The sequence below is a fragment of the Clarias gariepinus genome, chromosome 18, assembly GCF_024256425.1.
Source record: "Clarias gariepinus isolate MV-2021 ecotype Netherlands chromosome 18, CGAR_prim_01v2, whole genome shotgun sequence".
Classification (NCBI taxonomy): Eukaryota; Metazoa; Chordata; class Actinopteri; order Siluriformes; family Clariidae; genus Clarias; species Clarias gariepinus.
In genome coordinates, this window is record NC_071117.1 from 19,520,086 (window position 1) to 19,588,973 (window position 68,888).

General features: G+C 37.6%; 4 protein-coding genes across 5 annotated transcripts; all 4 read left to right on the plus strand.

The window, feature by feature from the left end:
* The first annotated feature begins 3,295 nt into the window (after positions 1–3,295).
* On the plus strand, positions 3,296–9,158 carry mxh (myxovirus (influenza virus) resistance H). The gene is made up of 14 exons (XM_053477152.1): positions 3,296–3,377; positions 3,609–3,670; positions 3,759–3,973; positions 4,824–4,961; positions 5,078–5,232; positions 5,315–5,453; positions 5,568–5,766; positions 5,847–5,925; positions 6,014–6,136; positions 6,226–6,358; positions 7,376–7,531; positions 7,879–7,955; positions 8,144–8,401; positions 8,598–9,158. The coding sequence occupies exons 2-14, from the start codon at positions 3,621–3,623 to the stop codon at positions 8,820–8,822; spliced, it is 1,947 nt and encodes a 648-aa protein (XP_053333127.1). The 5' UTR covers positions 3,296–3,377; positions 3,609–3,620; the 3' UTR covers positions 8,823–9,158.
* A 4,476-nt stretch (positions 9,159–13,634) lies between these two features.
* LOC128506620 (interferon-induced GTP-binding protein Mx1-like) lies at positions 13,635–32,224 on the plus strand. Of its 2 annotated transcripts, none has more exons than XM_053477154.1 (13): positions 13,635–13,777; positions 13,878–14,074; positions 14,257–14,394; positions 14,682–14,836; positions 14,923–15,061; positions 16,324–16,522; positions 16,596–16,674; positions 16,948–17,070; positions 17,146–17,278; positions 17,674–17,832; positions 18,933–19,009; positions 19,137–19,337; positions 31,921–32,224. In XM_053477154.1, the coding sequence occupies exons 1-13, from the start codon at positions 13,722–13,724 to the stop codon at positions 32,143–32,145; spliced, it is 1,881 nt and encodes a 626-aa protein (XP_053333129.1). In that variant the 5' UTR covers positions 13,635–13,721; the 3' UTR covers positions 32,146–32,224. The 2 variants fall into 2 exon arrangements, with proteins under 2 accessions (XP_053333129.1, XP_053333130.1); XM_053477155.1 differs by having other exon boundaries at positions 31,981–32,224.
* Positions 32,225–40,422: 8,198 nt separating this feature from the next.
* Positions 40,423–49,671, plus strand: LOC128506619 (interferon-induced GTP-binding protein Mx3-like). The gene is made up of 14 exons (XM_053477153.1): positions 40,423–40,532; positions 40,665–40,720; positions 40,802–40,998; positions 41,221–41,358; positions 41,529–41,683; positions 41,769–41,907; positions 45,686–45,884; positions 45,967–46,045; positions 46,463–46,585; positions 46,675–46,807; positions 46,966–47,124; positions 48,410–48,486; positions 48,608–48,826; positions 49,079–49,671. Exons 2-14 carry the CDS (start codon positions 40,665–40,667, stop codon positions 49,301–49,303), a joined length of 1,899 nt encoding a protein of 632 aa, XP_053333128.1. The 5' UTR covers positions 40,423–40,532; the 3' UTR covers positions 49,304–49,671.
* Positions 49,672–56,205: 6,534 nt separating this feature from the next.
* Positions 56,206–65,083, plus strand: LOC128506429 (interferon-induced GTP-binding protein Mx3-like). The gene is made up of 14 exons (XM_053476859.1): positions 56,206–56,305; positions 56,402–56,457; positions 56,550–56,746; positions 56,968–57,105; positions 57,265–57,419; positions 57,521–57,659; positions 57,764–57,962; positions 58,045–58,123; positions 58,291–58,413; positions 58,504–58,636; positions 58,812–58,970; positions 62,303–62,379; positions 62,502–62,720; positions 63,621–65,083. Exons 2-14 carry the CDS (start codon positions 56,402–56,404, stop codon positions 63,843–63,845), a joined length of 1,899 nt encoding a protein of 632 aa, XP_053332834.1. The 5' UTR covers positions 56,206–56,305; the 3' UTR covers positions 63,846–65,083.
* The last annotated feature ends 3,805 nt before the right edge of the window (positions 65,084–68,888 follow it).

Genomic DNA, 68,888 nt, shown 5'->3' on the forward strand with positions numbered 1-68,888 from the left:
TATGAATGTCTAAGTCTACCATACATGTGTATTTACTGTAGGTCTTAAGGCATATTTAGTATTGCCTAAAAAAGCTGCATAGGCAGTAATTATAATGTAGCTTTCTTTTGCTTAGAAACACTAATTTCTAAGCATTAGTTACTCTGCAGAGTAATTCTAAGGCTAAAGCAATATTTACGTTTAACCTCATATAGCCTGGTCCAAAAGTCTAAATTGCACTCAGTCTATGGCAGTCATATAAAATTTAAAAAGAATATTTTTCTTGTATTACAACACTCTAGTATTCATTGATTGTACAGGCGTTGGACAATGAAACTGAAACACTGGCCAATTTAGTGTTGGAGGTTTCATGACTAAATTTGACCAGTCTGGTGGCCAATTTTCATTGACTTCAATTTCCACCAGTAAAAGCAGAGTGTAAAGGTTTAATTAGCAGAGTAATAGCACAGTTTTGCTTAAAATATTGCAATGCGACAACATTATGGGTGACATATGAGAGTTCAGGGTATCCAGGGTATGTACTGAACCACGGTATCCATGGTAATGTCAACATACAAGCAAGAAGGACGAACCACATCAACAGGAGGAACTGTGGACGCAGGAGGAAGCTGTCTGAAAGGGAAGTCCGGGACTAACCTTGATTGTATCCAGATAACATAAAACCAAAGCCACCCAAAACTGGACATGGGCGGGCTGCTATAGCCAAACCTTTGGTCACTCATGTCAATGCCAAACCTCGGTTTTCAATGGTGCCAGCAGCGAAAATCTCCAGCTGTGGAAAATGCAAAAACATACAGTATTATTTTCTGATGCGTCCACCTTCACTGTCTTTCCCACATCTGGGAGAGTTACGGTGTGGAGAAGCCCCAAAGAAGCATACCACCCAGACTGTTGCAAGCCCAGAGTGAGGCATGGGGTGGATCATTAATGGTTTGGGCTGCAATATCATGGCATTCCCTAGTCCCAATGGGCACATCCTGCCAAGGACTACTGAACCATTCTGCAGGACCATGTGCACCCAATCATTCAAACATTGTATCCTGATGGCAGTGCCGTGTATCAGGATGATACTGCACAAATACACACAGTAAGACTGGTGACAGAGTGGTTTGATGAACATGAAAGTGAAGTTGAACATCTCCCATGGCCTGCATAGTTACCAGATCTAAAGATTAGTTTGGGGTGTTTTGGAGGAGCAAGTCAGGAAATGTTTCCCCCACCAGCATCACGTAGTGACCTGTCCACTATTCTGCAAGAAGAATTGCTCAAAATCGCTCTGGTGAATGTGCAGGACTTGTATCTGTCATTCCCAAGACGAATTGATGCTGTATTGGCAGCAAAAGGAGGCCCAACACCATACTAATGAATTATTCTGGTCTAAAACCAGACGTTTCAGTTTCATTTTCTAACCCCTGTACATGTGTCATTAAATCAGAGGCTTTTAATTAGAACATATTCAAATAATTTATAGTTTGGCAATACATTTAGTAAAAAAATAATCTGGCTGTCCTGTATTTTGGAAAATAAAACTTATAGTACTGTTCTAATTTGCTGAAACCTCCAGAGTGTCCTACCAGGAAATCTTATCAGACCGGACATACTGTAGTAGGTTAGTGTCGAAGACATCCAAGGTTTATTAGGAAGCTTGTGACTTTAAAACAAACAGTGGCAAACTGCTGCTGGTGGTGGTTTATTGAGCAACCCGTACCCCTCAAATATCCAGTTGTATAAGTGGGTTATTAGTTGCTTTGCAATCTATAGTTCTGCTTTTCCAAACATTTTTAAAATAATGGATTGTGATACCTTCACTTCTGCCATGTGGAGACTGTTGATGATGTCACAGGAAGATGTTTTGTTTTCACTTTTCAAATGTTTTTCTTTCCTTGGTTGATCTGTTAAGTCTCTGTTTTTTAGTACACAAATGGTTTCTTAATTTTTCAAGACATTACTGTACAATATGTTTGTTCTATATCATTGTATTGGTTATGCCAAGTGATTGTGCAGTTGATCTGCTTTTTGCCCATCTTTTCTGAACTTTAAAATGTTTTTCTTTACTTCTATAGATAGCCTTGGTCTTCATGTTGGTTTACCCTTTTTAACAACAAATCCAGTCCTCCTAGACACAACCCAGGGCTCATCCTAGACATTCAGCACTATTAACTGTTCGAACCATCAACATAATAGGGCACTTACAATCTGGGCAACAAAAAACACGTTAGTCACACGTTTCAATGTGTTTCTGATCATTTAAAATGGGTGCAATATTCTTAATGCATTTAGCTGCGTTGGTGTAAATATAGGGAAATAAAAGTTATATACAATCAGACTGGAACTCTGATCTGTTTTCTCATGTTTGTGTTTTGATTTCGAACATCTTGACGATATACTGTAGCTAAAGCAAAAATAACTGGTCTAGATATATGGTATCAATATTACCTTATAGTAAACATCCATCAATTCATCTAGAAACTTTTGTAGTCCAACTAGGGACCATTGAGGCCAATGGTAACCATTGTATTTATTCCTATTTTACTAAACTAAAGTACCCGGAGAAAATCTACCAAGTGCATTGAGAACTTGCAAACTCCATGCTCACAGACCTGGCACAAATCGAACCTGGACCCTGTAGGCGCAAGATGTCAGTGATAACCACTAAGCCACAGTGCCACTTGCCATTAAGTATACTTTAGGTGCCATAAAACTTGATTTTTAAGGTAGGTCCTAGTGTATATAAGACATCATCTGATGTAACTCACCTCAACTCATGTCTGCTTAAATAAAATCTTGATAATCTTTTTGACTACCAAGTTTAGTAATTCTATTTTCAAAGAACAGTTTCAATCCAACACTGTATTAACAAATTGTGTTTAATGAAAATAATATTATTTTAAATGCAAAGACTGCAATTCTTCAGTTGACTGCACTATGTTTAGTTATTATGCAATTATTTAGATTATTGTGGTTTAAGATGTTTAAAAATCTTTTTAAAAAATAGATCTTTTAAAATCTTTTTTAAATGGATTTTGCCATGAAACAGATGTGCACATACAACATTTTTATTTAAGTTCCCAAAAACTACTTATGCTTATGCATGCATTTTCTCCTAGACTTCCTTCAACTTTATTCAAATCAAGGACATGTGTGCTGTTATGTAAATGTATGTTATATGCATACCGAACCTAATGGTTTTCCAATGCTATTATTGTCACATGTGGAAATCCCCTGGGCTGCATGTACCATATTAAATGCTATAAAAAGACACGTTATATATTTAAAGCTTCACCTCATTCATTGTGTTAATTTGTTCACAAACCTACTGTATATAGCTAACAACTTGGGACTAGTCTGGTGTTCAGATACCAAATCATACACTAGAAGTAGGTACCATAAAGCCTGCCTTTTAGTACATAGTTCAGTTTGATGGTTTTGTTATATATTTTTGTTCTTTAAACAAAAAATATTATTGTCTTTATTTTATTCAATTTATTTCTCTATGTATGTATTTATTTATTGTTAATTGTTAAAAATGGGTATGCTTTGTATTTGTTTTATTATGAAAAATATATTATAATATCATATTAAAATATAAGGTAAACTTTGTTTAATAGAACAGCTTATCCATGGATGCTTCACTGGAAATATTGGATTATGAATCCCAGGAAAGTATTCAGTAAGTACATATTTATTACAGATAACTTGTAAATAACCTGAGTTCTAAATATATTGTAATATTGTAATATGATGCTTTAATAAAAAAGAATGGAAAATCAGCCAGTTGAAGAAAGGACTGGAGTATTTCTCAAGCAATGGGAATCTCAAGTGCGCCCATTTATTGAAATGATCGACTACCTACGGCATATCGGCATTGAGAAGGACCTTGCACTGCCCTCCATTGCAGTTGTCGGAGACCAGAGTTCTGGAAAAAGCTCTGTTTTAGAAGCACTGTCTGGCGTGGCGTTACCCAGAGGCAGCGGTAAGAGAAGAATTGTTTTTACACATGCTGAATGTTCTGTTTGCTAAGGATGGATTAAACTTATTGACATGGTACCCAAGACAAGAAAATCACATGAGGCATTCACATTAACTTACTAGTAATTAACTTATTCAAAATTTAAAATGCCCAAGAGTAATAATAAAATCAAGTTTCAAATGCTTAGAATGCTTATTTCGGCTGTATGGAGATCTCAATCTGACACAGTTAACCATTTAATGTGGCAGGGAATTGGTGCTGTAGTAGATATAAAAAATCTGTTAGAATTCTGTTATTTAAAAATTTAATCAGGATACAAATCTAGAAGATATTTTCTATGAGTAAAACTATTAGAAACGGTTGATTTGTGTACAACCCCATGATATTTTATTCCCCATAAAATCTTTCTATTTGTTTCACAATTAAATTTTGTTAAAAAAAAGTATCTGACACCATTTATTTGATATTTTATCTATTGTCTGACTGTACTTAAGTTCTAGCTGCAAAGTTTATATAAATCTGCTCATTCTATTATTTTAATATTTCTGCAGTAAGAACATAAACAGAGATATGTACTGTATAGTAAACACTTGACATAGATACATTTTAATAATCAGGTGTGTCACTGTTATGTTTTAGACACATTTAGATAGCTTTTTTTATTATCATGATTTCTTTACATTTTAACACACATGAAAGCATAAAGGAGAGAGGAATTTGTGCATTTTTGTTTCATATTAATTTAAAAGTAGAGGAGGCAACAGTTTTTTTTCATAGTCAATAAAAATGGCATAATTAATAATATTTTAGGGCTAATTAAATGAATTGCTAAATTATATTGGTTCCATATCAGGTATCGTTACTCGATGTCCACTGGAGCTGAAACTCCGGAAGCTGCATACGGGCTCAAATTGGACGGCTGTCATCTCTTACCGAGATGTGCAAGAGACATTCATGGATCCTTCACAAGTTGAGGGTCATGTCAGAAGAGGTATGAATAACTGGGAAATTATATGGGTTTTTTTTGTTTGTTTTTTTTTACATTTTTTTTAATTATATATCTGTTTTTTGAAATGTTTTATTTGTCTGTCTGTCGTCTGTTTGTAGCCCAAAATGTTCTTGCTGGAGATGGTGTTGGGATCTGTGATGAACTCATCAGTTTAGAGATCACATCCCCTGATGTATGTGACCTCACCCTGATAGATTTACCTGGTATAACTAGAGTACCCGTGAAAGGACAACCTGAGGATATTGGAGATCAGGTGTGTAGACAATTTACAAGAACAATGAAACATCTATGCAGAATTTTTGAAAATTTTTAATTGTTCACCTTTTGGTTTTCAGATTAGACGACTTATATTGAAATTTATAGAGAAGAGAGAAACCATTAATTTGGTTGTTGTACCCTGCAATGTGGACATAGCAACAACTGAGGCACTGCGGATGGCACAGGGTGTGGATGCTCATGGAGCGAGAACTTTAGGTACAACTTCAGATGCCTATTTCCAAGGGCATTTGCTGTGAATTGTTCATTTTTAGAACATTGCAAATGTTTAGGCTTGAATACTTTTAGTTAGAAAAATTTTTTTTATTGCAGCAATTCTTACAAAGCCTGATTTGGTGGATAAAGGAGCAGAAGCTGACATTTTGCAGGTCATGCAGGGCAAAGTTGTTCCTCTGAAAAAAGGTTACATAATGGTGCGATGTAGGGGACAGAGTGACATTAATGAAAATCTCTCCTTGAGTGAGGCCACAAAACTGGAGACAGAATTCTTCAAGAACCACAGTCAATTTAGGTAGAATAATTAACTTCATAGAAAGCAAAAACAATACATAAAATATTGTACCATTGATAATATTGTCCTTACTTCTCCAGCTTTCTTCTTGAAGAACAAAAAGCCACAACACGCTGCCTTGCTACCAAACTTACCAAAGAGCTGGTTAACCATATCAGGGCAAGTTTTAAAACACTGTTGAAGGATTTATACGTGGTCACATTACAATGTAGCCAAATTCTTATCAGATGTTCTTCCTTATTCACAGGCATCATTACCGTCCCTGACGGAGCAGATTCAAATCCGCTTGTCTGCTGTTAGGTTGGAACTCAAAAATTACGGTCAAGGGCCTCCGTTAGAGCCAGAGAAGATGAGCGCTTATTTGAGTAGGGTAAGTCCTTTCGATGTTTTGCAGAGGGTGAGGTAAAGAAAAATGTATTTATGAGAAAATAAGACCCATCTCTTATTTTATTTGTACAGAAAATCCTGGAGTTCAGCGATCAAATTAGTGAGCTGTGTCGGGCCAGTACAACAGGAGAGGGAAACATTTATTCTCTTCTGCGACCTGTGTTTAATCAATGGGAATCCCATCTGAGAATCTCCAAAGCAGAATGTACATTAATTTCTTTTTTAAAAACACATAAATATGTAACATAAAAAAGGTTATATGTGATACAGAACAAGGAAAATACACTACTCAGCCATAATATTAAAACCTAAAACATAAAAATAATAATAGTAATAATAATAATAAAAACACCTAGGATTTAGGTTCCCTTTGGGTCCCTGTGTCAGCTCCAGGCCCCTTGAGGTTTGATTGCACAGGGCCTCTGGGGGTGTGCTGTGGTGATCCTTGGCAGCTGATCATTTGGATGGGGCCTGTTAGTTAGGCTTGAGTCTTTGGTGCTTGATCAGATTGAGATCTGTGGAGTTTGGAGGCCGGGTTGGCAGACTTGGGCTCTTTGCTTGATGGGCCCTACGAGGGCATGAGTAAGGCTTGAGAGCTCATGATCATGTCACCAGTTTGCTGGTGTATAATTGGTGATTAATGTTAATCACTTCCCATGTCAGTGCTTATGATGTTATGGTTGATTGGTGTAATAGTAATATAAAATTTGTGGTAAGGAAACAACAAGAAAGGACACAATTTTACAAAGAGCATACTAATACATTATAGTGTCTTAAAGTAACATGATAACATAATGAAAGCTTATCATAATGGAGAACCAGATGTTTTGGCAGGATATACTAGAGTGTATCTAGAGTGCCACAATTAAGTGCTCTGTGAAATGGTTGTGAAGTATTTACACAAATTAACAGAATTTATGAATTTATTATTTAAAATATGTTATCAAGATAAACTAACAGCCTTATATTTATAGTATCATATTTACAATATATTTGGATTTCGCTTGGGTGTTCCCTGGGTGAGGAAGCATTTATTTGAACACTTTCTCTACCATTTCAGATAATTTTAATTAATATTGAATGTTATACATACTTTTTTAAAATAAAAAATTAAAGTATTTTTATAAGTAATTATGTCAAGGTTTAATATTGGGGAAAAATATATATATATATATAAAGTTTCACACTATCTGAGTCATACTTTGTCTTTTGTCCAAATAAGTTAAGGATGAAGTGCGGGAGATGACAGAAAACTACGAGGCACATCGTGGGAGAGAGCTGATAACATTCAGTGACTACTGTGTATACGAAACACTGATTCAGAAGCATGTAAATAACCTCAGAATGCCAGCTGTAGAGACTCTGAAGACTGTTAGGGGTAATTTCTGGTCTTGTATACATATACACAGTGTCTAGGATAATTCAATTAAAAGAATTACAACCTAGGGTTAGGGTTAGTGCCAATTAAGTACGATTTTTAAAATATTTTATAATGTTGTAATATTCAATTAATTATATTAAAAATATTTCATATATTCATTATATATATATATATATATATATATGAATTATATATTGATATACAATATATGATAATATTATAATAGTATTATTAAGATTCTATTAATACAGTATACTTCATATATATAATATGCCTCAGGTGTGTATAAAATGATTATTATTATTATTATTATTATTACAGGATTTTATTAAATCTTTTCACAGGGATAGTGCAAAAGGAGTTCCGAGCTCAGTGTGAGCTCTGCTTTCCAAATTACCCTCATCTAAGATATATGATAATAGTAAGTAAAGTTGTCTGGAACAGCCTAAAATTTTCTGTCATCTCTTAATAAAGATATAAAATAAATCTAAATATCATGTTTCATATAAAATACATTTGAATGTAGCACACATAACAGTAAAAACCCTCTGACTACATTCTCTTGAATTATGTTATGATAACGAAAAGTTCAACAATGTGCATCTTTAGAATCAGATTGATGACATTCAGTCAGAGCAGGAGGCAAAAGTAGAGAAAAGGATCATGGAGTACATCAACATGGAAAAACTCGTATACACCCAGGACCCTATTTTCACGCAGAAGATGGTCGATTTTCGGTTTGTTGAGCAAAGGCAGGAGTACGAGTCCATATGTTTAGATACTGGAGAGAATGCAACTTCTCCCAACAACTGTGCTGTATTTGACACCAGAAAGCTAACTCCAGACAAATGGAAAATCTACTATGAGGTAGGTGAAAAAAACACAAATAGTATTTTTTTAGACACACTATTCAATTATTCGTCACAGGATCCAGTATATTGGATATTTATTTAACCTAAAGATAATAATATATATATTTTTTTTATCTGTGTGTCACAGTCTAACTCAAGACAAAAGCTTTCAAGCCTTCCTTTTTATTGTCATGTTTCCATTCCATTAACAGATTGTCTACCAGCGTTTGGCTGATTACATTCCCATGTTGATCCTGCTGTTTATGCTGAAAGAAGCTGTTATCATGTTACGGGCAAACTCCATGGATCTGCGTAATGGGGCTGATGTGCCCAAACTGCTCAGTGAAGACTCAGAGTCAGGACGGAAGAGAACAGAGTTACATCAGCGCATGGAGCGACTACGCATGGCCCAGGAAAGAATCACCATTACCATCTGAAATGCTACCTAAAACATTTTTTTTCAAATAGCCTAGTTTTATACTCACATTTATGATATTGTGTGGAATGCTCTTTGTTTATCCCATTAGTCTTGACAATTGACTTTACAATTAAAATAAAATTGAATGGGGCAAAGAATGTTTGTCATTTGTTGTCATACTGTTAACTAATTGTTCATTGCTCAAATATTATTAATCAGTTAATTGGTATAAATAAGTCACCCATTTAAATAGGAAATGCTTTTTTTTATAATGGAGAGAGAAAATGTATCTTTAACCTCTCTAATAACACTTTATTTTGCTTTATACGCGCACACACGTGTTATAATAAACAGTACACACATGCTGTACACACACAATTACAAACACACACTTACAAACACGAAATAAAATGTTTTACACGCTCACACGTGGTCACAGTCTTAAATTAAACAGTACACGCGTGCACGGATGTTGTTTATACTAGTAAAAGACGCGCACTGAGACCGACCAGTGGAGACGATTACCCACAATTTCACAACACAAGAGAAAGAAAAACTATCCAGTTGTGATCACGTGACGCTCAGCGTCTAAACAAAAGGCGCATGCATACTACATGATGCTCGGTACTCGTAAACCAAGACTGGCTTGTTTTTCAAATCAAAATATATATATAATAAAAATTTAAAAATAATATACAAAATAATAAAATATACAAAAAATTATATATATTATAATGAGAACATAATGTAGCCATAATGTAGTTAAATAGCGCTTTTAAAATATCATTGTGACATTGTCACAAATCAGCTTTACGCTGGATCTACAAAAAGTATGTCTTCATCTAATCTATATTTTATTAATCAGGGCAAACGTGTGTTTGAAGATGGTCTTTCATTTCTTTCTAGATTGATGAGTAGCAAAAAATGTTCTGTAAGGTCATAATCAGGAAGCTAAATGCATGCAAATGGTGTTTTGCCTCATGATTGTCTACTCTGACCAATCACATTTCTTCATGTCTTTTTAGTTAAATTTTAACATGTAAAGTATATGACAATTTTTAAGCCAAGAAAATGGAAATTTTTAAGGCAAGGAAATTTTTTATGATCAAAAGTTATTATAAAACTGTGTTGTTAACAGTGTTGTGTGTTACGTGTTACGAAGTAACACAATAGAGTACTTGGATTGCATTTTTGTTGACGAGTAATCTAATGCGTTAGGTCTGGCATTTAAGTACACAAAAATGTAATCTGTTATTCAGACAATTTATGCAATCCATGAGCCAAACAGCAGTCATTTCCAATCAGTTATTAATTGGGAATGTGTGTGCATGTGTGTGTGTGTGTGTGTGTGTGAAAGTCATCCTACAAGCCCTACCCCCAATAACCCGTAGCCTTTGTTGTTATAACCTTTGTTATTCCTGCTGTTATACCCCTATTTCACTGATGTGGTTTGACTATGCGAGGACCGACGCGCGGAAAGATGGAACCCTAATCACAGCGCAAAATCTCGCGAGGTGTAAGGGTCCTCCACTAGAGGTCACTGTTTTTATTTTGTAGTTTTTGTTGGCCGACTCAGTTTCCCAGCAGGCACCTCGGTCAGGTGAGGCAGTGCACCAGTGTAGCCATCAATCAATCTATAAATAGCTGTTTAGACTGGGAAACTGGGTCGAGCATTTTTGGTACCACCACTGTCATTTATGTGGGCATTTTGGTTTGTTCTGTTTTGTTATCTGTTTAGTTTGTACTTTGATTTTAGTTGTGTTGACTTGGGCTCTCTTATTGGCAATGTTTCTGTGTATCTTGTGTGTCTGTGTTAGTGGAGCTGATTCAGTCCTGTCCTATGTGTTCTTGTGTTTAGCTAGAGCAGGTAAGTAGGTAGGTGTGTGTTTGGCTAGGAGCGTGTTTAGCTAAGATCTATGTTGTGTTACAGTAACTAGCATGCTTCTAGCCATAGCCCCTCTGTGTCTCTAGCTGTCCTGTGTTTCCTCTCCCCCTAGTGTCCCAGTGCGCCTAGCTTTAGAGTACTGTCCCTCCTGGCTTTGGAGTAACGACTAGCTTGTGAGTGCCGCCTCGCTTAGTCTTGGAGGGCTGCCTCGCCTAGCCACTGGGTATCCTTTGTCTATGTTTCTGTGCCCCCATCCCCTAGTGTGTGTTAAGCTATTAGGTAAGTGTAGCTTAGTGCATGTTGGGGCTAAAGACATGCTTAGCTAGGTGTATGTGTAGCTAACTGCCATGGTTAAGCAATGCTTAGCCATGTATAGCTAAAAGCCATGCCTAGCTGATTGCCATGTCTTTAGCCCTCGTCCCGTCCCTCTCTTGGTCTCTCGTCTCTAGTCTTTACGTGTCTCCGTTCTCTCTAGTGTCTCCCGTTCTCTCTAGTGTCTCCCGTTCTCTCTAGTGTCTCCCGTTCTCTCTAGTGTCCCCCGTTCTCTCTAGTGTCTCCCGTTCTCTCTAGTGTCCAGTTTCAGCTCCACGCCTCGTTTGTGTCCTGTTATGTGTTTGTCCCCCTGCCTGTGTCCCGCCACAGGGCGTGTTACGTGTCTCCCTTTGCCTGTGTCTCGCCACAGGGCGTGTTATGTGTCTCCCTTTGCCTGTGTCTCGCCACAGGGCGTGTTACGTGTCTCCCCCGCCTGTGCCTCGCCACAGGGCGTGTTTTGTGTCTTCCCCTGCCTGTGTCTCGCCACAGGGCGGGTGTTTTGTTCCCCTGTCTGTGTCTTGCCAGAGAGCCCCTGTTAGCACAAAGTTAAGTATGGTTTGAGTTTGTTTGTTCCTTTGTTTGTACCTTTATTTATACTTTGTGTTTACCCTTTATTAAAAGACTCTTTTTGGTTACACCACCCCTCTGCCTCTATGCCTGCTCCTTCCGCCCACGGCGTTCAACACCTGCCACAACACCCCGTTCATGACACGAGGAAACACGATGAACTGTAATTACGGCCACTGTGCAAAACCACATAGGGGTATTAGTAGTTAACAGATTATGGCCCAAACTTTGCTAAATGATTATGGTAGAATAATTATAAAGGTTTTAAATAAAACAACATGCATGAGGAATCACAAAGAAGTTTTTCATTTTCTGCAATGGAAAAGTACTCTAACTAGTTACTTTTATCAGAAAGTAACATAGAAATGTGAGGGATTACTTTTTAATGACAATAATTTTGTAATGTAATTACATTGAGGTCAATAAGTATTTAATCACTTTGTGATTTTGCAAGTTTTCTTACTTAGAAATCATGGAGGGGTCTACAATTTTCAGCATAGATGCATTTCCACTGCGAGAGACAGAATCTCAAAGTATTTGATCACTTGAGTCACAAAATTTTAATATTTGATACAGAAGCCTTTGTTAACAATTACAGAGGTCAAACGGTTCCTGTAGTTCTTCACCAGGTTTGCACACACTGCAGGAGGGATTTTGGCCCACTCCTCCATACAGATCTTCTCTAGATCTGTCAGGTTTTGGGGCTGTCACTGAGCAACATGGAGTTTCAGCTCTGTCCAAAGATTTTCTATTGGATTTAGGTCTGGAGGCTGGCTAGGTCACTCCAGAACCTTGACATGCTTCTTACGGAGTCACTCCTTGGTTTTCCTGGCTCTGTGCTTTGGGTCATTGTCATGTTGGAAGACCCAGCCACGACCCATCTTTAATGCTCTGACTGAGGGAAGGAGGCCCCATTCACCCTCTTCTTAATACAGTGCAGTCGTCCTGTCCCCAGTGCGAAAAAAAAAAAACAGACCTCCTCTGGATCATCCAGATGGTTCCTGGCAAACTTCAGACAGGCCTGGACATGGGCTGACTTAAGCAGGGGAACCTTTCCTGCGATGCAAGATTTTAAACCATGACGTCTTAGTGTATTACTGATAGTTGCCTTGGAAACGGAGGTTCCAGCTCTATTCACAGCATTGAGCAGCTCCTCCTGTGTAGTTCTGGGCTGATTCTTTACCATTCTTAGCATCATTGATACCCCATGAAGAGAAATCTTCGGTTGGGCCGGAATCTGAGGGACATTGACAGTCATCATTAGCCTCTTCCATTTTCTGACAATTGCTCCAACAGTTGTTCTTTTTTCACCAAGCTGCTTGGCAATTGCCCCGTAGCCCTTTCCAGCTTTGTGAAGGTCTACAATTTTGTCTCTTTGTCTGTGGGGTGCACAGGTGTGTTTATGACAGCTAATGACCTCAAACAGGTGCTACAAATTTAGAATCATGAGCAAAGTGTAGCTGGACTATTTAAAGGCAAAATAACAGGTCTTTGAGGGTCAGAAATCTGGCTGATAAGCAAGTGATTAAATACTTATTTGACACAGTAATTTACAAATAAATTGTTTAAAAAATCATACAATGTGACTTTCAGATTTTTTTTATAAAATGTCTCTGACAGTGGAAATGCACCTCTGAAAATTGTAGACCCCTCCATGATTTCTAAGTAAGAGAACTTGCAAAATCACAGAGTGATCAAATACTTATTGACCTCACTGTAGTTACTTTAAAAAGTAACATCCCCCAACTCTGGTTGTCAATATCCTTTTATATTATTATATGAAAAGCTAGCAAGGTAGTGGTCTAATTTATAGTTTCTATAACAAGTGTTTTTCTCATTAAAATGCATGATTCGAATAGTTGCTCATGACAAAAAAATGTGATACCTAGTGGGAACTTTTTGCCAACCATTTTATTACATTTCCATCCACATGTGACATTATAGGTGTGGCATAGTGGTGTGTGTGTGTGTGTGTGTGTGTGCGCGTGTGTGTGTGTGTGTACATATATAAAACCAAAAGGTTCGCTATCAGGTGATTTACATTCTTTAAAATTCATTAAATGCTGTACACATCCAGGTAAGTTCATTCATTTCAGGTGTATAATATAGCAGCACTGAGAGAGAGTAGCTACATATGTGGAATGTGTTTCTCAAATGATGGCACAAGAACAAAATAGGAAAAGAGACATCGCTGATGCTGGGGAAACCAGGTTAGTGAGAACATGATGTAGCCAAGTTGATACATGATCAGTGTTCAATCAGTTTGTGTTACTGTAATAGGGAAACGTTATGCCTTTTATTTATTCACAGTAAGTCAATGGAAGGGGTGTTCCATAACTATTTAGAGGAGAAAGTTCGGCCTTATATCGATCTAATCGACTCTTTGAGACAGTTTGGTATTGAAGAAGATTTAGCTTTGCCAACTATAGCTGTAATTGGAGATCAGAGTTGTGGAAAAAGCTCTGTGTTGGAAGCAGTATCTGGTGTGGCATTACCCCGAGGGAGTGGTGGGTGGTTTTCCTGTTTCTTTTATAAAGTAATAAATACTGTATAGTACATATTACATACACACATTACATATATTACTATTTGTAACATGCCAGGAGTTAAAATTTCCTAAGATTTTAAAGCTTTAAAAATGTGTTTTGGGTGGAATTTTTTTTATATAATGTACTTTTTTTTTATTTAGGTATTGTTACGAGGTGTCCACTGGAGCTAAAGCTGAGAAATATTAAATGTGGTGTTCAATGGAAAGCTGTAATATCTTACAAAGAAAAGTTCATTGAGTTTGATGACCCATCACTGGTTGAGAATTATGTTGAAGCAGGTTGGTACATATAATGAAAAAAAAGAAATATTAGATAGACATTTTTTTCTGTGTCCCTTAGGGGGAAACTTTGTTTTGGGGTTTTGCTTTGAAATTTCTCTCCTGTATGAATATGGTTTTGTTTACGTAAAAATTCATTAGCCAAAAGTTTTTCCATAAGACATTAAGTGAACTCATTTTTAAATTGCTAGAACTGTTACTACTACAATGCTTGACTAAGATTACATATAATGTTTTTAAAATAATAAACATATTATTTATAATATATTTAATACATCTTAATACAGCCCAGAATGAGCTGGCTGGAGAAGGTGTTGGAATTTGTGATGAACTCATCACTTTGGAGATCATGGCTCCTGATGTGTGTGACCTCACACTGATCGATCTCCCTGGGATTGCCCGAGTTCCTGTAAAAGGTCAACCTGAGGATGTTGGATATCAGGTTAGTATAAACTGTAAGTGACTGTTTTGTTGAACACATTAAGTTGTTGATTTAATTGTAGTATTTCTGCTTATATTGTTGTCTAGATCAAAAATCTTATACTGAAATATATAGAGAAGGATCAAACGATAAATTTAGTTGTGGTCCCATGCAATGTTGACATAGCAACTACAGAAGCTCTTAAAATGGCACAGGAAGTGGATCCTGAAGGGAAAAGGACTCTGGGTAAAGTATTAATTAGGCTTATTAGCACATGTGTGTCTTAAATTCATCAAACTGATGAATGATGAATATTTGTTTTTCAGGAACAGTAACACTGATTTATTTGTTTAAATGGATACTATCTGTAATCCATCTGTAATCAGATACTTTCTGCTAGTTTCTAAGTGGGTTTTTTTATGACGACCTGATGATCCTTTTAAAGAAATTAGCCATTTGCTCAGCAAACTTAAATTCTTAGTAATTTCTTTAAGTGATTGTGGTCAACATTGTGGTCTTCCACAGAGGTTTGGTTAAGATGTAGTAAAAATTATTATTATGAAATTTGGTGTGCTAATCTGTAAGTACTTAAGTAGGTAAAAAAGTAAGGGGCATATATAAAATATGGGGCCAACTTATTGGCCTGCATCAAGCAAAGAAACTATTAACTTGGTTGGAATTGGGTTACGAACTGTACAATGCATTACTGAAACCTGGGAAAATATTGTTGAACTCTTCAGTTCATGAATAAATTGCGGTTATAAAAGAGAATGAATGTGCATAAAGATTGGACTTTGGAGCAATGAAAAAGGACATGTGAGCTGAAAAAGGGAAATGCATGAAGCAATACATCCATCATGCCCACTGTCAAAGCCTCAGGAGGCAGTGTTATGATCTGGGTTGCTGCACAGTTGATCAGGTCTAGGCTCAGTAACATGGTGTTGCAGTAAAACGAAGTCAGTTGATGACCTGACAGAACTGACCAGATTATCGCAGCAATTAATGTTTACGTCCCTGATGACACAGATATTCCAGGACTCTTTTTTTGGTGAAAGAGTATTTCTGGGAGCATGCAGAATCATTTTTACAAAGAAATTGTGACTTTTTTGGGCAGCCAATTGCATGTACTTGCGGTGCTCTGTGGTTTTCGACTAGCACGGCATGCGGATTAGGGCAATTGGTATTTCAAACTCTGTAGTCTGTGAGTCTGCGTGCTTGTGTCCTATGATGGACTGGCATATCAAAAAGTCACCAAACAGACCATGAGCCCTTGTCACAGCATTAATTCATTATATTTCTTTGCTTTGATGCACTGATTTCCTTTCTTTTTTTTTTGGTCTTTCTAGTTCTGTTTGAGGGCAGAAAGCGATTGGCTCCTTCTTTGTTCTTCTTCTTATTATTATTATTATTATTATTATAATTATTATTATTATTATTATTATTGTTGTTGTGTTGTTGGTGGTGTTGTTGGCATTGTTGAAGTTTAATAACTTCTTTTGATCAAACAGCTATTCTTACAAAGCCAGACCTTATAGACACAGGAACAGAGAAAAACATACTGGATATCGTACGAAATCAGGTGATTCCTCTAAGTAAAGGATACATAATCGTGAAGTGCCGAGGCCAAAAGCAAATTAATGACAGGATCTCTCTGGCTGAGGCCACTCGAGAAGAAAGGGAATTCTTCAGAGATCATAAATTCTTCAGGTATGAATAACTCATTCATTATTTATAACACTTGATTGTAATAACTGGAAAGTACTTTTTTTTGTACTGCCAGTTGCCTGTTGTATGAAGAGAAAGCAACTATTCAGTGCCTTGCCACCAAACTGACCCAAGACCTGGTAGATCACATCAAAGTATGCTTCTACTGTTTTTATGCTTCTTAAGCTCTTATTTATTATTATGTTTAAATGACAGTAAGAACAGTTCTCTGTTATATTGATAAAATCAGAAATGCTAGTCATGAAATTCTCAGAAAACTGTGATTGTGTTATGGATGCTTCAGCAAAGCTAGCTGAAAAATGCACACATAAACATGTAACACTGCATTAAAAACTGAAATATAAAAACATTTCTTGCTACCCTGTGTACTTTTCTTACATCCATTTGTTGCATTTTATTTTAATTAGAAATCAATACCTCTAATCTCAGATGAGGTCAAGAAGCAACTGTGGAGTTTGAGAAAAGAGCTGAGTCATTGTGAAGCCGGCCCACCACTGGACCCGCTGAAGAGAAAAGCCTTTTTTATTAACGTGTGTAGCTTTCTTAATTTTTTTAAATAGTCCTCTATATCTACCTTAAATCATGTTAATTGTTTGTTCTTTTAGGTCATAACAAACTTTTATGATAAGATTAATCGTTTGGCATCTGGGGAAGCAGTTAACAATGAGAACTTGTTTATACTACTTCGGTCTGAGATCAAAGTGTGGAAAGACCATCTTGACAAGACAAAGAAATCATGTGAGTACACAGTCTGAATAATTTTCAAGGAACATTTTAATTCACTTTTTCTAAAAGGCTTCAGTAGTTTTGCCCCACCAGGGTTGAGGGTTAAATCTCACGTATAATCTGTGTGCATAAAGTATGCATATTTCCACCCCATGTTTGGCTCCAAGTACTTTAGATTTCTCCCAAGGTTCAAAGACATGTGGTATATGCTGATCAGCGTACAGTACACCATTGCCCGCAGTCAATGATTGGGTGTCTGATTCTGTTTGTGCCTTGCAATGGGTTGGCACCCTATCTAAGGCCTATCTAAGGGCTACCCTGTCCTATTACCTGAATTCCCTGTTAAATGACAAAATAGTCTTTAAAGTCATTATGCATTTGAGCGTTTTAAAGCCAATTTTTCACAGTTCAGAAAATGGCCCAGGAGGTGGTGGATGAATATGATTTGAAGCACAGAGGACGGGAGCTACCTGGTTTCAGTGACTACAAGGTGTTCGAGATGATGGTGCAGAAACTTGTGATTCAACTATCAGGACCAGCCACTGACACACTCAGAGCCATCAGTGGTATGACTGAGCTCTTAATTTCATTGATTATTAAAATCTGACTGATGTGTGACGTCAATATCTACACCAAAAGAAATCCAGTAGCAAATTATCTATACAATTTATATTTTAAAGTTTTCAGTTGTCAACATTAACCAGATAATTTACTGCACAATACTGTAAAGCACCCAAGGTGGCAAAATAAAAAAATATGGATTAATGAAATTGTATATATATGTCCATATACAGGCATTTACTAAACATTACTGAAATTTTCAAGTCAGGGTAGTAAAAAACACTTTGTAATAAACAAGTTAGAAATACAATGTCAGAAAATACCAACAGTCAGTAATAAATTTAAAACCCTGTGGCTAGGCGAAGGAAAGGCATGGTTGCCCACAAGGTTTATTAAAAAAAACACAGTTCTGAACATACAGGCTTGGTATGCGAACCTTAATGCTTTACACAGATGTTCCCATCATGTGTATTGTCTTAAAAGCAAATTGTTGAAACAACAAAAGAGTTTGTCTTTTTCTGTTGAAGTGAATTTAAAAAAAGACACCATATAATATTTCATATTATCAGGAGACCTCAAAGCCCTCTATCCTGGAGCCATGCCATAAAAACTACTAGATTCCTTCTAGATAGATAGATAGATAGATAGATAGATAGATAGATAGATAGATAGATAGATAGATAGATAGAAATACTAGCATAAGTACCTACTGTATTGTTAATGGGTTAAGTGTTTGTAGAAAGAGTTAAAAGGTTAAAGCTAAAAATTATTTGACAAGCTTTCACATACTAGTTCATAACTTGAATGAACTACTGACAAATGAACAGACAAAACCTTTCTTATATATGTATATAATGTATATTTCATTTATTATTATTATTATTATTATTATTATTATTAACCTTTTCTTAATAAATACAGTTTTGTATAAGGTATTTAGTTATTACATTCATCACTTGTTGTCTGGTGTTAGAAAATTTGAATTCTTAAATAGAAAATTAATTCAAAAGCTTCAAACCAATCAGCATTCAGACTTCGGCAGTGGTATGTTAAAATGCAATGACTATTCTAGTAATTCTGTGATTATTGTATCAAATTGTTTCAGATACCATTCACAAACAGTTTTCTCTTGTGTCTAAAACCTGCTTCCTGAAGTACCCTTTTATCCAGAGTGTTGCAATGGTAATTGTTATTTATAAATTTAAATTTTGCAGCATGTTATAATACGAAAGTGTAAACTATTTCTAAAATAGCCAAATTCAACCATTTAAAATAATTCTGTTTTCACATATTGAAATCAACATCCCAGAACAAAATAGACAACACTTTGTCAAACCAGAGAGAAAAGGTGGAGCGGAGGATCATGGAACAGTTTAAGATGGAGCAACTGGTTTACACTCAAGATGACATCTACTTCAAGACCCTAAATGAGACTCGCTCTAAAGGAAAGCAAAAAACTTCAGAAGACCAGCAAGCTAAATATCCTGAAATGCTGCATGCATATTATGAGGTATATTTAAGAATCTGAGTGGTTAACTAATTCTTATTAATTAATTAATTAATTAATTAATTAATTACAGTTTTAGTCATAATTATTATTAAAGTATGAAACAAAAAGAGTCCCTACTGAATTAATTTTTTTAATCCAGCGTTTATCTTTATGACCAAAGAAGAGGAAGCAGACTATTCTCCTTAATAAGTAGTAGTAGTTATTCTGTACACCTTTCACTTTTTGTGTCATCTCACTTTTCAGTAGAGCAAAAAATGCACACACACACATACAGGTGCGCACACATACATAAACTCGCAAACCGAGGTTCCACTATATATATATATATATATATATATATATATATATATATATATATATATATATATATATATATATAGGATCCTAAGAATCCTTGCTACACAACCCCTTCATAAACAGGCTGTCTTCGATGCTTTCTTTCATGAACTCACCATCCCTATAAAGGAGGAGCATGCAAGTTACCATCCGGGCTCCAAGACCTCATCAACCTGACAGCCCGCTTCAAGGCTCGTAAGCGCCACAGGCAGCGTGTGGTTTAACAGGACATTAGGCCGCAGCCACCCACAGCTGGACCCATGCAGGTGGATTGAACACGCATCCCATCAGAAGAACATCAATGAAGACAAGGCTAGGGGGCATGCTTTAGAGGGGCTTAGATCTAAACATGTTCCCTGACCACCATTCCTGTTACCCTGATATATAAAAACCAACCACATGCAACACAAACACTTGTGGATTCTGGAACTGACCAAAACCTGATCTGCTCCTTTTTGGCGAATCTTCTCAAAATTATCTCCATGCTATTGAATCATCCATTCAGGGTCCAGGCAGCACCCTCAACCCTATTTCCCATCACACCGGCCCACTCCGTTCTCCGGGAACCACAAAGAAGCTATCTTCTTCGTCATCATTAAGAGCTCTCACACATCAATCCCCTTCAGTCTCCCTTGGTTAAAACTACACAAATCTTATTGACTGGATCAAGAAAAGAGTCTTGGATTGGAGCACTTCCTGCGTGTCCTCATCTCTCTGATCCGTGCCCACAAAGAAAACCCCTTTGGCTCTGCACAAGGAGTTCCCCAACCTGTTTAACATACCATAAGTACCACAATCTACTGTAGCAAGTCATGTGCCATCTCTCTACCACCTCATCGCCCCATGATTGTGTCATTGACATTGTCCCAGGAACTACCCCACCTAAGGGGCAGCTTTATTCTCTCTCTTTTTCAGAATGAAAGAGAGGCCATGGATATCTCACAAAGTCACTTGCAGCTGAAATCATCTGCCCGTCCTCTTCTCCGGCGAGCTTAGGGTTTTTTTGTGGAAAATAAGGACAAACTTATTCTGCCCTGTGGTGATTATGGGGGACTAAACAATATCACTGTCAGTAACCGCTATCCACTTTCCATCGTGACTTTCGCCTTAAAACCCCTTAAAAAAAAATTGGTAAATAAATTTAATTCAATTTTATTTTATTTGTATAGCGCTTTTAAAAATTGACATTGTCACAAAGCAGCTTTTCACAATCAAAATAATTATTTAAGGTTGTAGGAAACGTGAATGTGTATGAATCAAAATTATAAGACTGTCCCTGATGAGCAAGCCGAGGATGACGGCGACAGTGGTAAGGAAAAACTCCCTGAGATGGTAATAGGAAGAAACCTTCAGAGGAACCAGACTCAACAGGGAACACATCCTCATCTGGGTGAAATCACCCAGATGAGGATGTGATAGTAGGGATTGATCTGCATAAAACTATGTGAGACTGGAAGTTCAGTATAACAGGAGTCCAGTTTGTTCCTGGAGGCTCAGGAAGACTGTAGTAAATTCCAGTCTCGAACTAATGCGTCACCACACGCATTCCAGGCAGACCACATGGGGCATCCATGCGACGAGATCTCCAACCAGAAGCAGGACTCCAGGACAAGTTAGACAGGGCCAGAGGGCAGAGGAGGTCTGGATCACTGGCAGCTCAAGAGCAACATGTATAGCTCGTCAGAGAGATAGATAGAGGTAAAAGGAGAGAGAGAAAGCAAAAGAGAGAGCAAAAGAGATGGAGAGATAACAGTTATGTATGGTCACAGTCAAACAATGTATAAGGTGAATGTATATTTAGTGCAAGCAGGGACTCCAGCAGGACTAACTATGACAATAAATAAAAGGGAAAGCCAGAAGGAAACACGAACATGAGGGCTCCCTAAGATGTAAAGCAACCAATCACCTCAACGTCAACAAGCCTGAGTGATCAATGAGAGTGGGGAAGACAGCATCTAAACATACCAGTTCACCGTAATATTCTACGTCCATGAGTCCCCCAGATCTGCTCCTTTACCTAAGTGAAATCAATTTACAAAAATGCTTGGCTAAATAAATAGGTTTTTAGCCTAGACTTAAACACTGAGACTGTGTCTGAGTCCCGAACACTATTTGGAAAGCTATTCCATAACTTTGGGGCTTTGTAACAAAAAAAAATCTGCCCCCTGCTGTAGTTTTAATAATACATGGTACTGACAAGCAGCCTGCATCCTCTGATCGAAGTAGGCGTGGCAGATTGTAAGACACTAGGGGTTCACTTAGATACTGCGGCGCAAAACCATTTAATGCTTTATACGTCATTTATACTGCTATTTAAAATAGCGGTATTTTAAAATCGATGCGAAATTTCACAGGAAGCCAATGCAATGTGGATAAGATAGGGGTGATGTGGTTGTACAGTATCTTCGGGTTTGAGTGAGGACTCTCGCTGCTGCGTTCTGGACTAACTGAAGCTTGTTTATGCACCTTCTGTAGTTGAACAACCAGACAGTAAGGCATTACAATAGTCTAACCTAGAGGTGATAAAAGCATGTACTAGTTTTTCTGCATCATTTGTTTCTTATCTTGGCAATACAGTATCTATGAGGTGAAAGAATGCTATCCTGGTAATATTATCTACATGTGCTTCAAATGAAGGCTGGAATCTATAATCACACCGAGGTCTTTTACTGTTGCACTTGATGGAACAGAAAGGCCGTTTAAAATCACAGTGTGATCAGAAAGCTTACTTCTAGCTGCTTGTGGTCCTATGACTAGAACTTCTGTCTTATCAGGATTAAGGAGAAGGAAATTAATTATAATCCAATCTTTTACAGTATGTCCTGTACACACTGCTCAACTTTAGTAAACTGTTTTTTCTCATCTGGTTTTGCTAAAACGTATAATTGTGTGTCATCAGCATAACAATGAAAACGAATACCATGTTTACGAATTATATTGCCCAGAGGAAGCATGTAAAGGGAAAAAAGCAGTGGGCCTAAAACTGAACCCTGTGGAACACCAAACTCCACTTGAGAACATGAGAAATGGTCACCATCCAAATCTACAAACTGATAACGATCAGTCAAATAGGATCTGAGCCACAAGAGGGCGGTTCCCTTAATTCCTAATACATTTTCTAATCTGTGAAGGAGAATACTATGATCAATAGTGTCAAAAGCTGCACTGAGGTCGAGTAACACAAGTATAGTGACGCAACCCTGATCAGAGGCCAATAGGAAGTCATTTACTACTTTAACAAATGCTACCTCTGTGCTGTGATGAGGATGAGGCCTAAATCCTGATTAATACAGTTTGTTTATGCTATTTCTATGTACTGTAGATATGAACATAGCTGCTGTGATACTACCTTTTCCAGAGTTTTAGAAATAAAGGGGAGGTTTGATATCGGCCTGTAATTGGAAAGCTGACAGAGGTCGAGGTCAGGTTCCTTAATAAGTGGTTTAATAACTGCTAATTTAAGGGATTTAGGAACATACCCACTGCTGAGTAAACAGTTAATTACTTTCAACAGGGGTTCTGTTATTGCTGGAACTATCTTCTTGAGAAAATGTGTCGGTATAGGATCTAATTCACAGGTTGACGATTTTAAAGAGGAGATGAGTGAAATTAGTTCTCTCACTTCAAGGGGAGTAAAGTATTCTAGGTTCTGATGTGATGTGATTAGTTTATCATTGCAATTAACCTGCATTTTACCTTTAAAAAGAATCGCGACAGAGTAGTGTTTCCATTAGTGTGTGTGTGTGTGTGTGTGTGTGTGTGTGTGCGTGCATGTGTGCGTGTGTGTATGTGTTTAAAGGTGAGAGGAGGAGCAAAGGGGCACACTCTTTAATGACGCACGCACACACTAACAGAATCAGTACAGTCTGACAGAGAGAGAGAGAGAGAGAAAGAGAGAGAAAGAAAATGAAATGGATCTTTAACCTCCCTAATGAGATTTGCTTTTGCTTTATGCACGCACACACATGTTATAATAAACATTACACACACTGTACACACACGCAAACAAACACAAAAAAATTGCTTGTCTTGCAGCACGCTTGGAAACTGGGGTACTCACAAAGTGAGCTGGGCATGGGAGACTGCCCTCTTACCCTTTACATTAAGCTTTACCATCCTGTTGGCCTCTGGCAGGAGCTTAGCTGGGGAGGCTACCTTATTGGCCTCTGGGATGTAGCACCTCATGATCCCCCAACTCATGTTAGCAAAGAGGTTAGCAAATATGAAGTGGGACAATGAGAGAACTGAAGGTGGTAGACATGAGTACAGGGAGATGCAGCATAAGGTGAAAATGGCGAAGGCCAAACTTGTGTGCTAGATTAAATAGTAAGGAGGGAGAGATGGATCTGTACATGTTGATGAGGCAGAGAGATAGAGATGGGAAGGATGTGCAGCAGGTTAGAGTGATTAAAGATAGAGATGGAAATCTACTGACAAATGCCAGGAGGGTGGTGGGAAGATGGAAGGAGTACTTAAAAGAGTTGATGAATGGGGAAAATAAAAGAGAACAAAGAGTAGAAGAAGTCACTGTTGTGGAGCAGGAAGTACCAAATATTAGTAAAAGTGAGGTAAGAAGGGTGTTGAAAAGGCTGAAGAGTGGAAAGGCTGTTGGTCCTGATGACATACCTGTGGAGGTATGGAAGTGTAAGGAGAGGTGGTAGTAGAGTTTCTGACTAGTTTGTTTAACAAGATCATGCATCAGATGCAGTATTTGCTTTGAGGATGCTAGTGGATAAGTACAGAGAAGGTAATATAAAGTTCCATTGTGTATTTGTAGATTAAGAGAAAGCGTAGGATAGGGTGCCGAGAGAGGAGCTGTGGTGTTGTATAAGGAAGTCTAGAGTGGCAGGGAATTATGTTAAAGTGGTGCAGGACATATGAGAGCTGTATGACAGTGGTGAGATGTGCTGTAGGTGTGACAGAAGAGTTCATGGTGGAGGTTGGTCTGCATCAAGGATCGGCTCTAAGCTCATTTTTGTTTGCTTTGGTGATGGACAGAATAACAGATGAGGTTAGACAGGAGTCTTAATGGACTATGATGTTTGCAGATGACATTGTGCTTCGTGGCGAGAGCAGGAAACAAGTGGAGGAAAATTTGGAGAGGTAGAGGTATGCTCTGGAAAAACAGCGGAATGTAAGATGAAATACATGTGTGTGAATGAGAGGGACCCAAGTGGAATTGTGAGGCTGCAGGGAGCAGAGGTAAAGAAGGTGCAGGACTTTAAAGGTCCTACACATCATATTTTTCATTAAATGTTAATATGATCTTTAGGGTCCTAATGAAAAGTTTGTATTATACGTTAATTAAAAATTCAAAAGGATTGTGTCAAAAAAACACTACTTTTACCTGGTAAAAACTAGCTCTGTTCTCAGCAACCTGTTTCAGTACATGCTAATTTAAATGCTCATGACCTCTGCCATAACCATGTTCTGTGAGAGTATAAGTTAACTTACACTCCGCATTCATCGTGATTATTAGAAAAGGCGATCTGCAAAGAGTCATAGTAAAATAAATCACACTCACCGAGCCTGTTGAAGATGAAGCAGAAACACGAAGAGTTAGTACAGATCCATTTTTAGGAGCTGCTTCCTAGCAAAACCTGCTTTATATTGACCCGCGTTTATAAAGCAGTCTGGTGAAAAATGATTATCGCAAACATGAACGCATTTAGGTAAATCAGCGGGGACGTTAGCTTTAAAAACTAAATTCAGCCACTGCCTCCTCAGTGGCTCAGATACCTAACCCTAGGTAGGTACCCTAGGTCACTAACCCTAGGTAGTGAATGACGACTGCTGTGTTCGCTATTACACCCAACAACTGTACACAACACTCGCTTAGGCAACATTTTGCTCCAGCGGCGAAAAACAATGGCCGACAGCTTCTTCTCACTCGGGGCGGGTCTCTGCTAAAACACCAGTGTCAGTGAAGAGGTGGGTACAGGCAGGTTGGAATGGGTGGAGAAAAGTGTCAGGTGTTTTGTGCAATAAAAGAGTATCAGCAAGAATGAAAGGAAAGGTGTAAAGGACAGCAGTGAGACCAGCGATTCTCTACGGCTTAGAGACATTGCACTGAAGAAAAGGCAGAAGGCAGAGCTAGAGTTAGCAGAGCTGTAGATGTTGAGGTTCTCTTTGGGAGTGACAAGGATAGATAGGATCAAGAATAAGTTAATCAGAGGGACAACCAATGTTAGATGTTTTGGAGATAAAGGAGAGGCCAGATTGAGGTGGTTTGGGCATGTTTAGAGGAGAGATTGTGAATTTATCGGTAGAAGGATGCTAAGGTTGGAACTGCCAGGCAGGAGGTCCAGAGGAAGACCAAAAAGGACCGAATCCGGACGGTACTGGGGTGGAGGATAGCCGACAGTAGTCCCTGATAAGCTCGGGGTCGAGGATGAACCGGGCCAGAATCCAAGATTGCTTTTGGGACCGTAGCCTTCACAGTCCACCAGGTACTGGGTGCCTTGGCCCCTAGGTCGTGAATTGACGTACGGTGTAAGCAGGGCCACCATCAATGATTCGGGGAGGAGGAGCACCGCAGGCAGCTGGAGCCGGTAGGTAACAGGGTTGATGCGGAGTGTGATGCGGTAAGGAACAATGAACCTGGGTGATAACTTTCTTGACTCCGTGTGCAGATGCAGATTTTTTGTGGACAGCCATACTTTGTCACCTGCGTTATACATTCGTCCCGGTGGGTGTCGATGGCGATGTTGGGTAGTGTAGAAGTTGTTAGCCCGTCAGATGGCTTGATTGGCTTGTATCCACAGCTGCCGTCACTTGCGAACCAACTGTTGGGCCGACTGTACATCAACCTCCGGTTCTTGCCTCCGAGTGGCGCAGTGGTAGAGTGCTCGCCCTATCATCCGGGGATCGCTGGTTCGAACCCCGGGTGATGCTGTTTTCCTCTCACAGCCAGAGGCACAGAAAGATCTGATTGGCCGAGCTCTCTCAGGGGGGAGGGATGAGAGGTACTTGCGCTCCCACATTAATCACGGCTCTACAGCCAATCAGGGGCATCTGTGAGCTCGCGCACGCAGAAGGATCGGCTAGCGCTTTCCTCCGAGTGTGTTACTCCGCCCCTAACGGTGTGTGAGTAAGCAGTTCGAAAAGATGCGGTCGGCTGACGTCACGCAATTTGGAGGAAACATGGGATAGTCTTCGCCCTCCCGACTGAGTGGTAGTAGTAGCCTTAATGTGGGAGCCCCCTAGTGACGGGGAGGAATTGTCTATGACTAAATTAGGGAGAAAATTGGAAAAACCCCAAAAAATATTAATAAAAAAAAAAAAAACTCCGGTTCTTGATGCTCGAACATCGAAGGCTGGAAACAGAGAATCAGCTCGGCTGTGTCTTTAGCTGACGGGAGTCCGGAGAGAGCCACCAGATGCACAGCTTTGGAGAACAGATCCACGTCGTCTTTCCCTCTAAAGCTGGCTGGCGAGAGTTGTCTGGAGAGGGCATCGGCCTTGGTGTTTTTGGACCCCAGGCGGTAAAACAGATGGAAATTATAAAGTTAAAAAAACAGACCCCACTGCGCCTGCCTCGGGTTGAGCTATTTAATGATGGTGATCAGATTCTGGTGGTCGGTCCAGACAATGAAAGGCTCGCTGGCACCCTGGAGCCAGTGTCACCATTCCTCCAATGCCCACTTTATGGACAACAGCTCGCGGTCCCCTACCCAGTATCGCTGGGTGGGATCAAATTTTTTGGAGAAGAAGCCACAGGGGTGTAGCTTCTGATCTGGACCCCCCTGGGAGGCTCCACCGCCCATATCCGAAGTGTCCACCTCCACAAAGAATTGTTTGTTGACGTCTGGATGGAGGACGATTGGAGCGGTGGTGAAACGATGACATAGTTCGTGGAAGGCGGAGATGGCAGTGGAGTTGAGGTTGAAGTGAAGAGATGATGGGCGTGTCAGGGCAGTAAGGGGTGCTGCAACTGTACTGTAGTCCCGGATGAAGCGACGGTAGAAATTTGCAAACCCGAGGAACCGTTGAAGCTGCTTAAGGGTCTTGGGTAGGGGCCAATGACGCACAGCTTCTAGTTTCTGCGGGTCCATGGCCACACCCTGGGGCGAGATGACAAAGCCAAGAAACGTGGTGGAGCGCTCGTAAAAAGCGCACTTCTCTAACTTACAATACAGTTGATGGGCGAGCAATCTCTTAAGGACCGCCCTGACATGTTGGGTATGTTCTTCAACTGTTCATGAGTAGATTAGTATGTCGTCCAGGTAGGCAAATGCCCACCGCCCCAACATGTCCCGAAAGACATTATTTATGAAACTTTGAAATGCGGCGGGGGCATTGCAGAGTCCGAATGAAATGACAAGACTTTCATAATGTCGGCAATCCGAAGGTCCAACTTTGTGAAAATGGTGGCACAAGAGAGGGCGTCCAGGGTAGAGTTGGTAAGAGGCAGTGGGTGTCGGTTCTTTATGGTTATGTTGTTTAGCCCCCGATAGTCGACACATGGGCGAAGTTCACCCCCCTTTTTCTTTACAAAGAAGAACCCCGTGCGGCCGTGTCTCAGTGGGTGCGAGGGAGTAGAGATGGCCGCGGGGGGGAACCAAGCCTGGCTGAAGGTCGATAGCCAGGTGGTAGGGACGATGAGGTGGGAGATGGGTGGCGCGTTTCTTGCAGAACACCTCAGCCAGGTCTCGGTGGGCAGGAGGGATGGCGTTGGTGTCAACGTCCGGGGCCTCGGACTCCCTAGAGCACGTCCCAGCCGATGCCGGTAGTCAAAGTACGTTGCAGGCCGCCCCCACTGCAGTATCCGGTTTTGGGTCCAGGATATTAGACGGTCATGTTGTAAAAGCCAGGGATGTCCAAGGATGATGGGTGGTGACGAAATGGAGGTCAGATGAAATTGAATCTGTTTTCGATGTTGCTGGATGATAAGGGTGATGGGTTGTGTCTGGGTGGTGATGGGGCTAGATGATAGGGGCAGACCATCTACAGAGGTGATAACGGGTTGGAATAACGCCTCAGTTTTTACCCCCAGTTTTTTGGCATAAGAAAAGTCAATAAAATTTCGATGAACGTAGTACTTCTGACCCGTTTGTGGCCAAACTGGAGGTGTACCTGGACCATGAGATGAGGGGTGGTGTTGATGACCATAGTGGAGAGTTGGAGAGGGCCTGGTGAGTTTTTCTCCCTCCTCACCGGGCCTGGGCATTTTCCGGACAGAGAGGGCAGATTGCTTGGTGGTACGCCATTGATCCACAATAGGTGCACAGCCCCTCTCGAAAGCAGCGTTCATGCTCGGCCACGGTTAGGGAGGCGCGTCCTAATTGCATGGGCTTCCTGGCTCTAGTGTTAACCACGGCAGGAGGTGGAGAACCGACATGTCCATGGGTGGTGGAAGTGCCGGGGGTCGATGATTGTGGAGTCGTGAGGGAAAAGGTGGGTGCTGGCGGCAGGGTTCTCGGGTCTGGCTTCAGGCGAGAGAGAAGACGCTGGTTGATCCGGAGGGCGAGCTAAATCAATCCATCCAACGTGGCGGAAAGTCTAACTCATCTTTGATCCTAGAAGCCAGTCCCTCGTAGTAGGCAGTCCAAAGCACGGCATCTCTCCAGGTGGTCTGCACGGCGAGAGTGTGGAAATCAGCCATATAGCGACTCACGGACGATCCTCCCTGCCGCAGGTGGTACAGCTTGGTATCGGTCTCCACCTCGCCCGCAGGATGTTCAAAAGGTAATTTCAGCTGATGTGTAAACTCGTTATATGAATGGGCGGTGTCTGAATCGGAGCTAAGGACTGCCGTGGCCCACTCTGCTGCCTGCCCTGACAGCAACGAAAGAAGGAGTGCAATGCGCAACAGATCGATGGAGTATTTGGTGGAATTAAACTCGAACACCAGATCTAATGCAGTTAGAAAAACATCAGTTAGCCATCCTATTTATCCAGAAGAGAGAGAAAAACATCAGAAGTTGGAGGGGGAGAGAGGGGGGGCTAGAGCTGCAACCGGCGCGACGGGAGGCCGGCTAGCTGCATCAGCGACATCCTCGCGTAGGGCCGCGTTTTCCTGCCGAAGCTCCGCCACCTTACGGCGCAAGGCAGCAACGTCTCGGACGATCCCGTGAAGAGTGATGAACTCTGTGGTTAGCTTGTCGATTAACTCAGCGTGCCGGTTTACCCCATCGCAGAGGTGCGAGTGATCTGCTGGGTTTACCGCTTGAGTCTCAGTCATTCTGTCATGAACCAACCCGGGATGATCAGAAGACTTAGCGATTAGCGGTTAGCCCTTTGTAGCGTGGATGGTAAACCCAAACGCGGAAGCAAGCGAGTAGGCAGGATAATCATGCGAATTAGTCTATGTACTCCCACAGAAGGGGAGCAAGGGAAAAACACAAATTTAACCCGCATCCTATAAACACACACTCGAATCAGAAAGTAAACCTAAGAAAGTGAGTACTCACGAAATGGTGGACTAACAGTCTGAACCGACATTGGCGAACTCAATGACTGAGGGATGTGAAGCGCCATCTGGTCTCCTTTTATGCTTCCTGTTTTGTGACCGTACTACTTCCAGGTCCTAGTGCCAGTCGCGAAGCGGGTGTGTGTGACAGAATATAGTAAAATTTACCTCTTCAGTAAGCTTCAGTAAGATAAATGTTATGTCGTTGATTGATAAAATGGAAAAGGATATTTTTTTTTTACTTTGTTTTATTTATTTATGTTTCACTGTTTATGACATAGTGGCACTAAACAGCTGAACGACTTCACTTTTCCGTTTACCTCTGAGAAAAAAAAAGCTGTATTTTGTTTGTTTATATTTAGAATTAATGAATTTTCTTAAAACATTATAAAATTAAATAGAGCTAAATCCCCTAAATCTCCTTATAAAATATGCGATTATCAACGCCGGAATGAATGGCGAATTGTCAATATTTCACGGAAGCATATATATATATATATATATATATATATATATAAAAGTTGCTGAAATGAAACCTTAGATAGTTATATATAGACACTGAATGGCGCATAGATAGTATGCGTGATTCCTTGCGCCATCTGCTGAGAGAAATGAGAATCGCAGGTTGGAAAAGGCAGGAAACGGCATGACCGCCACACAGCTGTCAGCAATTTCACGTAAATAAGAGCTAAATAGCTTTATACTGGTTTCTACTGGTGCGATTTTGGAAATGTAAGCATGCAGGGTGATTAAGCTCACAGATCTAGGAAAAGTCATGAAAGGCGGGTCCTGGAATTTGTTTTTTTTTTCCCCATTGCGGTCAAATGACCGGTGCTCGACGCTTCTAGTGTTAATGATGTTTCTTGTAAATTTTTCCAATAAAACAGTCTTAATTACGTGTTAATATGTGTGTGTGTTTGTATGTGTGTGTAAAAAACTTAAATAAAAAAGGGCAGAAGGTTTACTGTGTAAGACAAGAAGAGGAAAAGAGAGGTCTAATTCCTCCTCTCCTCTTACTTTAGCTTCACACATTTGTGTACCTCTCTTTTCCTCACACATAAGACACACACAAAACACACACAGCACCTGTGCGCTTAAATTGAAACACTTATCTGTCTGGATAAATCTGGATTTATTTTAACTTTTTTTAAGGTAAAGTGCAGGTTAATTTGTTTTATTTTTACTTTATATTTTGTATTATTTTTTTTACATATTTATTTTTTGGGCTATGGAATGAATAATTTAAGTTTCCTTTACTTCTTACACTCGCTTTGGTTTATGGTTGTTTTTAAATAAGAGCCCGTTTCCGGAACAAATTGGGCTCGTAATCCAAGGTTTCACTGTATTCAAAAGAAGTAAGAGTGATTCTTGATTTTTGCTGTATCTGTGTGCATGTACTACACCCATTGATATAGTTCTGCCAAAGCTTACCAACGCCCTGGGGACCAAAACGAGCCCAAGTCATAGAAAAAAAAGTCAATACTAGGCACAATAGACGTGCCCGAGGCTTAGTAGGCAAAGACCCGAACATTTCTGACCTGGTCTCTAAACTTTCCAGATCCCAATCCACTTGACCCATGGGATGTGCCAGCCAAACAAGTAAAACCCACAAACGAACCACCCTATAACCCACAGCACTTAAAGTATCCACTGCGAACATCTTGGTGCGTCACTCTTTCAGAGTTTTTTTTTTTAATTATCCCCTGAGTGGCCAGAGCTGCCCAAGCAGTACAAGGAAACTTACATAATACTGGGCATAATGTTTTGTGTTTTAATGTTATGGCTTATTGGTGATTGGTGTTTCATATATATATACATATTTTCCTCTGCTGACAGATTGTGGTGCAGCGTTTGGCTGACCAGGTGCCTATGCTAATTCAATACTTCATGCTTAAGGAATCTGCCCAGATGCTATGCAGTGAGATGCTGGTTTTAATGGATGGGGCCAATGTTGATGATGCCTTGCGTGAAGAGTCGGATGTCAGTAGAAACCGCACCAATCTCCAGAATCGCATGGACCGTCTTACCCTTGCTCAAGAGAAACTCAGCAACTTTGTTTAAACTAATACTATTTTTTAGATTGTCCCCTACTCCCCTTGTCCCTTAGTCTAGATTAGATGCAAATGCTGTTCTCTGGCCTGATTTTAAGTAGAATTTCAGAACATGACCCTGGCTGTCTGAAAATATTAATTGTATCTCTTATGTTAATATAAAAAGTGTTAAGATTTTTAAATCTATATTTAGATTTTTGTTTAATCTCAACAGTTTTGATAAAAATAACTGTGACATCTCTGTCTTTGCTCAGTTAGAAGTTTCATAAACACCATTCAGCCATGATACTAACCGCCAGGTGCATGAACAGTGATTATCAATTATATACCAGTAAATTGGTGACAGGATCAAGAACACCCAAGGCTCATTTATGCCAGTGGGAAGCAAAGGCCAGCCTGTTTTGTCCGATTACCCAGAAGGGCCAATGTAGCACAAATTGCTGAAAAAAGTCAATGCTGGCCATGATAAAAAGGTATTAGAGCACCCAGTGCATCACAGCCTGTTGTTAATCAGGCAAATAATTCAAGGCTTGTTTATCTAGCCTCCAAATTCCCCAGATCAGAAAACCTAATACACCTGGTAAACAAGATGATCCATTGAGGCCCCACCCCGCAACCCACATGTCCCAAACAAGCTTTCACTAACATCTCATTCCCAGACACCACAGCACACCCCCAGAGGACTTGAAGTCATTCCCTGAAGGCCCAGAGCTGCTCCGGCAGCACAAGAAGAATGTACACAATATTGGGCTTTATCAGTATATGGCCAGGGCTCTATTTAAGGTGGGATGTTTTAAAAAAGATTACAAAAAAAAAAAAAAATCAACCCCATCCCTCACCCCTACTATTCACTTTAGTTTAATAATGATGAGTATTATGTTATATTTGTAATGAAAATTAAATATTAAAACTCTCTATGTATGATCATCTTTGAACTAATACCAGCGATTAGCCATTCAGAATTCAATATTGTAACACATTGCCCACCAGCTTATGTTTGCATAATTTTTTGAGCTGTTCACATTTTCGCAATGGCTAAGAGAACAATTCAAGCACAGCTTTTGACATATTTTAAAAAGAAAAGAACCGAAGCTATGATACATACAGTATGCACAAATTATCTTGTTGAAAACGAAGTATTTAGTTTAACATGGAAGGTTTTGAAATGACTGACAGCATTAATGATTATAAAAGATAAGTTCTTTACCCAATTTGAGTAATTTCATTCTCAATTTAAAGAAGAGGCTTTGTTTTTTCATTAGACTTTGTGGCTTCAAAAAAAAACATGTTAATTGCCATAATAGTAATTTGATGATTTGTGTGTGTGTGAGAGAGAGACTGGTGTGTAGTCATACAAAACTACAGTACTATTAAATTAAATTATTTCATTACTGATGTTTATATAGCTTTTTATTGTACTCTTATAATCCTCCCCAGATGAAAGTCATGGAAGGGATCAAATGATAGTTTTGACAATTGCATGTTTAAATGCATGTGTTTTGTTTTGATGGCTCCATAGTTAAGCTTATATTTTGTTAATAAAACTGTTCTTTTCATTCATTATTTTGTATGGTTAGTTATAGTCCTCACATATAGCCCTGTTATAGCCCTGTCAGTCTTCCATGTAATCAGATAAGTGGTTGGAATGTATGTAAGGAGATAAGTAGATAAGTAGTAACTTTCCATGCTTACTTGAAAGCCCTGAGAGTGATTTAAAATTATGCATTAAATCACTGATGACTCAAAGTGGTAAATAGTATTTCAATGTTATTCAAAGTATATCACCAAGCATGGGGAGAACATGCAAACTCCATGCACACAGAGACGGGAATCAAGCCTGGCTCGGAAGGTCAAAACACAATTATGTAAAATTTTGGCACACCTAAACGTTTACAGTTTTCAAAACATTTACAAAAGTATTTGCAATCTTAATTTTTTTTTGCATATATTTTTTGCATATTTGTCACACTTAAATGATTTAGATCATTCAATAATTTTAATATAAAACAAAGTTAACCTGAGTAAATACAGAATGCATTATGCATAAGTGCAAAAAGTTGTCCAAAATCTACCTGGCCCAAAATTATCTAATAATCTATGGATCTGATTGCTCGCAAGGCACCATAAAGCATGAGGATTTTTTGCATGTCTTGGAGATTTAAATTCTCTGGTAGAACCTTGGACTAACATGGTTTGTTGACTGCTATGCACATTCATGTCACATGCAGTCGGTGGCCAAGATGGCATTGCATCTCTGCCTAGATCAGTGGTTCTCAAAGTGTGGGGCGCGCCCCACTAGTGGGGAATACAGGCATGACAGGTGGGGCGCAATGAACGGGAGGGAATTAGTGGAAAATAATAGGAAAGTACCTATTATAATTCATGCTTTTCTTTATTGACAATAAACATCGGACATTTGAAACTAAACAATCATGTGCAAAGAAATGGATCATTCATACAAGTAAATTAAAATAACTTTAGAGAAAAAGTGGAACCATAGTTCAACAATAACGGTTTAACGTCGGCATGTTAATTGCAGAGGAACAATATATATAAGGAAACATTCGGTATTATGTATGTAATTTTATTTATTCCTATGTGTATGCTGATGTTTCTGTATTTTTGTTAAACATTAATATTTTATCAGGCAGTACTAGTCTGGCATTTCTTGTTTCCAGTGTGGCAACAAAGTTGCTTTTTGATCCTTCAGGCGCTGAACAGAAGGGAAGATTAATATCGTTCTACGCTTTTTGTTGGTGTGCGGCATTTTGTGATGATCCCTAAATCACTCGTTGCGCCGTAGATAATAATGGTGTTTATGCTTTTAAACTTGTATAATTTAAGGCGGATGTAGCTGAAAGACAATGTAGAGAGGAAATATATGTGGGTATCTTATTCACGGGTTTATTTACGCAGCTATTGAATTCGGAGATGCGAATATCAAACTAACTTTACCGCGGACACAAACAGGTGTTATAAGCTAAAGTGCCCCCCTGCCACGGATTGCCCAAACTCACCCCCCCAACACATACCCACGTAATCTCTATCAAATATTATATTAGGACATACATTCAAAGGTTTATTATTACCAAATATATTATTACTATTATAATTAACCCTAGGCACGTGACAGCCGTCGAGACGATTAATACAAATCCCCAAAAATGATTATTTTATGGCACATTTATTTTGTAGGGGTTTGTCAATGTACAAATAACAAATTGTTTATCACAAATTGCACTAAATAAATATTGTTTGTGGTGAAAAATTATAGGAAACGATTTTTATTATAAAATAAGCAATATAAAAATATACATGTTGTATATTAAAAAATATATATATAATTTATATATTTTTCCCCTATACAACATTTTTTATATTGCTTATTTTATAATTAAATTCATTTGTTATAATTTGTAATTTGTAAACCATAAACCTATGAATTTATGTTCTAATATATTATTTGAAAAAGATTATGTAGGGGAGGCAATTCGTGGCGAGGGGGGCATTTTAAAGCATAACACCGGGTCAGTAGCGTACTGTATTTAGTGAGCATAATAACATCAATGGATACATTTGTTACATGGACCACAAAAAAGCAGGTGATTCAGCACTATCAGCCTAATCAACCAAAAAGCCTATGATGAAGCCTATGTTGCGCTTGGATTCATGGTGGGGATGGTGAGGGCAGAGGAGAGACCTGTGTGTGTTTTGTGTCTTAAACCGCTGGCAGCAGATAGCATGAGACCCAACGAAGTAGGAAGACACTTAGAGACAACACACCCCAGTCACGTTAATAAGCCACTCGACTTCTTTGAAAGAAAGCTCTAGATAAGTGACGAAGTAAGCCTGTTATAACAATTGCACGTGTATTTTATCTGTTTTGAACTTGCCGTTATTTGATCTTATTGGTTTAGAAATTGATATTTCAATAAAAAATACACTTGGTCGTTTTCGTTATCATTTTGTTGACAAGTGGGGCTTGAAAATTCGCCCACCCCCTTAAGTGGGGAATGACAGAAAATGTTTGAGAACCACTGGCCTAGATAGACAAGTGAAAGATAGTGAAAACTTGAATTCAACTCCTGAATGGTAAAAAATCTTTTCAGATAAGGAAGGGTAAATGGAGTAATTATTATTTTTTTTTTTTGCAGTACATATTTGAAACCTAAAAAATACGTCAGTGAAACCGGATGAGCTGATTTCAGTTCGCTAATTTCTTAAATGCATATGATTCTCTGTACCACTTTGCAAAAAAAAAAAAAAAACCCAGTAAACGGTAAACTCACTAATCCACAACCACATATGCACACACGCACATACCAGTATATAATTCACCAGTGGCCAAGACCCTTTCCTAGTATTACAAGGCTTCAGATGCACTATTATCTTTTAATATTATTATTATTATTGTCATACAGTTTGACAAACTGTGTCAATCTTTATCTTTGTTTAAGATAAAGTGAGAGTTAAAGTGCCTGCAGGGGGGAAATACCTTGGCTGATAATATTTTTTAATTACACTTATGACCAAAGACCACCAACTATAAAGATTCTCAAGGCTGTTAGAAGTACAGTTCTTAACCACACATACACACATTACGAAATGACTTTCCCCCATATTGGAGCGTATAAGAATTTCCTAACTTATGTTTAGTTGATGAATGTGACGGTTTAATTTTAAATGTACTGCTTCTTGTGAGCAAAGTGTTGTTTAGGATGACATAACGTCAATTTTGACTAAATAAAACATCCGTTTTTAAAGTACAGGCTGAATGCTTACTTTTCTGTTCATTCTTATGTTTAACATTTGTTTCCCCCTAGGACCAGATCAGATAATGAAGGGTGAATGAACTAAAAAAAAAAACTAACAAAAACACACAATTTATTTTAAATGCATGTGATTCCCTGCAACAAACTGAAACAGAAACTCTTCCAAACAAAAAAAGCCCAACGGTGATTCATTCAACCCCACAGTGGTTAAACATTAGTCTTACTGATTCACAGAGCCCTAGGCACGAAGGAACTGTCTGTATTTATATCAAAGGGTTTAAATAAATACAGACTGTGCCTTCATGGCTTGGTCGCATGACAGCCGTGCTGATATCCAGCACAACAGCATGACCTAGAGTGTGATATTAATTTTAAGTTTATGGTTTGTTTTGATTATTTACCTAGTTATTTTGCTTCACCAACACATATCCTTTCACAACTTGCAAAATTATCTAACCAAAACAGATGGAGCTGGTGACTGAACAGTCGAATTAGCAGTGGTTAAAGCAGAGCTGCCAACTTTCCGGAAAAGTTTGGAGTGAGATCCTGAAAATAAGGGCATGGCCAACTATTTTGTCCTCACATGTCTCTGTTCTGTATATTTTAGCATTATAGTGTTAAAGTGACTCTATTTACCATTTAACCTACATACTCTCCAGTAGGGCACCAGGGCGTAGTACAGAACCATGGGCCCAATACATATGCAGTTTTACTGGAGCCGCTTCCTTGATCTCTCATTTTTCATTCTAAAATTACTCCCAGGGCCCTCCTTTCATTATGTGTCCAACTTCCTTCCTTACCTCTGAGGGCAGTGAAGTTATTTACACCTAGGACTGAGAAAATTACAAATTTTTGCATTGAGTTTAATCGTACACAAAACATTTTATTTTTGTTTTTAAAAAGTATTTTCAAAAGGACACACAAAAGGATAACACACTTAAGAGAGAGTAAAACAAAACACAAGCAATATTATGTGAAATGCAGCACTCATGCACAACGAGAATGTGTAAAGGCAGTGAGAAAACTTGGGCCGTTCAATAACAAATGAAAAAGAGGAAAATCAAGATATTATAAATTGTAGGGTAAGAGAGAGAAAGAGAGAGAGAGAGATTCAAAGGTGCTTTATTTGCCTAACAAATATAAACATTCATATTGCTGAAGCTCAGAATCAAGTCACACAAAAACAGCAGAAATAAATGGGTCACACACATGCATTCATTTTTGAAAAGAAAGTGAAACTAATAAAAACTACTGAAAAAAAGAGAAGCATTATTATTATTATTATTATTATTATTATTATTACTAATAATAATAATGAAAAAAGTACAAAAAAGTCAAAGAATAGTCATTAATAATAAAAAAGAAGAGAAGAAAAAAATGAATGTCTCTCATTGTCTCTTAATTAAGGTTGTTAGCCTTGGAGGGTTCTTATACAGTGGCTTGCAAAAGTAGTTTTACAAATAAATAACTGAAAAGTGGGGTGTGCGTAATTATTTAGCCCCCTTCAGCAGGGACAGGAAAGCTGGTCAGAGTTGATGGGAAGATGGATGGAGCCAAATACAAGGCAATCTTGGAAGAAAGCCTCTTGGAGTCTGCAAAAGACTAGAGACTGGGGCGGAGGTTCACCTTCCAGCAGGACAACGACCCTAAACATGAAGCCAGGGCAACAATGGAATGGTTTAAAACAAAACATATCAATGTGTCAGAATGGCCCAGTCAAAGTCCAGATCTAAATCCAATCGAGAATCTGTGGCAAGATCTGAAAACTGCTGTTTACAAACGCTGTACATCTAATCTGACTGAGCTGGAGCTGTTTTGCAAAGAAGAATGGGCAAGGATTTCAGTCTCTAGATGAGCAAAGTTGGTAGAGACATACCCTAAAAGACTGGCAGCTGTAATTGCAGCAAAAGGTGGTTCTACAAAGTATTGACTCGGGTTGAATAATTACGCACACCCCACTTTAAAGTTATTTATTTGTAAAAAAATGTTTGGAATCATGTATGATTTTCGTTCCACTTCTCAAGTGTACACCACTTTGTATTGGTCTTTCACGTGGAAAAGTTCAAGGGGGCCGAATACTTTTGCAAGCCACTGTAAATATAAAAAGTGTTACATGACTAAACTCAATGCAAATATTATAATGTCACAGTAAATATTGATATGTATTTTCTTCTTTGGCGATTTGGCGGTATAGGCACCTCCAGGTCCTGGGTTCAATTCCCGCATTGGGTCTGTGTGCGTGGAGTTTGCATGTTCTCCTTGTGCTTAGTGGGTTTCCTCTGGGTTCTCCAGTTTCCTCCCACAGTCCAGAAACATGCAGATAAGGATAACTGGTATTTCAAAATGCCCCATAGTGTGCATGGTCACCATTGGTCACCATTGGCCTCTACAGTCCCTAGTTGGACTGCAGAGGTTCCTAGATGAATCGATAGATGGATTTCCCTCTTTGGATAATATTATGTCACTGTTTGCTGCAATCTGGAAACACATTTGAATGCTGATCTATTTTATTAGATTGTTGATCTGTTCAGAATTATTATAGCTATTCCAATTATTATCCATTTATTTGCGTCTGATTGATGCCTTTACCGGAGCTGTAAATATATGTAAACTGTTCATTTCAACCCAGAGAACAAAGTGGGGGAGCCTCATGCCGGTGTGCTGCAGCATTTCTTGACTTTTTTTTGACTCGTTTATAGCTGACTTGTTAGAAAGAGGCTGGAGCTCAATGATTTTGCTTGTGTCTTCCCTATACAATTATTTTGAATATAAAAGCATGTGAAAGTGGAAGTATGGCGTGAAAGCATGTGAAGATGACTGATTGCGTGAGTCTCATGCTCAGTGCGTGAGAGTTGGCAGCTTTGGTAAAAGTAATGTCAAATTCTTTCTAGTACTAAACCATGGAAGTTATGAACAGTCCTAAGAAACTTTCAAGATTTTATTAATATTTTGGAATTTTGCCTTAGAATCAGCTAACTTATTGGGTTTTGGGGATGGATCCCAAATATCATAGAAAGTTAATGTGCTATGTAGGGTGCATGGTCCATAATCATTAATGATGTGGACTATGTATTTCTTCCACACATCAAATAGTGCCCTTGATCAGAGGTTAAAAAGTACTGCAAGAGTTATAAGCTAGTTAGCTTTGAAGCTCGCCTTGGGCATAGATAAAACATCACAGATGATTAATTGGCAATTTGGAACAACTTAACCCCAGTTGCTAAGGAGATAAGGTGTTGTTTAAGGTGGCTTTACATTATTAGATTAGTTTTTTTGAGCTTCAGTGTCTGGTTTTAAATGTAAATTGCCCTTAACCCAGAACCTGAAAGTTTTTTCTTATTAACTTCAAAAGAATCAGAATGATTATAGAATAATATAACGGTTATAATGTGATATCAGGAACTGACTTGTTATTGCAAGCAGGACAAATTATAAAACAGACTTTTAATTGTTTCCCTTTTCAATTCTTATGTTATTGCATAAGTGTGGGCAGTTTTTATCACAGTTGTCCAGCCACATCCACCACCAGAGGAGTGGTATAAGAGTTCTGTGCCTGTTTGTGTTGCATATATAGAACCACATACTCACTTTCATTGCATTCACCTACTTGGCTGTACATAGCTGGGTAAGTAAAATATCTTAATTTCTAAAACACATTTATACTTTAGGTTAACATTTATTATTACAATTGTATCAAAAGGTAAGTTAAATGAAAAAGAAAATTATAAAAGCTAATTAGATGGATTTTGTTTCCTAGATGATGGAGTCTGAACAAGATAGTTATGAAGACATTGCTTATACTGGGGAAAGCAGGTCAGTATAAATGTATTATGATCAATTAGTCATTAATTTGATTTTTGCATGTAAATCTTGATGTGTTTTATTTATTCACAGTAAGCCAATGGAAGGGGTGTTTCATAGCCATTTAGAAGAGAAGGTTCGTCCTTATCTTGATCTAATCGACTCTTTGAGACTCATTGGTATTGAAGAAGATCTGGCTTTACCAACAATAGCTGTAATTGGGGATCAGAGTTCTGGGAAAAGCTCTGTGTTGGAAGCACTATCTGGAGTAGCATTGCCTCGCGGGAGCGGTGGGTGGTTTTCCTATTTTTCTCACAGAGTAATAAATACATTACATTACACATATTATCATTTATAACATTTAAGTTGTTTGCTTTTTCTAGCATTTGACAGTATTCTTACTTCCATTTTTTAAACACATGCACAATGGATAAACTTTGTCTCGGATAATTTGGAGAAGTAGGAAAACAGAAGCTGAGGTAATAAATGTTGTTGTTTTTTTTTCACTTTAGGTATTGTCACGCGATGTCCACTGGAGCTAAAGCTAAGGAAGATTAAGTGTGGTGTTCACTGGAAAGCTGTAATTTCTTATAAAGAAGAGTTAATTGAGTTTGAAGACCCATCACTGGTTGAGCGTTACGTGGCGGCAGGTTGACAAAAATCCACAGAATAATAAAAAATTTAAAACACAAACTTCTTAAAAAAATTTTCTTAGGATGTAAAAATAGTAATATGTGTACAATTCCTCCTATAATGTTTTATAAAGCTTCAAATAGGTAATAGGCTTCATTTAATAATACTTATTACATCTTTCTAACAGCCCAGAATGAGCTGGCTGGAGAAGGTGTTGGAATTTGTGATGAACTCATCTCTCTGGAGATCATGGCTCCTGATGTGTGTGACCTTACACTGATCGATCTTCCTGGGATTGCCCGAGTTCCTGTAAAAGGTCAACCTGAGGACATTGGATATCAGGTTAGTGTAAATTACTGGCTGACTCTTTTTACATGAAAAAAGATGGCTTTTTTTATGGTAATTTTATTGTCTTATTGTTGTCTAGATCAAAAATCTCATAGGAAAATATATAGAAAAGGATCAAACTATAAATTTAGTTGTGGTCCCATGTAACGTTGACATAGCAACAACAGAAGCTCTTAAAATGGCCCAGGAAGTGGATCCTGAAGGGAAAAGGACTCTGGGTAAAGTATAAACTAAATTAACAACAACAACAACAACAACCATAATTATACTAATAATTCTACTACTAATAAAAAGTATAATAACTGTAATAATAATCATAACAATAATATTATTTATAGTAATAATAATAATAATATTCAGAATAATATTCAGAATAGTAACCTCCCTGCTTAAATTTGTAAATTGTTTTAAAATTGAAAGATTAATTGAGTTTTAATAGACCTACAAACTGTTAGTGTTAGTTAACACACCTACACATATAGTTTCTTGTAAGTTAAACATTAATATAATTTAGCATCAACTCTTATGGAGGAGTTAATATGACCAGTGTTGGGGGACGTTACTTTTTAAAGTAACGAGTTAAATTACAAAATTACTGTCTTTTAAAAGTAATCAGTTACATTACTGCGTTACTTTCTGCATAAAAGTAATTAGTTCGAGTACTTTTCCATTGCAGAAAATGAAAACTCCTTTGTGATTTCTCATGCATGTTGTTTTTGTCAAGACCTTTATAATTATTCTACCATCATCACTTAGCGAAGTTTGGCCCATAATCTGTGAACTACTAATACCCCTATCTCATCTGCGCGCAGTGGCCGTGAGTACAGTTCATCATAATTTACCACAAGTTTTGATGCTGTGATTAGGTTTCCATCTTCCTGCGTGTCGGCCCCCGCATAGTCAAACCACATAGGTGAGATAGGGGTATAACAGCAGGAATAACAGAGGGGGGTGGGTTATTGGGGGCGGGGCTTGTAGGACGACTCACACACACACACACATACACACACACTAACGGATTGGGAATCACTGCTCTCCGGCTCATGGATTACATGAATTATCTGAATAACGTCTTTTTGAAAATATAACTAAATAACTGAGTACTTAAATGCCGGACCTAACGCATTAGATTACTCGTTACATCAAAAAAGTAATTCAAGTACTCTACTTTGTAACGCATTACATCCAACACTGAATATGACACTATAAAAAAAATAAAGCCTCTGTGTAATAAGGTATTTATTAATCATAATATTGTTCTATCTTTTAAGTTTACTAATATTTATCTATTGGAGATTTTCCCAAACAATAACTTATAGATTAAAAAAGTAGAGTAGATCAGCAGTAGAGCTGTTCACTGATTTGATGAGTGACTCAGGCAAAGTGATCATACAATAAATAAAAAATAAAAAAATAAATATTTTTCATTAACTAATTACATTTTTTAAAATTTTAATTATTTACATATTATTATTTTTTTATTACTCTCACCATAGACACTGCTGTCTACTGATTATAAAAGACATGGACCCACATGGCTACCTCACTGTTTTAACATGGCACAAAAATTCTTCATTTAATTACTTTTTATTGACAGCAAAAGCTATATAAAGCATTAAGGAAATTTTTGAGAAAAAAAAAAACATATCCAAACTTCAGAGGTCAATTAATTGGAATTATGCAAAAAAAAAAATATATATATATATATATATATTTATTTTTTTTTTTTTCAGGAAAGAATACCAGGGATTCTCTGGATTACAATGATAAACATATCTTCCTTAATATTTTACTTAATTTGAGAGAACAGCAGACATCCATTAGGAACACTGCCTGACAAAACACTGGCATTGCTTTTTAACCACTTTGAGCATTAGATTAGATTAGATTAGATTAGATTGAACTTTATTGTCATTACACATGTACAAGTACAAGGCAATGAAATGCAGTTTAGGTCTAACCAGAATTGCAATTAGCAGGAAGTGCAGGATAAAGGTATAAGTTTTAAGTACACCTAAAAGGGATATGTGCAGGGAGAAGCTATGGGTAACTATTACAGAATGATATTGTGTGAGCATAATATACAGATTGCTAGTAACTATAATTATAAATCTACAATGGATAAACAATATATACAAGTTGCTATTATCTATAGTCAGGAATTTGCAAATAGGTATGAACATAATATACAGGTTGCTATTTTCTATAGACAGGAATTTACAAGTCGACATGTGCAAATATATACTCAATCAGAAGTTTACAAATGTATTGTGCATGGATATTTGTATTTTTAAACAGGTATTTACATTTTAATGCAGCCCATATTAAATAGTGTAATGGTAATGGGAAGAGTATAGGGGTGTGTGAGGTGTTGGCAGGTGTCAGTGGGGGGTAGAGTTCAATAAGGAGACAGCTCTGGGAAAGAAGCTGTTCCTCAGTCTGCTGGTTCTTGACCTGGGACACCTGAAGCACCTACCAGAAGGCAGGAGAGAAAACAGTTTGTGGGTGGGGTGCGAGTAATCCTTAAAAATACTGCGTGCACAACAAGTTTTACAAGTTATTTTCTCAAAAAGAAGTTACAGCAATGTCTATTGAAACCTAACTGGGGCATTTTAAGAAACGTAGCTAAAGCCAAAGTAACTTGTTATTGCAAACTTTTTTTTTTTTTTAATAAAGCCAGCTTTATTTTAGAAGCTAAATATAATGCATTGTGGCATGAAATGTTTAAAATATTTGGTTTAATTTTAGCGATTATCAACCCTAAGCATGGCTTGGAGATAAATTTACAACAGAAAAAAAAAACTTTGGGATTTAGGCCAAAATGAAAAAAATGCCTTAATCAATTTCAGCCTGCTTCCTAGCCATGTCCCTGTTTATTATGTTGTCCCAAAGTTCCTATATCATGCACATGATCATGTGCTTACCAGGTCCAACGAACCAAGTTATTATTTATTCTGTCAGATCAGGTCACACCTCAGTCTTACTAGATGCTTGTCACATGTTTACTGTGTCATACCTGGCAAATGGGTAAATACCACAACAGTGCTTTAATATAATAAGTGATGGTGTAAGGAATTGGACTGATAACCTGTTGCATGCAAGCTACAGTATAAACGGGGTAAGCATTAAAGGAATGAAGCTTAGAACATGTCTTCTTGCATGTACCTACCATGGTCATAGCACAAGCCTGAAGAGGTAATTTTGAGAACTCCTGACATCCCAAAAAAACAACTCAGTCAGAAAATTATCCAATCTTTTCTGTCTGCATCATACTTGTAATATGTTAATGAAGTCCCTAAAAGGTGTTACATCGTTAACTTAATTATGTCCTTATTAAGTGCATACAGTACAGCCGTTTGCTTCGTCCATCTCCTCACCAGACTTTTCACTTTTGTTAATTTGTTTGGTACTTCTTGGTACCTTTCAGATACAAACCAGAAAAGGTAGGTATAGTTTGCAAATTAAATTCTTATTGCTTATTGGACATGATAGCTGTCACTTAAGATATACAGGAAGTACTTAAGATGACAGATGTATATCTTGAGTGACAGATGCCTTGTCCAATCACTGATAAAAATTTCATTTGCAAACTATATTTACCTTTTTCATTTTTTATCTGAATGGCTGAGAAGTGCAAAACAAATGAACAAAACCGAAAATAAATTAGTTTTGGGTTTTGTTATTTGTTTTGGGTTTTGTTATTTTTTAAATTTTTTTATTGATTTGTTTTGCACTTTTTGGCTACCGTACTTTAATGTACAAACATTTTCATTGCAAAGATAGGAAGCACTAGATACGTAGGTGAGGCCATATTTCAACTGACTTAAAATAGTCATCCAATTTTCTACAGTATATCTCTTTAGAAATTAAAAATGATTGCTTAAATTTTTTTTATCGTTTTCCTTTAATTTAAAAATAGTTGACCTCTAATAGCCCTAATACTGTACCACTAATTGTTATTATTCACATGTTGATGTATTTATTTTCTTATTACAGCTATTCTTACAAAGCCTGACCTTATCGACAGGGGAACAGAGAAAAGCGTCTTGGATATTGTACGAAATCAGGTGATCCCTCTAAGTAAAGGATACGTCATCGTCAAGTGCCGAGGCCAAAAGCAAATTGATGACAATATCTCTCTGACTGAGGCCACTCGAGTAGAGAGGGAATTCTTCAGACGTCATGAATTCTTCAGGTAGGAACAACTCATTCATTATCCATAACACTTGACTCATCTGTAATAACTGAGAATTTACTATGATTTTTTGTACTGCCAGTTGCCTGTTATATGAAGAGAAAGCAACAATTCAGTGCCTTGCCACCAAATTGACTCAAGACCTGGTAGATCACATCAAAGTATGTGTTTTTAACCTTTTCAAACTTTTACACCTTAATGTTGTTTCATGTGTTTTAATGTAAGTAAGATCAGTTTGGCATAAGTTCCAAAAAAATCAGAAAAGGCAGTCATGAAACCTTTACATACTATGCTGATGAAGAAATAGTTGTGTCAATGAGACTGGTGAAAAATCTAATGTTCGAATTAATTTTTTGTATAGGGGCACTAGACTACACAATATGACTAAGCTAAAAATGCAATCTGAAAAGATAAAAGCTACAGTACATGGTGACTGCAAAGGACATACTTGTCAAAGGCCATTGGACACAATATGTTATCGTTATGTTATATGTTACCATATTAGTTATATGTTTTCTTTTTATCAATGTTTTTATAGTATTATTTGTTTGTTTGTTTGTTTGATTGTTTGTTTTTAGAAATCATTACCTTTAATCTCAGAAGAGATCAAAAAGCAACTGTGGAGCTTGAGAAAAGAGCTGAGTTATTGTGAAGCCGGCCCACCACTGGACCCGCTGAAGAGAAAAGCCTTCTTTATTGATGTGTGTTACATTCTTTATTTATTGTTATTTATGTACAGAGCTCTATACTAGCCCACCAAAATCTTGTTCATGATTGCTTGTTCTTTCAGACCTTGACAAAATTCAATGATAAGATCAACCGCTTGGCATCTGGGGAGGTGGTCAACAACGACAACCTGTTTGTACTGCTTCGGTTTGAATTCAAAAAGTGGAATGATCATCTTGACAACACAAAGGCAACATGTGAGTACACAGTACATATTCAGAAACTGTCTTTAAAAAAAAAAATCAAGTAATTTTAATAACCTTTAGCTACTATTGGTCTAGAGCAGTTTGAATAAGAATTCAATTGGAAACTGAGTGGAGTTAAACTTTGGTAAATTTTTTGTAACCCAATCCAGTCCAAAACACGGTCCATGAAGTGGTGGAAGAATATGATCTGAAGCACAGAGGACGAGAGCTGCCTGGTTTCAGTGACTACAACGTGTTTGAGATGGTGGTGAAGAGGCTCGTAAACCAGCTAACAACACCAGCCTTTGACACACTTAAAGTCATCCGAGGTAGGTTTAAACCTTCACAAATGTTATTCATGGACGTTCAATACATTTAGTAGACCGAAGGCAACACAACTCAATTTAAATTAACAGAATGCCCAAACAACTGAACCACATGCAGAATGAGTTGAAAGGAAGTTCATAAAAATACATTTTATTGACATAGTTTTGTAAATGTTTTAATCATGCACAAATAATTATATATGCAATGTATTTCTGAATGCTTTAAGCATTGTATGGAAATATGAGAACAGATCAGAGAGTTTCCTTTATATGCATTTACCACAATAATTCCCTGAGAAGCGTTTTATATGAAAATAATGAATTCAATCAGTAAATTGTGATTTGACACAAAGCAGAGTTTTTATTACCAGTAATACAAAACTTTATTACCACGTTTTTGGTTACTATTACAGTACTGTAATACTCTATTACAGTAGGGGAGCAGTGGTAGCTCAGAGGGCTAAGGCACTAAGTTACTTATCTTAAGAGTGGTGGTTCGATTCCCAGCTCCACCAGGTTGCCACTGTTGAGGTGGTCCTTGAGCAAGGCCCTCAACCCTACTGCTCCAGGGGTGCTGTATCATGGCTGACTCTGCGCTCTGGGATATGCAAAGAAAAAAATTCGCTGTATTGTATATGTGACAAATAAAGGCTTAACTTAACTTAACTATTACAGTAGACTCTATTAAAGCTTGACCCACCCATCATTTCTTTGTTTTTAATGTAGTCTTGAGAAATAGTTCTCCAGAGTTCCTGAAGTTTTTAGCTTTTAATTTATAGTCTCATTTTAACTGTCCCTGACCAGTTTCAGAGGAATGCTTTTGTCACTTAAGGCATGGACCGATGGGAATAGATGATCTGTCATCATCTGCAGAGTAGGTGCAGATGATGACGGATCATCAGGCTGGTGATTAGTATATTGCTGATGCTGAATGTGAGTGGTTAGAAAAGGTGAGAGAGGAAATGAGGTTGCTGCTGAGGTTGTTTATGTAATGTTTTTTATGTTATTTAATAATCTATGATATAATATATATATATATATATATATATATATATACAGTGGTGTGAAAAACTATTTGCCCCCTTCCTGATTTTTTATTCTTTTGCATGTTTGTTACACTTAAATGTTTTACAAGTTAAATGTGTTTGATGATCAGAAACATTTTGTGTGACAAACATGCAAAAGAATAAGAAATTCACACCACTGTGTGTATATATATATATATATATATATATATATATATATATATATATATATATATATAGTATAAACTTGTCTGGTGTTTCAGAGACCATTCAGAAACAGTTTCAGGATGTGTCCAAAACCTGCTTCTCCAACTACCCTTTCCTCCAGTGTGTTGCAACGGTAAATATTGATTTTAAGTTAAGTTGAAGTGTTTATATCCTGAAAGTGTAAAATATTTCTGACAAAGTTGAATCCATCATTGTTAAACTTTGTAATTTAATACTTTTTATTTACATTCCAGAACAAGATTGACAACATTGAGTCAAAGCAGGAGGCCAAGGTGGAGCAGAGGATCATGGAGCAGTTTGAGATGGAGCAGCTGGTCTACACTCAAGATGGCATCTACTTCAAGTCCTTGAATGAGTTTCAACCTGCTGAAGGACAAAAAGCTTCAGATAACAACTTTGCTGGGTTTGACAACAGAAAAAAATATCCTGAAATGCTGAGGGCTTATTACGAGGTATATTTTAGTAGTTAAGTGTATTTTATTTTAAATTCAGAATTATTATTGTTATTAGTAGTAGTTTCTTACGTGAATAGGTTGTAGACGTTTGCCTCTGTAACTTGATGCAGTGCAACAGGCAAAACTGATATAGTAATTGTTATAACTTTTACAACACATAAGAAAAAAACATAACATACAAAATACGCCATTTACCATAAAATCTGGATGGAAACTGTTTGTATTAGAGATTTTCACCTCTTTTGACAGATTGTGGTGCAGCGCTTAGCTGACCAGGTGCCTATGCTGATCCGATACTTCATGCTGAAGGAATCTTCTCAGTTACTGTGCACTGAGATGCTGGGTTTAATGGACGGTGCCAACGTGGCTGATATTTTGCGTGAAGACTCGGATGTCAGCAGACGCCGCATCGACATGCAAAACCGCACGGACCGCCTTAGCCTTGCTCAAGAGAAACTCAGCAACTTTGTTTAAAGATGAGGACTTTGCATAGCAGGGTTTAACATTAATTACAGTTTAGCCATTGTGTGTTTAACTTAAATGCGGTGTGTAAAAAGAGGGAAAATGCTGATCTCTGTAGGGTTGTCATGCTTCACAACTAATACTACTGATCTACAATCATCCATTTATAGTTTACAGAACATGCAGAAAACTTATTAGATACAGCAAGACGTCTTAATTACACTTTGTTAAATAGTGTCATTTGACCTAAACGTTTAGTCTGAAATTTTAGATCCAGTAAAAAAATTCAATTTGAATAATTAATCGAAATATTATGTAAAATCCCTTTTCTTGTTCTTAAGAGAAAAACATTAATATACTCTAACAAGCTTTTAAATGCATGCACATTGTTTTGTTTTCTAAGAGTTTCATGCAAGGGTGAAAGTAGTTCCATGTAGCCATAAGGTGAGGCGAATAAACCATGGTGGTGGTGTACAGTCATGTAAATCTCATAACTTAATCTCTTTATCTCTGCACTTATTCCACTGTAGAATAACCTCAGCCATCTAACTGTTCTGGAGTTGAATCCCAAATAGCATAAAAATTTAAAGTCAGTGTACTACTGTAAGTGCCCTTGTTCACTGAGGTTGAGAGTGATTTGATATTCAGCCTTGTGTTAGAAGCAAGACAGATTTGTAACTCATGTTACAGATTATGAAGTGCACGATCACATTATCAGTTCCGTTCAGAGGCGATTCAGAATTACTTAAAGCAATTACTAGGGAAACAAAGTGTTGTTTAAGATTACATAACATTATCAGATGGGTTTTCTTTCTGAAAGTGCTTCCATTGACTGGGTTTAAATGTGGGTTTTGGCAGGCAGCTGCTCTCTCTCATCTTTTCACCACTGCAGACCACAGTCAAAACAAATTTTATTATTTAAATATGGTGTAAAGGGCCAAAATGTTTTTTAATTTAATATTTTAAATCAATACTGACTTTTTATATATTTTACCATAAAAAACATTCTAGATACTTTAAATACTCTTAATATCTCAGTCATCTCAAAATTATTAGAATTATGTCAGACAGTGTCACACTTAGACACTGGTTCGTGAACGATATCTCATGGGGGGATAAGACAAATATCAACTTGTAAAAGAATATGGGTGCAATGATTAATCGAACTTTTTAATTAAAATCAATAATCAGATTAGTTAACAACAAATTTACTGTTTGATTAGTTCATGACGTCATCACGCTTGATTCTTTCGAAAACTGTGAACATTCTGACATGTACTAGGTGTTTGGCCTACTAGAGCGAGGTGAGACGTAGCACGATGACAAACATCTTCACAAGTAAAAAAAAAAAAAAAAAAGTGTGTAACCATTTCATTTTTAACTCTAGCAAAATAGCTGGTAGAATCAGAGTGTATCAGAATTCTTATATGTGTTTGCTGACAAAAGCAGGAGGATAAATTCTATGTAGACCAATATCTAAAATAAAAAAATCTTCTTAGATTCAGCCAAAACCTTTAAAAACTGGTTGGCCAGAGCTTCATAGGGCAAATGGAAAAATGACCCAAAGTAACCCAAAACTTTTTCAAAGGAATGACATGGAATCTCTGGCCATGTTTATCCCCGAACATTTAAATGAGTATGTATTTAATTTACTGAAGGCACAATGCCCCATTAATGAAAGCAGGAACTAAAAATAGTCATTGACAGCGGACAATTTGCAATTAATCTTTTAAAATCACCAATGGGTTTTCTGCTTGCTAAAGTTGTCCACTTATTTTTATGTAATTAGAAAAAGTGCTGTGATGGATTTCAAGTACATCAATAAGTTCATTTGGACCTAAATACCACTTTAGATGTACTTTAAATCCATTTGTTAATTAATCTGGTAAACCTATGCCCTATACCCACTACAGCCTCAGCTTTTAGTTTTTATCTGATGGATTTATTAATCCATTTGATAATGAATCTGGTGAGCCTATGCCCACTACAGCCTCAGCTTTTATTTTTTAGCTGACAGAAGTGAAACTTGATATGGTCTTCTGCTTTAGCAGACAATTTTCAGACAGTTTGACAAATCTCCATTGACCACTCTCATCAGCTAGGTATTTCTATGACCACAATTGCTCCTCACAAAATGTTTTTTACTTCATTTTACCATTCACAATTAAAAAAATTCAAGGTCAGTGGGCTAGTTATAAAAATACTCAATCTAGACCATCTAGCACCAACAATCAGGGCATGGTTCAAATCACTGAGATCATATTTTTCCTATTCTGATGTGCATTGCCAAAAGTTGCTGACCGCTAATCTGCATAACTTTATGCTTGACACTTTTACCACCGTTGACAATTAGTGACAGGATCATGGGGATCAATGATGACCACAAAAAAAAGGTATCACTCCACCCAATACAACAGCAGGCCACATGGCCACATATGTGGCATAGCAATCATGTTCAGGGTTGTTAATCCAGTCTCCATGGAGCATCCATGGAATGCACTGAGCAAACAAGTTTAATCCACAGAGCCCCTTTCTGCAACCCATATACTGTAACCTAAAGTATCCATTGCTAATGTTCTGGTGCCAGAGCCTACAGTACATCCCGGAGATCTTGTGAAGGTATGCGCCAAGCAGCGCAAGGGGAGCCCCTACAATATTGGTCCTAATGTTTTACATTTTAATTTTAACACTGATTGGTGTATATCTCAAAGTATAATCATTGATATGATGATACGTTTCCTGTGAGGAATAAGTCTCCAGTGTCATTGCTAACCATCAGAGCTAAAGCTATTTCTTTACATCTTGTGACAAGCGAATGTTTTTAAGATGTGAATTTGGCTTTTTGTCATGTCAATTTTGGCATGTTTTAATAATATTTTTTAAGTACTGAGAAGAAAACATTAATTTTGTTATTGTACAATATCATTAAATCCTACTGAAACAATGGATGTATATAAGTAATAAATAAAATCAATTAAAAAGGGATTTTAGATCCACATAAAAAAATCTATTTCCAAAAGACTCCATTCTATTTTCAAAGATTTCATAGCTATACCTGTAAACTAGCATGAATTTCTGATTTAGCACATTAAATAACTGGTAAAATAATGGTTTTAATTTAAAATGCATGTAATACTGGAAAGCATAGCAGAAATAGATACTGTTGATTCAGGATCGGGTCAATCCTTAGCTCAGGTTACTTTTTCTGTTGAGTTCCACTGGCCTACATTTTCTCTGTACTCGCATGTTGGTCTTTTACATCAAAATACTGCTTTAGTCACATGAAAAAACGTGGAATGATAAATCTGGAGATAGGATCAAAGCAATAGTTAAATTTAATGTGCTTTAGTTTTGTCACACAATTTTCATGTATACTGTACTATATGCATACTTATAAGATACAATATGCTGAGAAAATTAGCTAAATGTATTTTATATATATATATATATATATATATATATATATATATATATATATATATATATATATATAAAAAAGACTTCACAGGACAACAGGTAACATATACAGAACAGTTTATTTCCTTAAATCCAGTCATCTGAGGGCAAGACATATTTATTTCATATAAAATCCCAACACATTTCTTTGCCAGCAAACTGAAAACTGATAATCTATTGTGGCATAGGTGGCAAAAAATGATGTTGATTCATAGACATATGATCATGTGTTCATTATACTTTCATGTAACCTAAATCAAAGAAAATGACTGAATACTGTGTATCACTGTTTACCTTTAGTTTCGGTTTAAGGTACATTCTCACACTATAATCTATTGTGGCATAAATGGCAAAAAATGGTGTTGATTCATAGACATATGATCATGTGTTCATTGTATTTTTATGTAACCTAAAAGGAAGAAAATTACTGAATACTGTGTATCACCTTTAGTTTCGGTGTCAGGTACATTCTCACACTACTGCATGAATTCTATTAAGCCTAATCTCTCCATCTGCTCCCAATAGTTTGTTTCAAAGTGTTTGTTTCACGGTTCCCGTGCTTGAGTTACATTGCAACCGTGACCACAATAAATTATGAGTGAATGTCGTACTGAACCATGATTGGGAATTCTAATCATATTTATATTTTATATAAGTATATAAAAATATAATATACAGAGAGTTCTTAAGTGTCATTTTATGCATTCTTCACATCAGCCAGGCAAGCATCTTTTTTTAACCTTTCTCTAACTATTAAAATGATCTTTTGTGATTTTCGTTTTGCTTTCTTTTATAAAGCCAGAGACACACGTTCCACAAATCTGAGTCATGTTCTGTCTTTGGTTTAAAAAAAGTCAGAGGCGGAGCACTGTGGTGGAAACACTGTGAGGCACACTATGGGAAAGAGCTGATAACAGGACGTGATTACACAAGCTATATCCATGCATACATTCTGTACAATGCCATGCACAAGTACATTTCCAAAGTTTATAGGGCTACAACCTAAAACATTTTAATTACTTATAAACAACATATTTGGTTGGTGGGTGCTGACAAACCAGTTTTAAATTTGCTGCTTTATGAAAACAGTAGAGCTTAGAGAATGCACACACACGTTCTTACATTTTTAAAGCCTGTTCGTAACATGCTAGTAAATATTTACCATAGTGCTAAATTCTCCATTCTGCTCAGAAGGTGTTGATTAATTTTCTATAACAGCTTACAGTACTGGGTTTGACCCTCTTTTGCCTTTACCACTGCCTTAATTCTTTATGGCATGTATTTAAGGTTGTGGAAACGTTCCTTGGAGTTGTTGGTCCATATTGACATGAAGCATTACACAGTTCTTGGATTTTCCATCTGATTAAAGTAAACTTATTACCATGTTCAAGAAACCAGTTTGAGATGATTTAGCTTTGTGACATAGTGCAGTATCCTGTGGTCATAAAAAGAAGGACGTTGTCAGCAACAATACTCAGGTAGGCTGTGGCCTTTGAACAATGTTTAATTGGTACAAAAGGCACAATGTGTGGCATAAAAATATCCCTACGGGCAGGATGGATCCATGCTTTCATGTTGTTTAAGCTAAATTTTAACCCTACCCTCCGAAATCGAGACTCATCACACCAGGCAACATTTTTACAATCTTCCCAAAATTGCCCAATTTTGGTGAGCGCATGAGAATTGTACTGTCAGTTGCAGTTTCCTGTTCTTAGCTGACAGGAGTGGCACCCGGTGTGGTTTTACCTACCTGTGGAACTTCCACTCCCTGGAAATTTTTTTGTCTATTTACATTTTTTTGTCTTATTTGTGGTCTTGCTATTTGGTATCACCCAAATCAATAGGTTCCCTTTTTTTATTCTAGTTCCTCTCAAAGGTTCTTCCTTAAGTTATCTCATGTAAGGAGTTTCCTGCCACTACCACTTCTCTGTTGCTCATTAGAGCTAAATTGAAGAAGCTATACATTTGTACTTTTATGTTATGTACAGTATATGTATATCTGGAAAAAAAAATTGTGTCAATGTACTGTATATTTGTCACAGTCAGGCCAGGCTCCGAACCCAATCTGACACAGCGCCCCCTATCACCCAAATACTAATCACAACCACCTGACACCAATCAACCTAAACACATAAAGACCACACACCATGCTTGAGTCAACGTCCGAGCTCGTACCCATGAGTGTGGACTCAACTACGGACTTTCAAGTAAGAAGATTAAGACTTGCCTGTTTACTTACCTGTATCTCTGCTTTCAGAAGATCTCAGTCGAATCTCTTCAACCCCCGGTTTTAACCCCATGTCATCTAGTGTTCTCTCATGAGAGAAGTGGAAGATAAGATTTACTGTTGGTCACGCTGCTTCCTAAGTTTGCCGTTTATATTATCCTAGCTCAACCTGCTAACAAACTTAAGACTCATCTTTTGCCGCAAGTACGTTGACCATAATAAAACCTACTCATCTTGAAACCTTTGTGTGGAGTCCATCTGTGTTACAATATTGTTTAATGTCCTCTAAAAAAAAAAAAGGAAATTGAATTCTGTTAATTGAAACTTACCAACTTAGAACCAGCATTGACAGTAATGCCATATCACTTATCATAAATTATTTTTCTAAAACGGTAGTTGTAGTCTATTTCTTACATATATTTTGTCAAATAATGTGAACCATGAAGACCTACTTGTACAAGGAAAAGTTGCTTCTTATTTACAGAAGGATTGTTTGTTTTACCATTTGAATGACTGGAATGTTGTGTAAAGGTGTAGAGGAGGACAAGTGGATTTTTAGCTGAGTTCTGGGCTTGCAATTGTTAAATTTCCAAAATTCAATAAACCTTAAAGCAGCTCATACAAAAACAGGTGAGTCACTAACTCACGCTTTTGTGCAATCAAGTTAAAGAGTAAATAGACTGGTGGCAATAAAACAAATGAAGAAATCCCTATGCTGTACCTGCAAGTATCTCCTCTCACTGCCATAAATGTTTATTGGTTTAATTTCTTTCAATTAAAAAAACATTGGTACTAAAAAAAAAATTTAGTATATTTTCTATTTTGTTAAATTATAATTTAAAAAAAAAGTATGAATTGAATAAAAGATTATTTTAGTTGTCGAACAATTATGAAACAAATACAGTTCTTGGTAGTGGCTCTTACTGTTTGTAGCACTGAGTTTTTTATAATTTTTCTAAAGGTTGTCCAAAAACTGTCTCCAGGGTGTGGGGGATAAACAAGATATTTAAGGAGGTATAAACACTACCTGGAAAGTCCATACGTCCTGTATGGGAAAATCCAGCCATTTAGCTGTTTTACTTTTGCTTTCTTTACTTATTGCACAAATGTGGGTGTTTTATGAAAGTTCTCCACATCCAAGTAAGTGTGTGTGTGTGTGTGTGTGTGTGTGTGTGTGTGTGTGTGTGTGTGTGTGTGTGTCTAAACCACTCAAATTACTTTCAGTTTATTCACATCTGGGTGCACGTGTCTGCATACAGTATATAAAGAGCCACTCGGATCACTTTCAGTTTATTCACATCCTTTGTAATCAGGTTGCTGTACACAGCTGGGTAAGTAAAATACCTTTTTTATGACAAGCTAGATACATTTTAGTTTACAAAGTAAAGGAAATATACAATAGTTATACCGGCAATTTTTTTTCCAAGATGATGGAGAGTGAGCATAGTAGTTATGAAGACATTCCTGATGCTGATGAAAGCAGGTCAGTAAAAAGTTGGTGATAAAACAATCATGAACTTGTGTCATGTAATTTTTTTTTAGACATAAAACTTGATGCATTTTATTTATTCACAGTAAGCAAATGGAAGGGGTGTTTCACAGTCATTTGGATGAGAAGGTTCGTCCTTTTATTGATCTGATTGACTCTTTGAGACTGATTGGTATTGAAGAAGATCTGGCTTTACCAACTATAGCTGTAATTGGAGATCAGAGTTCTGGGAAAAGCTCTGTGTTGGAAGCACTATCTGGAGTAGCATTACCCCGAGGGAGCGGTGGGTTGTTTTTCTATTTCTCTTTTTTCTATAGAGTTTAATAAATATATTTTCTTACATATATTACTATATGTGACATATGTGATATATGACAGTTGAGTCGTTTGCTTTTTATAGCATTTGACAGTTTCTTTTCACAGTGTTCTTACTTCTTTGTCTGACTGACATTAGGAGAAGTAGGAAAACAGAAGCTGAAGTATAACGTCCTTTTTTAACTTTAGGTATTGTTACGAGGTGTCCACTGGAGCTGAAGCTGAGGAAGATTAAATGTGGCGTTCAGTGGAAAGCTGTAATATCTTATGGAGATGAGTTTATTGAGTTTAATGACCCATCACTGGTTGAGGGTTACGTGGAGGCAGGTTGGTAAAATTCCTAAAAAAAAAATCATAATAACCAGATAAAGACAAGGACAATCAGACAAACACACATAAAAATTCTTTCTTATGGTTTTAGAAAGAGAATATTGGTTCCAGGTTCTGATTTTGACTTTTATAATATCTGTTACATTTTTCTAACAGCCCAGAATGAGCTGGCTGGAGAAGGTGTTGGAATTTGTGATGAACTCATCACTTTGGAGATCATGGCTCCTGATGTGTGTGACCTTACACTGATCGATCTTCCTGGGATTGCCCGAGTTCCTGTAAAAGGTCAACCAGAGGACATTGGATATCAGGTTAGTGTAAATTGTAAATAGACTATTTTTTAAAATACTTTTTTATATTAAAATATTTTATTACACTTTATTTTAACATTGCTTGTCTTATTGTTGTCTAGATCAAAAATCTCATAGGAAAATATATAGAGAAGGATCAAACTATAAATTTAGTTGTGGTGCCATGTAATGTTGACATTGCAACAACAGAAGCTCTGAAAATGGCACAGGAAGTGGATCCTGAAGGGAAAAGGACTTTGGGTAAAACTAGCTAATTAACAATAAAAAGCAACATCATTATTTTTAAACTTCTTTTTGTTAATATTATTAATGTATTTTGTTTGTTGGATTGTTTGTTCTAACAGCTATTCTTACAAAGCCAGACCTTATAGACAGGGGAACAGAGAAAAACATCTTGGAAATAGTACGAAATCAGGTGATTCCTCTAAGTAAAGGATACGTCATCGTGAAGTGCCGAGGACAAAAGCAAATTGATGACAGGATCTCTCTGGCTGAGGCCACTCGAGTAGAGAAGGAATTCTTCAGACGTCATGAGTACTTCGGGTATAAACAACTAATTCATTATTCATAACACTTGACCCAATTGTGGTGACTGGAAACTTACTATAAATGTTTGTACTGCCAGTTGCCTGTTGTATGAAGAAAAAGCTACTATTCAGTGCCTTGCCACCAAACTGACTCAAGACCTGGTAGATCACATCAAAGTATGCTTCTACTCTTTTTACCCTTACTAATATGCATGATTAGGTTTCAGTATAAGTAAGAACAGTTTAACATATCAAGAAATAAGAAAAAAAATAATAATAATCAGAAAAGCAGTGATGCTAGGTGAATTATATGCACTGAATTTTTCTGTGTGTGTTTGTTTTAGAAATCATTACCTTTAATCTCAGAAGAGATCAAAAAGCAGCTGTGGAGCATGAGAAAAGAGCTGAGTCATTGTGAAACCGGCCCACCACTGGACCCGCTTAAGAAGAAGATCTTTTTTATAGATGTGTGTAGCATTCTTGATTAAAAAATAAATAAAACCTAGAACCTCATGCTACTCTTCCTATATCTTGTTCATGATTGCTTGTTATTTCAGACCTTGACAAAGTTCAACGATAAGATCAACCGCTTGGCATCTGGCGAGGTGGTCAACGATGACAACTTGTTTGTACTGCTTCGTTCTGAGTTCAAAAAATGGAAAGATCATCTTGACAACACAAAGGCATCATGTAAGTACACAGTACATTATAAGAAGCAAAAGCCCCCAAATCTATTATTGAATGTACAATAGGAACAAGTACTTCTAATAAACTTTAGGATTGGCCTTGAGCAGTTTTAATAAGCTCTGTGGAAACTCCACAACTGGGGAAGTTAAATTTTGGTCAAATTTTCAATCCAAAACAGTCCACAACATGGTCCAGGAGGTGGTGAAAGAATATGATCTGAAGCACAGAGGACGAGAGCTCCCTGGTTTCAGTGACTACAAGGTGTTTGAGATGGTGGTGCAGAGGCTTGTAAAACTGCTAACAACACCAGCCACTGACACACTCAAAGTCATAAGAGGTAGGTTTTAACCCTCACAAATGTTATTAATTTTCTAATATGTTTAGTAGACCAATAGTAAAAACAACTCAATTTAAATGTGTTTACTGTATTTATCAAAAAGGTACAGGAAACATTTAGAATATCACAAAAAAAAAAAATGTACTGACAATCAATTGCCAAAAACAGTCATCATTCTTGGTTTATTATACAGTGGACTATAATTTTCAGCTTTTTGCAATTTTACAACATGCTAATTTTGTTCTACTAAAAAATTTTGTTCTACTAAAAAAAATATATATCATTACAGCCTGTTAGTAATGTGAATTTAATAGGCAATTAATTTTCAAAGCTTCCTAATGATATCTGAATCACAACTTATTGGATATTTAAGAAAGTTTCTTGCTCTATTTAAGTTTAATTTAGTTTAATGCATGGATTCTAAATTAATTTACTTGGCGGGATTAGAACGATTATCAGCTCAGGGGTCCCCCAAACCACTCATCTGCAATCTTTGTTTTCTTATTTTAAAAGGTCTTAAATTCCAGTTTACATGAGCCAGGTTATTAGCACCTGACTAGGGTACAGTATTCTGGAACAAGAGCATTCACAGACTGTAGCCATCTACGGAATGTAAACAAAGACTCAATAGTTTTACAAATTCATATTCAAATAAAAAAATGTCTTGTCACATACAAAGCCTTACACAGTATGATATGAAGTGCAATGCTTATACAACTTCCCATGACCTAAAAATGGATATCTGTGCAAGAAATAAATTGCATTGGAGTGTACAATTAAAAATATAAATATTTCAATAAAATAATAAGAATCTGATAAAAAAAAAACTTAAAAATGTAAGATAAAAAAAGTAAAAAAAATTAGATTTTTTTAAGTAATTAAAATAGAATTAAAATAGAAGTGTATAAAATGTATACATTCTGTCAGCAAATTACAGACTTTACAGAAAGGAATTAAAATTCAGTTAGTCCTTACTTTTGTGAAAAGTAAACAATGTCTAAACAGGAACAAAAAATGTGCATCAGGATGTGTGCAACTTGTGAGCAATACACAATATATATATATATATATATATATATATATATATATATATATATATATATATATATATATATTTGTGTTTTATATTTGTGTATATATATTTGTGTATATATATAACAAAATAAGTAATGTGCTACATCCTGATTTTGATGTGTTAGCAGGAATGTAGGTTGTTTGATTTTTGTGTACCATAGCAAAAAAACATCCAGTTGTTTAGTTCTTTGTGGTGTTCTGATTGAAAGTCCGTATAGCCTGTGGGAAAAAGCTTCTCCTCAGTCTCTGTGTTAAAAAAACAACACAGAAGTGCTTTCCTGACTGCAACAAAGAGAACAGTCCATTGTTGGGGTTGGGGTTGTGGAGGTCCTTTATTCCTAGCCTTGGTCCAGCACAGCTTGCTGTAAATTGGTAAAACAGGTTAGGGTGCCGAGGTACCAGAAGCTGTCCATTTTTTTTTTTTGATGGCAGGGCCTGGTAGATCCTCTCCTGCTTTGTGCTAAAGCCCGCTATCAACTCCTTTGTCTTGCTGAACTTTAGGAGGAGGTTGCTCATCTGGCACCAGTTCTCCAGGTTTTTAATCTCCCCCTGGTAGGCTTTCTTGTAGTTGTCAGTGATCATGCCCACCACGTCGTCTGCAAACTTGAAGATAGTTGTGGAGTTTGTAGTGGCCTCGCAGGCATAAGTGTACAGTGAGTACAGCAGGGGGCTTAGGACACAACCCTGGGGGGCTCCAGTGCTAATAATCCAGACATGCCTGCCCATTTGTACTGCCTGTGGTCTGCCAGTGAGTAAGTTGGAAATCCCATGAAACAGCAGTGGCCTGAGTCGCAGGACCTCCAACTTAATGATGAGTCTGGTGGGACGTATAATATTAAATGCTTAACAGGTGGGTTAGTGTTGCGTGTAGGCGGTGTGAAATGGCAGCATCGGTCAATCAGTTTGAACAATGTGCAAACTGTAATAGGTCCAGTGTGTCAGGATATCTGGAGATGATGATATCTCTGACCAGCCTTTTAAAGGACTTCATCACAACTGAGATCAGGGCTACAGGGCGATAGAAGTTGAAGGCAGTAGGACGGTGGTTTTGGGGATGGAACATGATGCATGTGGGGGATTACTGATGATAAGGAGAGGTTAAATATTAACATGAACACAGGTGCTAGTTTGTCTGCGCAGTCTCTGAGGACTCAACCTAAGATGCTGTCTGGTCCTGCTGCTTTGTTGGTGTTCACCCTCCTGAGGCTCTCCTTAAATAATCCTCTGAGATAATAAACATGTTTTCTGTGTTGGCATTCCCCTTCTGTTTGGAGCCATTAGCATTGCTAGCACACTAGCACTGTTAACTGCACCCTTAATGCAAACCCATGTTCCCAGGGAAAGGTCCTAAGTAGTAGGCCATAGATCAGCCATAGAACAGACAAATCAGTCATAACATGAAAACCAGATAGACGAAGTGAATAACATTGATTATCTCTTTAGAATGGCACCTCACTGGGGTGGGATACATTAGGTAGCAAGTACTGCATTATATAATACTGCATATGACAATAATCAATTCTCATGTTTATGTGTTGGATGCATGATGGGCAAGAATAGGGATCTGTGTGACTTTAGCAGGGGCCAAATTGCACTGGTTAGATGACTAGACCATAGCACCTTCAAAGAGGCAGGTCTTCTAGGGTGTTTTTCCAGAATGCAGTGGTTAAAAAAGTGACCAAAAGTGATCAAGAGGCTCTCTGATGCATGTGTAAAGCAATTCTAGGCTATCTGGACTTCTTCATATAAATAAACAAAGTAAAATATTAAATACAAATTAAAGAAAAATGATGGTGGCTGTGATAGAAACAGTCTCAGACTCGTCAGAGTGTCCATGCTGACCCCTGGTGGCACAAAGGGGACCTACACCATATTAGGCGGGTGGCTTTAATGTGATGACCTTCTGAACAGCTTTAAAAATTTTAGAGCTGTTCAGGATTTGTGCAAGATGACATCAGACCATTATTATATACATTTACCACAATGGTATTGGGAAGTGTTATTGTCAGGAAAATAGTCAACACTTGACTTGGCTTATTGACCAGCTTCTGGTACCACCACCAAAGACTTGATTAACAGCACACACCAAAATATTTGGCTACTATAATATCACAGCAGCTTCTTTTACCAGCCTCTTTTGGATTATGATGTATAATGCCTTTTAAAAAGCCACAAGAATACAAAGCATTGGTTAACGCAGTAATTCTGTGATTGTTCTATGTACTCTATAAATTGTATGAAATTTTGTGGTGTTTCAGAAACCATACAGAAACAGTTTCAGGATGTGTCCAAAACCTGCTTCCTCAACTTCCCTTTCCTCCAGTGTGTTGCAACGGTAAATATTATCATCAATATTATCATAAAAACTAAGTTTTAAAGCAATTGTACCTTAAAAGTGTAAACTTTTTCTAAAATAGTTAAAGCTCAGTAATCACATACTTAAAATTAACATTTCAGAACAAGATAGACAACATTCAGTCAAAGCAGGAGGCCAAGGTGGAGCAGAGGATCATGGAGCAGTTTGAGATGGAGCAACTGGTCTACACTCAAGATGGAATCTACTTCAAGACCTTGAATGAGACTAACTCTGCTGAGGGACAAAAAGCTTCAGAAGACAACTTTGCTGGGTTTGACAACAGAAACAAATATCCTGAAATGCTGAGGGCTTATTACGAGGTATATTTAAGTAGTTATGTGGTCCTTTCATATTTATTTTTGTAAACACACTGCCTGGCCAAAACCATTTTTGATGGGTCAAATTATTGGGCTGCATTAAGCAAAGAGAACAACTGGGCAGGTATGAAATTGGGCTAAGAACCCTGCAAGCCCCTGAGAACATAAAGATTAGACTTTGGAGTAATTGAAAAAGATCATGTGATGAATCCAGACTGACCCAATACCAGAGTGATGTGTGTATCAATATAAAAAGGGGAGCGCATAAAGTGATGCATCCATCACACATAGCACCCACTGTACAAGCCTCTGGAGGCAGTGTTATGATCTGGGGTTGCTTACTCAGCAACATTATGTGGCAAAAAAGTGAAGGCAGCTGAAGACCTGACATGAACCGAATGACCAGGGTATCACATCTATGGAGTTTTTCTTCTCTGATGGACTTAGTTGTAAAAGGGTGGTTTTGGGAGTGTGAGGAATCATTTTCATGAATGGACTGGCCACTGCATTTTAAACTGTAATCCAACAGCTAAATGTGTCTAAATGAAATCTTAGAGTGTGTAACTTTTTTTGTGTGTGTGTGTGTGTATTGTTTAAACAGTAGGGTATATGTAATATGCAAATAACATATTTTGTCTAAAAACATTTTGGTATAAAATAATTAAAATTATTTAAAATTATTAAATCATAATTCTCACAAATATTTATTATATTATTACTTTGTACTGACTGTTATTTTATTTTATAAGATATTATTATTTGGGCAAAATTTATCTACTAAATGATTTATGTTTAACAATATATAAACATATTTATTATGACATACATAATACACAATTTTAGACATTTACCTTAAAACCTAGAAATCTTTTATTAAAGACTTTTCCCCCCCTCTTCTGACAGATTGTGGTGCAGCGCTTGGCTGACCAGGTGCCTATGCTGATCCGATACTTCATGCTAAAGGAATCTGCGCAGCTGCTGTGCAGTGAGATGCTGTGTTTAATGGACGGTGCCAACGTGGCCGAGGCTTTGCGTGAAGAATCGGAGATCAGCAGACGTCGTGTTGACATCCAGAACCGCACAGACCGCCTTACACTTGCTCAAGAGAAACTCAGCAACTTTGTTTGAAACCAGGGGGGCAGTGCATAGCAGGGTTTTATATCAGTAATTTATATTCAGCTATTTTCCGTTAACTGAATGAGGTGTGTAGAAACACTGATCTCCGTAGATTTGTGGCCCTTCAGAACCGACACCAACGATCTACAATGATTTTTTAAAAATATTTTACAAAATATAACCGTCAATATTAAAATTAAATGTGTAGCTAATTTTTTTTAGGTATGTTGAAATAACTTGAAGTACTTATATATGAACTATATTTCAGTTAGTGTCATAGCTGACATGTTTTGACCTTTTAAGAACCAGTATCAAATGCCGTTGGTAAGATATATCTGGGCCATTCACTGGGCATATGAACAATGGCCCCAAGTCAATCCAAATTTGCAAAAGACCATTTTATGATTTGTTTTGTTTAGTTCTGTAACCTCCACATTAAACACTTGATTTGGATTTAAACATCCTGACTTTTTATTCAATCTCGTCTTCAACTGAGTGTGTACAACAGTTAAGCAATACCACAACAGAGGGAGTGCTGTTGTGATGATTATCAGCAATGCTGTGATACGGTCAGATGCACAAGGGAGCAGCCTGATGGGGTTATAGCCACGCTGATATTCGGCACAACCTCAAGTGATATTGCTTATATTGTGTTTGTATCACTAACACCACTTAACAGATTTATTATTTATTTAACCAGTTATTTTGTAGTATGTAGGCAAATTGTGAGAAGAATAAATCATGTAGGTGATGGAAAGTACTATAAATTTGTTTCTCTTTACATTTACATTTCCAAGTGTCTCTTATGACACTTGCTTTTGCTTTATGTGTGTGCACACGTGTGTTATAATAAACAATACTTCCATTTCCAGCTCTAGAATATCAGCTCTGTTAACACCGAGTTCCAGGGTTAAATCCCAAATAGCTTTAAACGAAAAGCTAGTGCACTAGGGTGTACAATCCCATTTCCCAGAGGCAAGATAGGACCCTTAATTATGGGCTAGGGAGGGATTTGAGATTCAGCCATGCATTAGAAGCTAGTTAGCATTGCAGCTCAATTTAGGTGTAAAAATTGACAATTTAGAACTTGAAAGCAATAAAACAAAAAGTATTGTTTAAAATGTCAACGTTATACACATTTTCTTGTCATTAGTGCATCTGTGACAGGTTTTGAAGTATTTTTTGGCATGTAACTGTTCTCTCCTTTATGTCCCTGAATATCTATGCAACATTAAAGTTATTAAAATATTTGTTGGATAGTTTCTTTTCTTTGTTGGACAGATTCCTACAAGCATTTATTAGTTTGATAGTTAATCATGATATTGATTTAAACAGCCAAACTCCAAAACTTGTCCACAGTCTATTCTCTTGTAGCCAGGCTGTGTGACCAAATAGCGCATGTGTCGTTTAATTAGCACAAATAACAAAATCCTAAATTTACTAAATGTAATCTTAAATGTAATTTTAGATTGCCAAATTTTATAATATTTTATACTTGTCAGAAGAGCTCGATTCCCGTCTCTGTGTGCATGGAGTTTGCATGTTCTCCCTGTGCTTGGTGGGTTTCCTCCAGGCACTCCACTTTCCCCCCATGAATGAGTGTGTGAGTGAGTGTATGTATGTGTGCCCTGCGATTGATTGGCACCCTGTCCAGGGTGTACCCCACCTTGTGCCCTAAGTCTCCTAGGATACGGTCCAGGCACTCCACGACCCTGAATACAGGATAAAGTGGTATAGAAGATGAGTAAGTGAGTGAGTGAGTTGTCAGAATACCCCAAACATACCCCAATTGAAACAAAATGCATATTAAGACTGTCATTAAACATACCCCAATCGCCACAGCGATTTTTTTATGGTAAGTCCATGTGAATTTTTCTTTTTATATTTTTTAGTAGGTTGTGGTAGAAGCAAGCATATTTTATCGTTCAAATTAAATGTCTTTACATGGGCGTGTGAAGTTGTTTATTTTTTCTCATTCAGTTTTTTTACTAGCTATAACTAGCTATATCTGCATCAAATCTGCAATTTGAAAGGGTGAATATTTTATATTAAATTTAAATCGAGTGCTGTATCCTGTTATCCCTCATATGTTAAATCGGTCAGATTTCAAAGTAATTTGTAATTTATAATGTAATTAGAGATTAAGTCATAAAAAAGTCATAACAATATGTTTTATATTATGTAGCCGGAATACTACAGTGATGGATAATTTCCACATCTGAGTACTTTATACAACAAACACGAAAAATCAAAAGCTATTGACATTTCCTGTACAATAATGAGTAAAAAAATTAATAAATAAATTACACGTATGTACGCCCAGTGCTGCCTCACCTCCGCAAGAACTTCTGAAAACTACCCCTGGCTGTGATGTCTCTGTAGTGTTTAAAACAGTGGATTTATTTTATTTGGATTACTTTTAAATGCCAACCTTTGGTCTAATACAGTATATAATATAACCATAATACTGTTATGGTATAATATAATAAGTAAATTACTCAAAAATATACACTAAATTTATTTTCACATCATGTACATTATTTTGCATACAGTGGAACCTTGGATTACGAGTGTAATTCATTCCGGAAGCAGACTCGTATTCAAAAACACTCGTTAACCAAATTCAATTTCCCCATAAGAAATAATGGAAACTCAAAAAATAATAATAAATAAAAATAATCAACACAAAATATTAAGTAAAAATAAAACAAATTAATCTGCACTTTACCTTTAAAAAAAAAAAGAAAAAATAAATCCCGACCGATAAGTGTTTCTTTTGTGCGCGCAGGCGCTGTGTGTGTGTGTGTGTGTGTGTGTCTAAAGTAAGCTCCCCTCTCCCCCTTCTCGTCTTACACTGTTACCCTTCCTCCACTCTTTTCACACACGCGTGCGCACACGGCGGAAACACTGTTTTGTTGAAAAAAATAAACAAAAAATCTCTCTAATGACCCTCGATTGAATGAAACACTACGGATTTACTGCTGTAAAGTAAACATAAAAAAAACTAACCTGCACTTTACCTTTAAAAAGAATCCCGACAGAGCAATGTTTCTATGTAGAGCAGAGGGAAAGAGTGTGTGTTTTTTTCCACCCGTTTCAACCTGCCTGTACACGCCCTCCCATCTCCTTACCACACTGTCCGTTGCTCTGGATCGATGACCCTAAGTACTTAAAGTCCTACACATACTTCACCCCTGCTCCCTGTAGCCTTACCATTTCACTTGGGTCCTTCTTATTCACACACAAGTATTCTGTCTTGCTACGAATAACCTTCATTCCTCTGCTTTCCAGAGCATACCTCCACCTCTCTAGATTTACCTTCACCTGTTCCCTGCTCTCGTTACAAAGGACAATGTCATCTGCAAACATCATAGTCTACAGAGACTCCTGTTTAACCTCATCTGTCATCCTGTCCTTTATCATAGCAAGCAAGAAGGGGCTCAGAGCCGATCCTTGATGCAGACCCACCTCCACCTTGAACTCTTCTGTCATACCTACAGCACATCTCACCACAGTCTCACAGCTCCTACATGTCCTGCACCACTTTAACACAGTACTGTTTAATACAGTACTTCTATGCCACTTTGGTGTAGCGAATAACAGGGCTCCCACAGAGAGAGACAGCAGTCAACTGACCACAGTCCAGAGACCTTCTCCCAGCATGCATGTCGCCATCCCGATAAGATATCTGATCCATCTGCAAAACGAGGCTGCAATCTTATCTGACTCGCAATCATAAAGCAGATCTGTGAGATGAAGCTGCAGGAAACCTCATAAGGCATAAGACCAGATTCTTTGAAGTTAACCCCAAAACGAAGGGAGTAAATTGGCGATTCGGTAAACAAAGCAGACAGTTGTACAGCTTCACCCCGAGCTGGGGGCAGTACCTATCACACCTGGACACTCTCTTGACCTCCAGAAGACATGCCTTTTAATGAACAAAGGCATACAGCATGGACACTATTTTAAACATCTTTACAGTGTGCCAGTAGGGCAAAACGTATTCACATATATTTACTCAGTATCTTTCATTCCTGTGTATATGTTTGATTATTCTGCATAACGTTAAAGGTGTAATCAGAATTTACAAACCCCTTTTATTAGATAAAGGAAGGAGTGAGTGGGTAAAATATGTAATGTTTGAGTCAGCAAGTTATCACAACTGCAACCTACAACATCTTCCAAGCAGCTCAGGCTTCCGCCCTTGCGGGCGCTGCGCCGCCCCTGCTGGCGTCATCTGCTCTTCAAGAACTCTCAAAGAGACTTTGTGCCAGAACTCCAAAGTCCAGCAACAAAGAAACCCTCAGGAGAAGTTCCAGAGTGCAGCCATCGGTAACCAGGCAACCAGTGCCTCACCGAAGGGCTTTCCCGAAAGACGTTATCTACACAACAGCGCACCAACCAATCAGCAATGCCATGATTTCCTTCACTGGAGGTGAACCAACGGATGAGAACGAAACATAATGCAAGTAAACAAACAAAGCTGCTGTCATGCACACTTGGAACGCGACCGGCACTAGGACCCGGAAGTTAAGCGGTCGCAAACCAGGAAGTATAAAAGAGGTAAACAAACCATAGCACCTCGCTCAGTCATTGAGTTTTGCCGATGCCACGTCGGAATCCTACATCTAACTGTGAGTACTCACCTTTTTGGTTTCAATTCCTGATCGAGTGTGTATCTATAGGACGTGGGTTAGATTGTGTCTTTCCCTTGCTCCCCATTTGTGAGAGTCCTTAGATTAAAAGCGTGATTATCCTGCCTGATTACTCGTGTTCTTCCGCGTTTGGGTTTACCATTCACGCTACAAAGGGCTAACCGCTAAAGCTACGTCTTCTGGTCATCTCAGGTTAGTTCTTGACAGAATGACTGAGCCTACCACGGTAAACCCAGTGGATTACGCGCACCTCTGCGATGTGGTTGATCAGCACGCCAAGCTTATCAACACGCTAACCGGGGAGATCGCTAATCTGCGCCGGGACCTCCAAGACGTTGCGGCCCTGCGCCGCGAGGTCGCGGAGCTCCGGCGGGAGAACGCGGATCTCCGGGCGGCTGTG

Coding starts and splice junctions, on each gene's coding strand:
- LOC128506620 (XM_053477154.1), top strand. CDS start 13,722: ATGATGGCACAAGAACAAAATAGGAAAAGAGACATCGCTGATGCTGGG. Junction 14,395..14,681: donor TGAGAATTATGTTGAAGCAG/GTTGGTACATAT, acceptor ATCTTAATACAG/CCCAGAATGAGCTGGCTGGA. Junction 14,837..14,922: donor CTGAGGATGTTGGATATCAG/GTTAGTATAAAC, acceptor ATTGTTGTCTAG/ATCAAAAATCTTATACTGAA.
- LOC128506619 (XM_053477153.1), top strand. CDS start 40,665: ATGATGGAGTCTGAACAAGATAGTTATGAAGACATTGCTTATACTGGG. Junction 40,721..40,801: donor GCTTATACTGGGGAAAGCAG/GTCAGTATAAAT, acceptor ATTTATTCACAG/TAAGCCAATGGAAGGGGTGT. Junction 45,885..45,966: donor AGACGTCATGAATTCTTCAG/GTAGGAACAACT, acceptor TTGTACTGCCAG/TTGCCTGTTATATGAAGAGA.
- mxh (XM_053477152.1), top strand. CDS start 3,621: ATGGATGCTTCACTGGAAATATTGGATTATGAATCCCAGGAAAGTATT. Junction 5,454..5,567: donor TCATGGAGCGAGAACTTTAG/GTACAACTTCAG, acceptor TTTTTATTGCAG/CAATTCTTACAAAGCCTGAT. Junction 7,956..8,143: donor ATCTAAGATATATGATAATA/GTAAGTAAAGTT, acceptor GTGCATCTTTAG/AATCAGATTGATGACATTCA.
- LOC128506429 (XM_053476859.1), top strand. CDS start 56,402: ATGATGGAGAGTGAGCATAGTAGTTATGAAGACATTCCTGATGCTGAT. Junction 57,106..57,264: donor TGAGGGTTACGTGGAGGCAG/GTTGGTAAAATT, acceptor TTTTTCTAACAG/CCCAGAATGAGCTGGCTGGA. Junction 62,380..62,501: donor TCCTCCAGTGTGTTGCAACG/GTAAATATTATC, acceptor TTAACATTTCAG/AACAAGATAGACAACATTCA.